Raw genomic sequence first — 72,089 nt, 5'->3', positions numbered from 1 at the left:
GAAGGAAAAGATCACATTTGTGCTACACCTCCTAATCCAATCACGTTCTCAGTCAGTGTGGTCTCGGAGTTTTCATTGCCATTGATTGGGTAAACAGGCCTGCCTTGACAGGCGTGTCCAATCGGCAGGTCAGAGTTTGAGGTCACCCTCTGTTTGCAGCACTTAGCACTTATTACTTATGAAATCCAAAAGCAAACAGGCACCTCACGGACAAAAAAAAAAAAAAAATGTAATCTTGTTTCAGGCCATTGGAAATGAACGTGGAAATAACGGCTTAATTGCAGTTAGAAACGGTTATGACCGGTTCACCTTAACCGCGTTATCTCCTGCAGGGAATTACCTATTCGCTTCGCGCACAAGGATAGTCTTGGCTAATCTGCCTGTTGACCAAAAGGCTTCAGAGTACATTACAGGTCATTGCTCTAGACCGGGGGGCAAACAAATTCCTAACTAATGAGGGAGGTCTTTGTCACTTGTCCTAAGAACCTCGTTCCTTCCTACTAGCTCAGATCAGCCTGATAGTGGTGGAAAGCCACAGAGCAATACACATTCCTTGATGTTATTCACCATGGTTTTCTCTCAAACCAGGAAAGCCTTAGCCCGGGGATCCCAAACTCAAATCCTGCAGGGCCGCTGTGTCTGCTGAGTTTCTTGACGTGTTCCTCCACTTAAACGCTTAATTTTAAAGTCACTGATTGGCTACAGAGCCAGCACACATCGCTTCCAAGGCCTAAGTTGGTTGCTGATTGAAAGGTACTCACAAAAACCAACGACGACTGCAGACCTCCAGGACTGGGAGCTCGAGACCCCTGCCTTAGCCAATGAAAATGTGATGTGTGGAAGCAGAAATGAAAGTTTTTTTGGAACTTGTCTGTCCTAAGACCTCCAGGTTATCACCACCAACGCTTCCAAACTGAGTTATACTGATGTATTTATTTATCTGTTAATTTCATACAATGCGGGCAGATGAAGCGGATGTCAGGTCTTGTATTCACACGGTGTGGACAGCGGATCTAGGTGTGACCACCTGTGTTTGTTGTCAGCCCTCTCTTAGCACATTTTAAGTGGGGTTAGCGGATTAATAAAAGTCAGTGTTAACGAGGAGATCAGACAAGGAAAACATCCCCGCCTTGGTTTAAAACAACTTTTTTTTAAAAGTCGCTGCCATGTGTCATTTCCTTTCTCACCTGAGGACAGGTGAGGAGGAGGGTCTGAGCGGAACGTCTGCACACCTATCAATCTGAGGCCAGAGGAAGATTCAGCTTCAAAATCCGGTTCTGAAGCTTTGATTGGAGGCTGATAGAAAGGGAACCCACAAAAACCTGCAGACACTGCGGCCCCCTTGGGATTCATTTTGACACCCCTGCCCTAAGTCGCATCGCCAAAACCAGGGCTGCCCAACCCTGTTCCTGGAGATCTACCGTCCTGAAGGCTTTCATTTCAACTCTAATTTGGCACACCTGAGTGTACTAATTGCTGGCTCAATGAGATGATCCCTAGCTGTTGAGTGAGATGTGCTTTGTTAGGGTTGGACTGAAAACCTAAAGGACAACAGAGCTCTGGGAACGAGGTTGGGGCAGTCCTAAAACAAAGTCTACCTCTGTTAAAGGGGGGGGGGGGTGCTCTTTAAATTTATATAAGATTTTTTTCAAAACCACACCACTCCGATTTATTAGCAGTTCTTCCTGACCCGCCTCGTACGCCCGTCCCAGGACTGAGCTCTTTGTGATTTATCGCCACGGCAACGTGTGGGTCGGCGAACGCAGCCTGTTGCAGCCGTCGCGGCAGATCATTTACCAGACCGACCGCGGCCGCAGCTTGCCGGCGGGCCATTTGTCACCCCCTGGGGCAGGCCTGTTCTGTCACACCCAGTGTTTGTCAAATTAATGCCACTGCAAACTCTGAACAGGGAGGGGGGCACTGGAGGGGAGGGGGGGGGGCAGGGGGTGGGTGGGGGACGGAGGGGAGTGCCTTGGCTTTCCACAAACAACATACAGCTCAATGAGCCTTTTGTGCACAAAATCCTGAATACACACACACACACACACACCTCCACATGCATACACACACACATACGCTCCCACATGCATATACACACACACACACACAAACACACCCTGATGCGTGTATATACCCACACATACACACACACAAGCACCCACATGCATATACACACACACACACAATCACACGCACACACAGCAGTGCTGGAGGATAAGCCCAATGTTGTGCGTGGCGTATGAGAATGTGGAGCGTGCGGATTGTGTGGATCGTGTGGGTCATGTGGATCGAGTGGATTGTGTGGATCGAGTGGATCGAGTGGATCGTGTGGATTGCGTGGATCGAGTAGATCGTGTGGATCATGTGGATCATGTAGATTGAGTGGATCGAGTGGATCGTGTGGATCGTGTGGATCATGTAGATTGAGTGGATCGTGCAGATCTCGTCTTGCTCGTAAGCTTCCTGCCCAGTGGGATGCAGACTGAAGACCTCTGTAGCTGAATACCAGGGATTCCTCCCCTACAGCGTGTGATTGCTGCATCCCAATCAACTGGAGGAGTTACCCCCCCCCCACCCCGCATCTTCAGACCCCCTTCTGTACCTCAGCTCCTCTGCTTTCTTTCTCGGGGGGGGGGGGGGGTGTTGGTGCAGGGGACCAAAACAAAGCTCATAAATACTATCATTGATGGAATCCACCTTAACAAGGTAACTCTATATGCTGCACTGGCGCATGAATTCAGACCAGCTGGGCCTGGCTAATCCACAGCCCTCAGTGGGATTTGGAGGAGCCATGTCAGGTTTGATTGAGCGTTAATTACAAACAGCGCGGTTTCCAGCGGGACGGGGCGGCGTGTGGTTAAGGCCTGAGTTTGGACGGGGGGACTCTGAAGGGCCTGCTCCGCTGCGTGGAGGATCTCTGGTTACGCCGCACACATGCGATCATTTTCAGATTATTACTGTTGTTATGCAAACACAAACCCCCCCCCCCCCCCCCGCCCGACGTCCCGCGCATTCCGATACATCAGCGCTCGCTCCAGCGACCGGAACGTCCCCGATCAACGGAGCGTTGCGATCCAGGGGATTTGGGGGGGGGAAATTTGACGAGAGGTTCAATCGATCGTCTAATCAATCGCGTCGGATTGTGGTTTAGTTTCCCTTTCAATGAAAACGAATTGGTTTGATCCCTGAATTTTGCTTCAGATGTGGTTTGGATTCAGAGAAGATTGATTTTGTTCATCAGGTTTTTTGTTGTTGTTGTAAGGTACATGTTTCCCATCAGGCTCTCAGCCTCCTCCACCTGTGACTCTCAGGTGAGCTCCTGCTGGCTCTTACACCTGTAGCTCTAAGAGGTGAGCTCTTACACCTGTAGCTCTAAGAGGTGAGTGCTTGCTGGCTCTGTACTCCCCCTGGTTAACAGTGACTGATGGGGGGGCGGGGGCTGACAGAGGAAAGGCCGTGTTTCCCTTGGGGGCGTCTCTGACACAGAGAGATTTACGGCTCTGTACAGTAGTTACAGCAGGGGGAGGAGACAGGGGCTTATCTTGATTGGCTTTTAGCAGCCTCCTATTCGGAAGTGACCCCTGCCCGCCTCCTCTCTCTGCCCCGTGAACACCCAGCTCCTGACACTTCCGAAAGAAGAGGGAGGGAATGTGTATGGAATTATCAGTTTGACACTCTCCTCCCCCCCCTCGCTCCACCCCCCACCCCCTACACCTCCCACACCACCACAAGCCTGCAGAAGTGTTTCAGTAGACACTGGGAAACCCGATAATCCTGTCCAATAACAAACATCGCACGCACTTGTAGCACGGTGGCTCTCCAGAAGTCCGGGGCCAATCAGATTCCATCAGCGGGATGACAGCGAAGAGTCCCATCTGCCATCTGGCTGCAGCGGTACTGTTCAGCAGAAGAGGACACAATCACGAAAACCGCTCGCTCTTCTCCCAGGGCAGCTGTCTGGCTGCATGTGTTTATAATCAGACGAACATGCAGTAAATAAACAGAGTGTGGGGCTGTATTTATACCTCAGAAGCTGGAGGATGGCTTTACAGTCACATGATTTATACAAGGGGGATGAGAGACACTGATTTAGCGTTTGGTTTGGGGAGCTGAGAGCCCTGTTTATTTGCCCTGTCAACAGACGGTCACTCACCACCGTAAGGTTTAGAGGTGCAAGGACCCATTCTAATACCTCTATGTGTGTGTGTGTGTGTGTGTGTGTGTGTGAGTGTGTGTGTGTGTGTGAGTGTGTGTGTGTGTGTGTGTGTGAGTGTGTGAGTGTGTGTGTGTGTGTGAGCGTGTGTGTGTGTGTGTGTGTGTGTGTGAGTGTGTGTGCGTGTGTGTGAGTGTATGTGTGTGAGCCTGTGTGTGAGTGCGTGTGTGTGTGAGCCTGTGTGTGAGCATGTGTGTGTGTGTGAGTGTGTGTGTGTGTGTGTGTGTGTGTGTGTGTGTGAGTGTGTGTGTGTGTGAGCGTGTGTGTGTGTGTGTGTGTGTGTGAGTGTGTGAGTGTGTGTGTGTGTGTGAGCGTGTGTGTGAGTGTGCGTGTGTGTGAGCCTGTGTGTGTGAGCGTGTGTGTGAGTGTGTGTGTGTGTGTGAGCGTGTGTGTGTGTGTATGAATGTGTGTGTGTGTGTGTTTGTGTGAGTGTGTATGAGTGTGTGTGTGAGTGTGTGTAAACATGTGCAACATTGAGTGTTAAAAGTGATGACAAAAATATCTGCTGTCCCTTTCCCACCTGGCTGATACTTATGTACTCCATTGAGAAAATAATAAATACTTTCTGCAAACACAAAACATTAGTGTTTATGTCAGTCAATCAATCGCTCAATTAATCAATCAATCAGTCAGTCAGTCAGTCAGTCAGTCAGTCAGTCAATAAATCAACCAATCAATCAATAAATCAATCATATTAAACGTTCTAACAGATTAAATGTTGTTTCCTGTGTAAAGAAGGCCTTTAGCTAGAGCAGTGGGAAGGATGAGAGCACTTTTGTCTATTTTGTTTTTTGTTTTGTTTTTATTTATTTTTTGTTAGGGCCTCCCCACGTTCATGCTGCCCCCCTCCCACACAGGAGGTTTCAGACTCAGGGTGCAGGAACACACGCCGCCGAGCTCTTCAGGCGCCCCCCGCCCCCCCCCCCCCGCCCCCCCCGCCCAAGAGAGCGGTGCAATCTGCGCTAAACGAGGCGGCCATTGTCCAATCAGTCCGCCTAAGCCGGCTCTCTCTGGGCGGAGTGCGCCTCTCCCGTTTCAGATTGATCTGGCTGGACGCGGCCAGGATTACGCGGCGCAGCCGCTCGGTCTAGACACGGTTTCTGTTACATTAAATACAGACAAAAGCAGGGGGCTGACGCTGGTGGGGGTGTGGGGTGTGGGGCGTGTGGGGCGGTTCAAATGCAGTCCATGGGCCCCCCCCCAGCCGAACGTTCCACTGTAACTCTAAACTCCACGCGGAGAAACCCCCCCCCCCCCGCCCGACATTCGGGACAGGAGCCACAGTCAGCGTCTGACAGGTAAACGTTTCCCCTCCCGCGCTCCGTAGGCAGGAAGGCCCCTCGAAAAGCCTTCCTGCCGCGCCCAGATAGGTGTCATTATAATAATTACTTATTGATAAAAATTGTGAACGGTTAACCACAGGGGCAAAAAAAAAAAAAAGATCGTCATCACGGGATACTTGACTTCTGTCAATTTCCCGATGCGTTTCAGGGCACGTCAAACTCAAACGCTTCGCGCTGGAGGCCCAAACCGACACGTGATACACCTGCTTTCCGCACGGAGACCTGGCGGCTCATCAGGAAAATCGGTCCGGTTTGGCAACTTCGTTTCAGTGGCCACAGACCCTGCCGGAGTCTCTGTGTCCGATCTCTCCACACACAGCTTACACCGCGCGTCCTTCAGCTCTCGACTGCATTTGCCACTCTCCTCACACATTTTCAGATCTCGTCAAAGCGTTATCCAACAGTCGTCTAGCCATTTAAGACGTAGGATTTCTCGAGGATATTGCGGGAGACAATAACCTCACCGACCCACATCACTACCCAGATTACAATCTGAAAGTCTTTATCAGTATGAGAGGGGTATGAACGTAGGGTGCACTCTCACGTACATTTCTCTCGGATGTCGACCCAGAGAGGTTAATATATGCTTTCATCACAGAAGTCAAGCCGTGATGAAGTGTGCATCTGTTGAATAACTGCAGTTGGTGCAAAATGTAATGACAGACAACCGGCCAGAACAATGATGACAAAACCCACACATCTCCTGTACTCTACATGGCCCACCTTCTAGCTTTATAATAGATTCTATTATTGTTCTAATAATAATAATAATAATAATAATAAACATTTTGAGGCTCCCTTTTTGGAAATATGAGGTTTTGTTTCCTCAATACTGAAGATACACTTCAGACCCTACAGTTATAGCTTGCTTTGTGTTCCACTTGTCAATCATTGGGGCGGGACCAACAATGAGCTCAAAATGCATTTTTTAAGATTTGCTTTCGGATGATAACGTTTAATTAAATTTTATTCTATGCTTAAATTATCTACAAACTATCTCTGCATTATAAAATGTATTGCTTTGTGATACGTCTTTCATTCAGCCTGTTTTTACAGCCACATATTTTATTTGACTGACTTGCTCTTGCTATTTTACTTCTCTTCCATCTTGCTTTCTGAATGTGGCGTAGGCCCACCTGTACGCAGAGTTATTGAACAGGAGGAACAACACAAGAACTTCCCGGAGGACATTATTAATAAAGCTTGATTTTGGGATGGTGTTCATACGGCAATAAAGATAAAATAATACTGGCAGAATGAGGTGGTCACATTTGTGTGTGACTTACTCCTCACCGCCCCCCCGCCCTCGCCCTCGCCCTCCCCACTTTCCAACCCCCACCCCCGGCAGCAGTTCTTCTATCCTCGATTAACCCTGTTTTTTTTTTTCATGAAGTTAAATTTTTGCAGTACAGGAATAGGCAGAAGACTCAAGACTCCTCAAGCATCCATCATCCGTCTGACAGCCGAGATTCCCCCTAAGCTCCTAATTGCCGCTCATTGTTCACATGGACTTTGAACTCCGTCGCTATAAACGCCATCTTTGGCCGGCGTCTGAGCCGTTTGTAGACGCTGGTGGCAGGGGGAAGCCCTGTTCCTTTGTCGGGTTGAGCCTTTTGCCCCAAATTCCTGCATTAGCCCACACCAGGCTTTACACCCCACACTGCCCCCCTACTGCCCCGCCCCGCCCCTCCCCTCTCTCTTCTGGACCACCAGCCTGGCTGCACCTGTCTGTCTCTCCCCGCAGACAAAATCTGCCCAGACAAAAAAAAATCCATCTTTTCAGCACGAACACGGCCTACGCTGTCTTTCACACAGTAACGCACGTCTAGCGGGGCGGGGTTTCTGAGCCTCTGCGTGCACGTCTGCGGTAATAGATGTCAGCCCTGGCGGATAGATGTCAGCCCTGGCGGATAGATGTCAGCCCTGGCGGATAGATGTGGTACGTCTGTAATAACCGGCCGACCTGTTGCGCGGGAGCCGTGCGCGTGACGGATGTGAGGCCGGTGAGGCTGCGCACTGAAAGACGGCTCCTGAGAGGACTCGGGCGTCGCACATCCCTCACCCACACGTGCAGACGTGGAGAATCCTTCCAGGTCAAAGGTCGGGTAAGGCTGTGCATCAATCCCCGGAGCTCGCGCACGCACGTGCTTCTGTTCCGCATGCCACAATTTTTCGGTCATTTTTCGTTTTTTTATTTTATTTTTTTAGCGTTCAGGATCTTTCTGGATATGTCGGCACAGGTCCAGTAAACGCGTACGCGCCAGTTGTTCTCCGAGACGCGGCGTTAAAAAGTCGCTCTGAAATGAAACTCCCGCCAGAGACCTGCTTCGGATTCATCTCACGCCCACGGTATGACCCAGATTCAGATTCGTATCGGCTGCTCCAGCCCGGCCTGTTTGACTTCACAGGGGCACGCCTCGGCGCTGATCCCCTAAATGGAGCTGTTGTTTTAAGATGGCAGGACTGAAACAACTGTTGATCTTGAGATTTACTTCGTTCAATACGTCACCAAGTCAATCTTTCAACAAATATCCTCAAAATCCTTTCATATAGGCTCTGGTGCATGAGAAGGGAGCTCTGGGTAAAAGTTTCTGAAAAATTAACCCTTTCCAGGGACTTCGGTTTGACAAAAGATATTTACAGCATGAGCCCCTGAACACCCAAGGCCTCCACGCATTGTAATGAAAAGTAACACTCCAAGTTCCCCTTTCAACTGCCATGGACACTCTGTATCTGAAAATAAATGCTACTGATAAATATTATACAATATTATGTTGTTGTTGTTGTTGTTATTGTTGCTGTTGTTGTTGCTGTTTTTGTTGTTGATGTTGCTGTTGTGTTGTTGCCGCTGTTGTTATTCTTGTACATGTGTGTGTATGTGCATGTGTGCCTGCATGCTTGTGTGAATCTGTGTGTGTGTGCATGTGTGTGCCTGCATGCTGGCGTGAATCTGTGTGTGTGTGTGCATGTATGTGTGTGGGTATGTGCATGTGTGAGTGCGCGTGTGTGTGAATGTGTGTTTGTGTACTTGTGTGCGTGTATGTCTCTGTGCGTGTGTGTGTGTGTGTGTGTGTGTGCATGGGCGTGAGTGTGTGAATGGGTGTGTGCATGTGTGTGTACGTGTATGCATATGTTCTTGGCTGTGTGTGTATGTGTGTGTATATGCATGTATGTGTGTCTGTGTGTATGCGTGTGTGAGTGTGTGTGTGTGTGTGTGTGTGTGTGTGTGTGTATGCGTGTGTGTGTGTGTGTGTGTGTGTGTGTGTGTGTGTGTGTGTATGCGTGTGTGAGTGTGTGTGTGTGTGTGTGTGTGTGTGTGTGTGTGAGTGTGTGAGTGTGTTGGGGCTGGGGGTGGGCTGTGCTCTGTTACCTGACTCCCTGCAGTATTGATATGTGGAGACGCAGAGGGGGGGGTGGGGGGGCAGACAGTGACAGGACCGGCTGGACCGCGGGCTGCTTTGATGGGGGCCACGCCCAGCCGCATTGTGCGCGCCCGTCTGACAGGCAGGATAATGCCCGGATCCCCGAGACACCCAGGGCTGCTCGGCAGCGCCTTGCCCCAGGACAGCCCTCCCTGCCTGGGTGGGTGGCGGCTTCGCCCCCCCCTGTCACCTGGATCATCTGTCCACTGCGCGGCGTCGAACCAAAGACTAGCTGCCAAAACAACAAATGACTTCTTAAGGAGGGGGGGTTGGGGGGGGGGAGGGCACAGGGTAGTTTCATATGGCTAACTCGCCACCCCCCCCACCCCCCTTCAGTCAGGAGGGGGAACGTCTCATGTTGATATCACAGGTCGTGAGATGGATGAATCGCTCTCAGTGGTCCGGGGAGCGCTGCGATGACTTGCTACGCGGCAGGAGTGGGTACAGCGCGCTCACGGCCTCGCCGGGAAGGTGGGCGAGAAAAAAAAAAAAACCGCAAACATTTTCTCACAAAGATCTTCTGCACGCCTGGTCGCCCTTCATCGCCCTTCATCGCCCTTCATCAACCTGTCAGCCGCGATGACACACGAGGCGTTTATCCGCTTCAATCAGCCCGCTGCGGCTTCATACCTGGGGAGACGCGCTCTGTAAATTAAGCAAGAGCTGGCAGGTCGGTTTCTGCAGGCTCGTTCGATCGCAATTTGCGGTTGGAAAAACTTTTTGTTTCTTCGGTTGCGTTGCGGCCCTCCATTTTAGACGGGCTTCGAGAGCGGAGGGAAATCTGGAAACGTACAGCGTTTGCTGTGCTGTGCAGCTGAACGCAGTGGGGGTGGGTCTGGCCCTCGTTGATCCTGCGGCGTTGAAAAAAAAACGCCGTCGTGGTCGTGATGGAGGGCGCGTTAACTCTTAAGAAGAGTGACAGCGCATTTCTGGAGACGGGCGTCTGTCTGCGAGCGACAGAGAGGGTAAGGTCGGCTGTTTGAACAAATCCCCCCTATCAGAGACGACCGGGGGAAAAAACAGCCCCCTCCGTGACTCCCCCCCGCCCCCCCCACCCCCCGCCCCCGTCCCCCGTACGCAGTGAATTACCTTTGGCTTAATCATTTACAGATAGCGGGAGAGCCGCGATCCTTGGAGCCTATCAGTAGACTCCACCCTTTGATCTGTCTCGCAGATTAACCCCGAGGACAAAAGCGGGTTGGAATGGGGGGGGGGAGGGGGGGGGGGACCTTGGAGCTTTTGAGGTCCTCCATCTAACCCCAAGACCTTTCAAAGCTCAATAAAAGTCCGCTGGTAAACAATTTACTGCACGGCAGTGATACAATACTTGACCCATTGTGTTGTTCCCATGAGGTCAAAGCAAAAAGGTACTCATCAATTTTATAGGGCTGAGAACTTTCTGTGACTTGTTCACGTGAGAGAGCTTAGTTTTCGCTAGATTTAACTTTCTCTTACTGGCAATATCACTGACTCCATTAACGTGCATTTCATATTCAGATACCTCCACACATTTTATCCTAATGTTAAAGCCATGTTGATGATTAGTACAGTAAATATGAAGGTGTGCTTGGTTTTCAGAATTACTAAACGCAAAGTATAATTGAAATGGTTTTATTATGTTATCTGATGAAAATGTGTCTTGTATGCATTCATTTATGTCCTCTCCAGTTGTGCTGTGAAATTGGTAAAGGGTTGATATTCGTTAAGGGAACCTGATTGGACGGCACTCAATAAGTGATATTTAATATTTCCCAAGCTCCTCTCTGTTCTACGCCACGAGCACCAGCGTCAGTGAAACAGCCCTGACGTGGCTTTTTGGAAATGTGCCGCTTAGCGCTAAGTGCTACAGCGGCGTCCCGACGCATCGGGGCTTGGCCCAGGATTGCAACAGGCCTCGCACCTCTGCCAAAATTCCTCCAAGGTCAGACTAACGCTTTCTTTTTTTTTTTTTTTAGAAAAAAAAAAGAAAAAAAAAGAATAATCGACACGAAATTCTGTTCCGTTGGGATGCGTCAGAGGCGGCTGGGAGAGCGCGGCGGCCGCCCGGCCCGGGCTGTTATGCGTCACGCTGAGCTCGTTCCCGTCCCCTGACGCACCGCTCGGCGGCGAGGGGCGCAGCCGAAACCAGCCCGGCGCTCGCGCCGAGGCGCTCACACTAATTGGGGATGAGCCCGCCCCCGCTGCGCCGGCGCGGGCCCCTTCCCAAGCCCCCCGTTACCGTTTGCCGCTCGTTGTTATCCTCGGGCCGGCGCGTTGTAATCAAACATCCCGCGACCATGGCAACGCCCGAGCGGCTGCCTGCGTGAGCGCTCTGCTCGCGGCGCTGCCTCCCACCTCGCCTCTTCCTGCTTTTATTTTACTTTTTATTTTTTGCACTTTCCACGTAGTTTAACGGGCGGGGGGGGGGCGGGGGGGGGGGGATCAGGGCGCGTATTCCGACCGTGCCCCTCCCGGGGGAGTGTCTCGCGATCTCCGGCGTGCCCCCACAACACGGTAGCCCCTTAAAGCCCAGCCAAAGAGCCGCCAATTACCCCCAACCGGCCGGTCCCCTCCTGACACCAAGACTGACAGCTCGACTGACAGTTCATTATGTCTGCTCTGCCTCCCCCTCCCCCTCCCCCTCCCTCCCTCCCTCTTTCCCTCCTTTTTTTTTTTGGAAGTCGGCTTTAAGCTCCCCAGATGAAAAAATAAATCAGTATGCCCCTCTACTGCAGCTGAGGCCTAGGCTGGGATTGAATTTAATTTATTCTCCTAAGCTGGGGAATCAGGCCATCAAAAGGAACAAAACTATCGGGTTTCCTGCGCTAACCGGCCCGCGGCTCGGCTCGGCGCGGGGAACGGGCCCGCTTAACCCTTCGGTACCTGCGGCGAACCGCACCGCCACACCCCCGCCGGCCGCTCGGCGTTCATAAACCTGCGCGGTGAGGGCAGAAGGCCTCGAGACGTTGGCATAACAAGGTCACGGGGTCAAGTGTTCCCCTCGCCTCATTCCGAAAAAAGAAAGAGTTTCACCTCCCTTCGTCAAACCGGACGGTCCCAACATCGACTTCTCGACGTGATTGAAGCAGCAGACACACAATTATTAGTCCAACCTTTAAACTGGACAAGCGGCCACACTGGGCATAAACCTGTAATATCTCTGACAGGCTACAATATTCAAATCATTTATTTTATGTTCATCAGGTTTTAAAATGGCTGCCCTTAAGTTCAGGATGGATATGTGTCACGTGTGCTTACGGCATACGAGACTGGAGAAATGCAGCATCAGACAGAATGCATTTTCACATCCTGTAATTCTGTACTTGTGTTAAGCGGAGTCCCTCAACTCGCATCCCTCATCCAGACTGTGACAGGATCAGAGCTTCATTCTGCCGAACTGGGCCTCCCATCTCAAGGGCCACGTTACCCATCATGCATCTGACCCTGATGCCGCCACCCTTCAACGCAGATTGTCACACGGAGCGAAAAAAAAAAAAACGAGAGAGAAAGATTACATCACCAAGGACCCGGGCGAGGGTGGGGGATGCCAGGGTCGCCGTGGCGATTTCTGCGCGGAATTCTACGGGACGCTTCCCGAAAACCTCGACTCCCAAGTTCCGTGAAAAAGCGCCCTCTCCGTCGGCTCTGGGCGGGACGGGAAGAGGAAGACTAATTGATGCTCTGTGATTAAAATGAGCTCCGGAGCGGAGAAGACGAGACTCCTCTCTCCGCTAGGGTTCCAGAGTCCTAATGAAGGACAGATTACATTCTTCTCATGAACGCTGGCAAGATCTTTGATGGCCAGCTTTTTTTTTTTCTTTTTTTCCTTTTTTTTTACCCCCTTGATCTTCCCCAGTGTTTGTTTTACTTTATTCTGTTTTTTCTCCATATAATTTTTTCGTGCAGAGAATAAAATTTCATCTTGCGGGAGGGAACTGCAGTGGGAACAGCAGACCTTTGTGGACCAGGGGCTTTACAGATGCTTTGAATTTGAGGAGTTTTCTTTTTCCTGAGAGAGCCGGTTGAAAAACCGGGCTGAATTTCCTGGGATTAGCCGCGAGATGAGCGCCTTCGAGGAGGTCCGAGCCGGCCGGGCCTCCCGCTCGCGGTGGGAAAGTGACCCCAGCCCGACTCCTGATCCTCAGGGTCCGCTGCCAACATAGCCCCAGGATGAGATAACGGCCTGTGCCTCATTCCACCGTGAACGCCACAGAGGCACTTAAACCACCCTCACCTCACCCCCCCACCCCCCAGCAGGGCCCCCCCAGCACCTCACCTGTGTGTTGGGGTGCCTGACCTCACAGGGGGCTGGCTGGTGGGAGAGAAAGAAGTTCAAATTGAAATTATTAATTCATCAGTTAGTTTGATCATTTTGCACACAGTTCATTCATTTGTTTCAGATCTGCTTCTGCCTCCTGAATCAATCCAAAACTAAGTAGCAACAAAGATCCTCTATCCGCTCCACAGATGCTGGAATCCTTCACAGATATCACTTAAACATGACTACACTAGCAATAACTACTGCACTATTACAAGAATGCAAGTCTAAGGTCTTGGGAAAAAATTATTTTCAGACGTGGTGCTTAGAATAATTATTATCAATTTCTCATTGGTTATGAATTTTTAATACAGTACTCACCAGTAAATTGGAATACTTGAGGGAGAAGTGCTGCAAGTGAAATGTCTCAGTTTATGACATCAGTCCGCCATTCTAGAAAATGATGCTTAAACAGAGAGTGACACCTACTGGTGGCACTGGAAATCACACCTTCATGCTGACCTCTGACGGTCAGGAAGTCTGACACAATAAGCAGTCTATTTAAGGTATTGATTTCTCATGATATGTAGCTGCAATTGATAATGTAGTAGTTGTACTTCATACATAGGTAAAAACAAAAGAGAAATTATGAAATAAGTCCAAGACATTGTCACATTCCAATATTTTACTAAAACATTTTACATACACTCCAAGTCTAACAATAATACACATTATGAACACAAAAGGCTGCGACTGCACCTATCAAAAAGAACAACTAGAAATCAACGAAACACATAGTAGCACAATACAAATACAAAAATGTACCTGCCAGATCCCTTTCCGGACAAAAGATCACAGTATTGCAAACACTCGGAATGCAACTCTAGCCTTCAGTAAAAAGATTTCTAGAAATACCACATAAATGACAAACCATTTCATGTACCACCATGGAAACAGTGCAACTCAAACCAGATGTCAGTGTCAACAACATTTATAGGAAATGTGTTTTTTTATACATTTGCTCAAAAGATTTAGCCAGAATAAAGTTTAAAAACAAGTTATTAATGATTTTTTAATAAGGTTTTTCTCCTGATAAGGGTAATTTTTTTTCTCATCAGAAAAACTGAAATTAGCCTATAAATTGGGGGAGGTGGGGGCAAATGTTTAGTTGGAATCAAGCTTGGCCATTTCCTGGACGTAGATCCCTATGCTCTCGCTGTCGAACAGCACAAAGTAAACCGTCTTGATTGAAGAGGACATCGTGGCCACGAAGTAGCTGGAGATGGCCTTCAGGATGAGCTGGGCGGCCGTCTGCTTCGGGAAGCCATTCCTGTTGAGAGCAGAGACGCAAAACAGAAATTTGTTTAAAAAAAATAAAATGAATTCTGTCCACTGTGCTGTGTGAATCCTAATACACATTTTAGCGATTTGATTTATTATTCATTTATCTTTTGTTTTTATATTCCCTTAAAAACTACCCAATGTAAAACACTGTCTGACAGACATGTTTTTAAACACTCCTGTACGAAGTAAAAGCCGATTGACTGATTGATGACATCACACAGTGGGTACCACCTCTACTTTAGAAATTCATGGGTACTGACGTATCACTGAAGAACCAAGGACATGGTAAAAAAAAAAAATGGTATTATGCGTCATGCATTATAGCACAATACAATAAACTTATAACAGATTTATTCCAATACAATAATGCTGAAAACAACTTAAAAAAAAAAAAAAAAAAAAAAGGAGCCAGTGCTGGAAAATCGCCATGGAGACGCTCACTGGAGGCGGTTGCCGTGGAGACCCTACCTTCCGCTGCCGATGGAGGGGAAAGCCACAGACTTCAGCTTCTTCTCGTCGGCCAGGGCCAGGCAGTTCTTCACCGTCTTGTCCAGCAGCTCCTCGCACTTGTCCGAGCCCCAGCCGGGGCTGTGGCAGTGGATCACAAACTTGGCGGGAAGCCCGAAGCCGGAGGTCAGGGCGGCTGGCGCGGGAAGGGTGTGAGAGAGAGAGGGAGAGGTGGGAATAAAGAGAGAGAGGGAGAGGTGAGGAAGGGTGTGAGAGAGAGAGGGAGAGGTGAGGAAGGGTGTGAGAGAGAAAGGGAGAGGTGAGGAAGGGTGTGAGACAGAGGAGGTGGGAATAAAGAGAGAGAGGGAGAGGTGAGGAAGGGAGAGACGGGAGAGGGAGAGACATGGAGGGTGAGAGAGACAAAGAGAGACAGGGAGAGACAGAGAGAGGGAGGGAGAGAGAGAGAGAGAGAGGGAGGGAGAGAGAGAGAGGTGGCAGGGAGAGAGAGAAAAAGAGAGTGAGTGAGATATTCTATACAGGCCTTTATCAATTTATCACAGACATACTGTACGGTACAGACACTGGGCACAGACATTGGGAACAGACATTGGGTACATACATAGGGTACAGACATAGGGTACTGACAGGCGACAGAGACAGAGTAAAGACATAGGGTACTGACAGGCTACAGAGACAGAGTACAGACATAGGGTACAGACAGTACAGATGTCGCAGACAGGACAGACAGGCACCGCGGGTACAGACAGGGTACAGACATAGGGAACAGACACAGGATACAGACATTGGGTACAGACGGCACACAGGACTGAAAGTGTCAGTATTCAGCTTGTGACTGACACCTTCAGTGTCAGGAAGATAACACTAGTCTGGGAGAACAAGAAAGCAAAAAAAAACTGGAATAATTTTTAATGTTGCAGAAATGGCACTTTGATTGGCCAGAGACTGAGAAGCACTTCGAAGGAAGGGCTCAAGTTTTTGGATTCCACATGAAAGACAGACTGAGAGAAATCTGTTATTCATAACCCTTTGGAAAGGGTCCCGTCATAATGGGCAACATATTATTATTTCCCTTCGCCGAAATGCTGGAAGGATATGAAGTGAGAAGCGAGTCAGTTGAGCATAATTACAGCTCCAGGGGGACTGAGTTTCAGTTGGACTTAAATTCAGAAAGTGCACTGAAATGCCCAGATGCGCTGGAGACAGAGGAACGGACGGAATATCAAGAGTGTCTGGAGCAAAGCGGCTCTAATTACATTAAAGCGCACCTCGAGTATTTCACTCTTTATCGCTTTTCAACTCCACCGTTCCTTCATTTGTTATTATATTTTTATATATCAGTAATTTGGAAGGGTTTTTAAAATATCCCGGCAGGAGAATCAGAAACTGCAACACAGTACAAGCGCTGGCTTTGGTGTCCTTTTTTATGTAAATAACATTGGCCATTGTTTTTTTTTTTTACTTCCTAGGAGAGCGATCTTTGGGTTAACTCAGCGAAGAACCCTTCTGCCCTCCGAGTTAACAATTATTCTCACACTTAAGACCTTTTAGTTTCAGTTGGAAAAAGATAAATCTGTCCTGGGGCACCATCATTACTACATGTGCCGGCAAAGTCAAAAGCTTCTTTTTTTTTTTTTTAGAAGCTTTTTAAGCATTTTCTTTTTTTTTTTTTTTTTTTAAAAAAAGGGCCTTAATGATCCGAAGACCAGCATGCCACAGCGTGTTAGCAAGCCTCTCCAGCGCTGCCTGTTTACATACAGGCAGCTGCTTCCCCCTCGAACCTGCAGCCTCCCGCTCAGCAGCACAAAGCTCCCTATCTGGCTCACAGACAGCTTCTCCTTACCGCTGCAATCGAGCTAATTCAACAAGACCCGGCAGACCCGAGCAATCAAAGGAGGGCTTGGTCTGCAGTCTCCACGACAACACCAGCACGTCCATCAACGTCCATCAATGAGCGAAGCTGAGGCTGCGTTGCGCAATCATCGCTGCTCATTCCGATCAATGACATTTGCGTCTAAGTGCTTGTTGCTCCAGGGGACGAAGGTTTCAAAGGGGCACTATGCTGGAATTACCATGGAAGTAGTGTAATTACCTTCATGTTAGCTTGCAGCTTTCACACTAACACACTCTTCTAAACTAGCCTCTGTGGCATGACGGCTTGATTCAGTGAATCCACCTCTCCTTCTGCGTCATTCATGATTCAGCAGGTAAGGCTGCACTGGGCCATCGCCAAAAACACACTTACGCTTTCAGCGGGCGACGGCAGTTTGTGAAACGCGTCTGATACGGTGTTGTGTAAAGTCTGACAGATTAAGAGATCAGCCCTTTAGGGATGCAGCGAATGCGCACATTATAATGTCCAGTGTTATTTCAACTCTAACAGTGTTAACTGAACCCTTAACAGATAACTATTTTCTGTTAAGAGTTGAATTAACTCTGTTAGATTTGAATTAACACCAGACATTTTACTCTGTACTCCGGCTCCTCCTTGCCCTCTACATCTGGCAGATCCAAGGTCCCGCAGCCCAGCAGCATGTCCTGAAGCTTCCCCAAACCAGCTCACCAGGAGGCTGCAGTACTAATGTTGATTAACCTGGATCCCAAGTGGCTCGGTCAGTAAAGCCACTTCCCAGGAGTGCATGCTGGGTCCTGTAGTTCAGACATCTCAGCTTTGAGCCGCGAGTGTCACCGGCCAACTACGACCGAGAATCTGCAGAGAAATAGTTTCAGTCCCAGCCAGTGCAGGGTGGGTTTCAGGCCAGAACTCCTCCAGTTACCACGGAGACTGTTCCTTCCCATTGGCAACCGGACGTCATTAGGGGATCTAGGTCGCTACTTCAACCTGTGCTAGCTCCTCTCTAATGGACCATGTGACCTGCTTCATGTGCTTCAGCTGTACCAGCCCTCCAAGGGGATACAGGCGCTAAACTCACAGCTATAACTGTTGGTTTAAAATAGGGGAGGAAAAAAATGTAAAAAGAAAATGTGTGGCACACCCACAGGGAGGTTTCAAACCACATTTGCAGGAACAAGGCCCGCCCCCTGCCCAATCAGAGCATACCCCTTCCTCCTGCTACCTCCAGGGGGCGTCAAACCTCACCTCCAGAAACAAGCCCTGCCCCCTGCCCAATCAGAGTAGGCCCCTACCTCCTGCCACCTCTAGGGGGCGTCAAACCTCACCTGCAGAAACAAACCCCACCCCCTGCCCAATCAGAGCAAGGCCCTTACCTCCTGCTACCTCCAGGGAGGTGTCAAACCTCACCTGCAGAAACAAGCCCCGCCCCCTGCCCAATCAGAGCAAGGCCCTTACCTCCTGCCACCTCTAGGGGGCCGTTCTTCTTGCGCAGCTCCTGAACGGCCTCCCCAAACTCCTTCCCTCCCTTCTTCTCCAGGGCGCTACCTGTGAAAGGGGGAGATTTCTGGACAGTCAGGCGTCCGTCGGCAGGGCTGGACAGACAGACGGACGGACGGACAGAAGCACAGACGGTGAAGCAGCCGCATCTGAGCCAGGGACAAGCAGGACAACACAGCAAGCCGTCTGACTCGCGTTCCTCCGGTCCCTCCCAATCGCTACGGAAACACACTCCACTGCTCTCTGCTAGGCTTCCCTTCTCCCAGAATGCACATGGAAACGACACATTTACTTCAGATTCCAACTCCTGTGCTTCTGGAGCAATGTTTTCGCTTTGGCCTAAAGCAGGGGACTCAAACTCCAAACTTGGAGGGCTGCAGTATCCGCTGGATTTGGTGCGTTTCAGAACGAGTGATTAATTTATATTACTGAGTGACTAAAGAGTCCACACAACACTGTTCTCAAAGCCAAAACTGGCTGTTGATTGACAGGAAACCCAAAATATCCACACGCACTGCGGCCCTCCAGGTCTGGACCTTGACACCCTTGGCCTAATGTAAAGATCTCAGCCGGTCTTAAGATATGTCTCCCATCAACTACAATTCCCAGAAGCCTCATCTTCAATGACAGGAAGCAGCGGAGTGTGACACCCAGAGAGGAGGAAGACGATCGCCGTGGGCGTGAGCATGTCGGCCACAGACAGGAAGCAGGAAGCAGTAAGGGTGACCTGGCACAATGGACGTGGCACAGCCTTCACTCAAGCCTGTGGTATGCTAAGCGATGACGCATGTTCTTCCTGCCCTTCCACTAAACTGAACACACACACACAGCCACTGTCTAGCCCAGAGTTCAAAAGGGCAAAAAATACAAAGCAAGAAAGAAATGTTCTGTTCCTCAGAAATTGTCTTATATGCCCAATCCAAATCCATTCATTGCTATATATGATATTAAATTTATGAAATAGATATAGTTGGAATAATTTAGTCCACATATTTTTATCTTTATTTTGTACATGCCTGCATCATATGGCAGTGGTACCCAACCCTGTTCCTGGAGATCTATCATCCTGTAGGTTTTCATTTAAACCCTAATTTAGGACACCTGATTCTGCTAATGGGCAGCTCAATGAGATCTCCAGCAGTTGAATGAGGTGCGCTTTCTCAGGGTTGGAGTGAAAGCCTACAGGACGATAGATCTGAAACCGGGTTGGAAACCACTGTTATGAGGTATAATAGATGGCAGACATTAGCATATATTACTCTGTATACAAAGTTTACATGCAGACAGTGGGGCTTCAGATCTTTGCCCTTAAACGAGCGGCTCAGGGCTGGAAGAGATGCATCATGGGAGGGCCATGGCTGGCGTCGGTGCACACAGAGTCCCACCCCCACCGAGGCGAAGGCTCCATTACCTACTTCACCCCCCGTATGGAAGGAAGAATTGGTCGGGTGAATAACAGCGTCGCTGTCGATGGTGGCAATGTCAGCTTGCACAACTTGCAACTACAAACAATGACAACAACAACAACAAACAACAGCCACAACAAAATGGAGTCAAACACAGTGGAAGAGGTACCGTAGGGGGGTGGGGGGTCAGGGGAGGGAGGAGAGAGAGAGGAGAGGGCAGGAGAGAGAGAGGGATGGAGGGGGTGGGAGAGAGAGGGCGGAAGAGAGGAAGAGGGAGAGAAGAATGGGGAGAGAGATGAAGGGAGGGGAGGGAGGAGGGGAGGGAGGGATGGAGCGAGGGAAACAGAGAGAGGGAGGGGAAAGAGAGGGAGGGAGAAAGGAAGGGTATGATAGAGGGAGGGAGGGAGAGAGGACAGGAGAGAGAAAGAGGGAGAGAGGGGGAGGGTAGAGCGGAAGTGAATGGGAGAGGAGGGAGAGAGAGAGGAAGGGATGGAAGGAGAGAGGGAGTGAGAGGGCAGGAGGGAAAAAGGGACAGAGGCAGAGGGACAGAGAAAGAAAACAATAAATAGATAAAGAGAGAAGGAAGAGACGGTGAGAGCGCTCCTCCTCTGTGCATCTGAGGGGGGGGGGGGGGTGATGGCTGCAGCGGGGCGGGACAGCCTCGAGCAGACCCCGCCCCCTCTCAGCGCTCACACGCACTCTCACACCCGTCACACGCTGGAGGAGCTTACACACTGCGCTGCACAGATTTGACTAAATCCTTGAAAGCGTGCACAGCCCTGGGTCACCGGCTGTGTCCCCCCCCCCCACCACCCCCGCCACCCCACCCACCCAAAAGTGTGTCTTCAGTGGCTTTCCACATGGATGAGCACTCAAGTGTTTTTTTGACACGAACGTATTCTAATAAAGATCGTGTTAGCGTGCGAGGCGCTAAAAGATGCATTTAACGCTACGAAGGTGTTTTTGCATCTATGGTATTTCTCCTTTCTTCCAAGGATTTTTCAAATCCAAGCAGGCCAGCTGGGGGGCTCACCTAGATCATCTTTAAGGTCAATGTCAGCATTGGTGGGGTTGACTACACCCTCCACGTCAAATCCAGCCAAGTTACTGATTTCACTGTGAATGAGGTTGAGCTGAAAGGAAGGAGAACATGCAGCGGGACAGGAAGAAGGAAGCAGAGCCGTTAGAAGAAGGACAAACGCAAGCGTGAGATTGGGGGAAATTAAAGGCAATTAAAAGCGCGAACGTCCGGGTGTCAGCACAAAATAAAAGTCTGGTTACCAAAAGGAGGGGGGAGTGACATAAAGGACACATTAAGCACAATTTGCAGGTTCCCCCCCCCCCAGCACATTTGCATTATAGCATAACTGGGCCAATGAGAGATCTCCAGTGGAATCTCTCATTTGATTGGTCGGTATCTGTGGTTTCTGAGCTTGTGAATTATCCAGATTGATGTCTTCACTTGAAGCGTCATGCTAAATTATCAACAGTGGACAATGCAGGGGCTCAAAAAACCTTTGAAAAATAAATCATTGCTTTTATCAGTTTTAGGTTCACTATTTATTTTCAGCCAGCTGGGGAAGCAATGCTGGTTTCAAGTCCTTATTTTAATTTAAAAAACAAAATAAATGATTACTATATTTAATTACACTCACAAGCTCACCTTGTGTTCAGTGACTCCATTTTAAGAACTAATCTTTTTTTAAACACACTGCTGCCAGTGTTAATCAGATGAAGCAGACAATGCGTGACTGTCCCTGCTTAATGTTCAAATAAGCAACAGAAGATTAGAAGAAATGTTGAACAATACAAAAAGTGCTCGTTGCTGTGCGGTTTGACTGAATCAGCCCTCTAATGTCAGGACATGCAGCTCAGAGGAGTCACTGTTACGACTGTAGATTTATTTATTTAAAATTGTTTTTTGCAATTCTAACAACTTTTGCATTTACGTGCCAGCATTGCTAACCCTCTGGCCTTGCCTGCCTCGAGTGAACAAGGCTGGACAACCTACAAGCCCAAACCCAAGATTCAAATCATTTTTAATAGAGCTTCATCTCCTTCTCAGGAAATGAATTTTGTACATTTTCTTTCTGCGTTCCAAGCTCGGTGCGGGCAAAGCTTTTCTTACTACACAGAGCACCGCTGCAGCAAATAAAAATTTTGGCAAATTGCAGGCCGGATGTTGGACAAAAAATAAAAATAAAAACAAATTTGCTTTCAAAAGCATCAGCAGGTCAGCAGCTAGTGTGTGTGTAAGCAGCTTGGTTTAAGCCTGGCTGGTTATGCAAGTGTGTAAGGATGGTGTTAAGCAGCTTGGTTTAAGCCTGGCTGGTTATGTAAGTGTGTAAGGATGGAGGTAAGCAGCTTGGTTTAAGCCTGGCTGGTTATGTAAGTGTGTAAGGATGGAGGTAAGCAGCTTGGTTTAAGCCTGGCTGGTTATGTAAGTGTGTAAGGATGGAGGTAAGCAGCTTGGTTTAAGCCTGGCTGGTTATGTAAGTGTGTAAGGCTCGAATAAACTGGGACGTAAGAAGTGAAAGAGGAAACAGAAAGCAGGGAGTTGCCTTCACAGCAGGGGTGTGGCCGGGGGCGTGGCCAGGGATGTAGAGAGTGAACCCAGGAGGCCTCAGAAACAGTGACAACAATGGGCAGGCAAAGTCAACACCGCATTCATTCAAGCCTTTCTATGGCAGGTACAATACCTACTGCACTGGCACGACTACTTTTCACATAAGCCCTGGCCTGAAAACAGGAAATGGCAGTTCACTAGCAAAACGGTGACTTGGAAACATATTTCTCGGGAAAAGGCGGGCACCTTAACTCTTACCCGTATTTGCAAACCTCAGAATGTGCGCTTGTGTGTGTCTGAGTCCGTGTGTGCATGTGTGTCTTGTGTGTGTGTGTGTGTGTGTGTGTGTGTGTGTGTGTGTGCGTATGTGTAAGTGTGTACATGTACAGCTATCATTTGCTTTAACGGATCAATTAAGAGCAGAACACACACCGGCAGGACCTGCAGCTCTCCAGGAGCAGGTCTGCAGAGCAGTCCCGTAGAGCAGCGTACACTAACAGAGTCTGCACTGCAGATCATAGCCACGCTCCCATTAACACGTCTAACGTGCCGCTGACACCCCAGCTACAGCGGGGAACGTGTGGCGGGTATGGGCGGTTTCTCCTCCTGACAACACGAGCTGCTGTTGTCCCGCCTGCCGGCCGGATGAGCTCCGCAGCGGTTAGCGGTGGTGGTTAGCGGTGGCGGTTAGCGGTGGTGGTTAGCTGTGTGGCGGTTAGCTGTGGCGGTTAGCGGAGGTGGTTAGCGGTGGCGGTTAGCTGTGTGGCGGTTAGCTGTGGCGGTTAGCGGTGGCGGTTCGCGGTGGCGGTTAGCTGTGGTGGTTAGTGGTGGCAGTTAGCGGTGGCGGTTAGCTGTGTGGCTAAACGGCAGGGGTGTAAGAAAATATTGATACACTTGAGTATCGCAATATTATGTTTTGTGACACTGTACCGATTCTCAAAAACACTGTATCGATTTTTAATTAATAGTTTACATGCAAAGATTCGTGGCAGACAGTGGTTCATTTTGTGTTGTGTTTAAACCCCCGGCCACTAGATGGCAGTGTTGTAATCTACCTTCAGCCATTTGACTGTAAACTAATAAACTTTTTTTAAATTCAGATTTTATGCATATGGTGGTGTGTTCTTTACACTATGACAGTTTTCCTAAAATTACATTTAAAAAATAGCAATATATCGCCTTGCTTACAGTATCGCAATATATCGCAATATATTGAATTGTACCCCTATATTATGATATGTATCGTATCGCCGGATTCTTGCCAATACACAGTCCTACGGAACGCCGGTACCTTCTGGCCCAGGAACAGGCTCTTTGTGGAGAGGACGGTGAAGCCATCGGCCGGGGTTCCCTCCGTTGTGCTGTCCGCGCTGGCAGCCTTGCTCACCTCCCCCTGCTTCTTCTGGGGAAAAAACAAACAGTCCACAGTTTGCCTGATAAAACACTGCACTTATCACTGCTCGCTCCCACGGCTTGTGATTTAACACACGAACAACACAAATTAGGCCCTGTGTTGAGCCTACACATGCTGTGGTTTATCCTCCTACAGCTGTTAAAAACGCGCGGTGTCCGTGTGTCCCCCGGTACCTTGGCCTTTCCGGGCCCCCTCTTCCCTCCAGCCTTCTTGGCGGCGGACTTCTTGGCGGGCGACGTCTTGGACTTCTTGGTGGGAGGCGGGGTGATGATGGCCTCCAGCTTGCCCTTGCTGCCCCTCTTCTTGGCCAGCAGCTCGGGGTGGATGTTCGGCAGGACCCCCCCCGCCGCGATGGTCACGCCCTTCAGCAGCTGCAGACGGGACACGGGAGAGCTCACGGGTGAGTGGAGACCTGCGACTGTGCGGCAGGACCCCTAGAGCAGGTCTGCCCAACCCTGTGCCTGGAGATCTACTGTCCCGTAGGTTTACACTCAAAACCCTAACTAAGCACTCCTCACTCAACAGCAAAAGATCAAGTTGAGATGCGAATTAGTGTGCCAGGGTTAGGCTGAATTAGAATTATGGTTGAAACAAACACACACACACTCACGCACACACAGAAACACCCACACGCATACACACACACACAAGAAATAGAAATGCCCACACACACAAGCACCCGCACCCACACACACACACACATGCCCACACACACACAACACACCACAACACACACACACACGCACACACCACACCACACACACACACACACACGCACACCACACACACAACACACACACACACACACACACGCCACACACACACACAACACACACACACAACACCACACCACACACACACGCAACACCACACACACACCACACGACCACACACCACGCACCACCACACACACCACACACACCACACACACACCACACACCACGCGCACCCCCACCACACACACACACACACACACACACACACACGCACACACACACGCACACACACACACACACCACACCACACACCACGACGCACACGCACACACAGCACAACACACACACACACACACGCACACCACACACACCACACACACACACAACCACACACACCCAGCACACCACCACAACCACACCACACACACACCTGGTTGAGCTCCTCGTCGTTGGCGATGGCCAGCAGGATGTGCCTCGGGGTGACACGCCCCTTCTTGTTGTCCCGCGCGGCGTTCCCGGCCAGCTCCAAGATTTCGGCTAAGGGGGGGGGGGATAGAACAGTGTGCTAAAGAAGGGCTCTCTCACCACAAACACACAAACACACAGAGGAACAGCAGTAAAGAGAGAACATACACACCACCAAGGGCACCAGAGAGAAATACGCAGGCCCAGCAGACTGACAGACAGACAGACGGACGGACAGACAGGTGGATGTACGGACAGCCAGGCGGACAGTTAATGGGATGAACAGGCAGACGGATGGACAGACAGACAGACGGACGGACAGACAGACAGATGAGCAGACAGACATACGGACAGGCAGATAGACAGACAGATAGCCAAACGGACAGCCAGACAGACGGATGGACAGCACACAGACGGACAGTCAGATGGACAGACAGGTGGATGGACAGACAGCCAGACGGACAGTCAATCGGATGAACAGGCAGACGAATGAACAGAACGACCGACAGGCGTACGGACGGACAGACGGACAGACAGACGGGCAGACAGACAGGCAGGCAGACAGACACACAGAAACACAGACACACAAGCAGACAGACAGACAGACAGACAGGCAGGCACACAGGCAGACAGACACACAGGCAGGCAGACAGACAGACAGACGGACAGACAGACAGACAGACAGACACACAGGCAGACAGACAGACAGACAGACACACAGACAGACAGGCAGACAGACACACAGACAGACACACAGGCAGACAGACACGCAGACACACAGACAGACAGGCAGACAGACAGACAGGTAGACAGACACACAGACACACAGACAGACAGAGACAGACAGACAGACGGACAGATGGACAGACGGACAGACAGACAGACACACAAACAGACACACAGACAGACAGACAAACAGACAGACAGACAGGCAGACAGACAGACAGACAGACAGACACACAGATGGACAGACGGAGCCCTGGCCTCCCCTCACCGGTCAGGTACTCCAGCACGGCGGCCATGTAGACGGGGGCCCCCACGCCGATCCGGTACTTGGGGAGCCCCTTCTTAATGTAGCGCAGCATCCTGCCCACGGGGAAGATCACGCCGGCCTTGGTGGACCGCGACGTCTTGGTGGTCTTCTTTTTTCCTCCGCGGCTGGACATGGTGCTGCTGCAGCCAGTCTGGAACTCTGCCGGGCGGAGACAGTACACAGGCCCGCCGTTAGCATTAGCACAGGCCCGGCGTTAGCGTTAGCACAGGCCCGCCGTTAGCGTTAGCACAGGCCGGCCGTTAGCGTTAGCACAGGCCCGCCGTTAGCGTTAGCACAGGCCGGCCGTTAGCGTTAGCACAGGCCCGCCGTTAGCGTTAGCACAGGCCCGCCGTTAGCGTTAGCACAGGCCCGCCGTTAGCGTTAGCACAGGCCGGCCGTTAGCGTTAGCACAGGCCCGCTGTTAGCGTTAGCACAGGCCCGCTGTTAGCGTTAGCACAGGCCCGTCGTTAGCGTTAGCACAGGCCCGTCGTTAGCGTTAGCACAGGCCTGCCATTAGCGTTAGCCGCGGGGCCCCCGGCTTTCAGCTGCCGGAATCGGCAGTTAGGATCCCGCGCTGGTGGAATCGGCAGTTAGGACCCCGCGCTGGTGGAATCGGCAGTTAGGACCCCGCGCTGGCGATGTGAACTCCTCCCCCGCTCTTACCCACTTGCTCAGATGTGTAAAAGCGTAAACGGTTCATATAAAACAAAGACGTGCCATGCACTGATCTGTTCTGGCTTATTGCTTATTATTTGCTGTAGTGTAGTCACACTGACCTGCAGTATATATTTAAAAGTGCGTATATGAGAAGCTCCTGTCCTGTTTACACTTAAAAGTAGTTAACAATGCGACACCATATGTACTGTACGTTCCTCTTTTAAAAACCAGTTAACAATAATTGGGGTTGTTCATTTATATGTGTCTATGCTGTACTTTATTAAAGAATGAAAGACAGAAGATGGCGTTACATCAGGTTAATTAATTGTGTCCATTCTACATGCTGTGCTGAGAACTGTAAGCAAGAGAACACCCAGTGCACAAGTCACCATATTGGATTTTTCAGACTCCTTTTCCCACATCGAGGATTGCATGCGTTAGAGACGTCCCAAAATGAATTCCGCAGCTTGTGCGGCACAATTTCCAAATAGCCTAAAATTCTTGCCACGTGGTAGGGTTGGTAAAATGAAATATTTAAGTAATTAACCCCACAATGTCAACAGCACAGAAAACCAGAGTGTGCTCCTGTGTCTGTTTGCACAGGACCCGTCTTTGTGGGTGCATTACATTTACATTACAGGCATTTAGCAGACACGCTTCTCCAGAGCGACTTACACAACTTTTCTCATGGCATTTACATCACGTCCATTTGCACGGCTGGATAATATATACGGAAACAGTGCAGGTTAAGTACCTTGCTCAAGGGTACAACCCAGGAATCGAACCCATGACCTTCACGTTACAGGATCAGTTTCTTACCCATTACACTACACTGCCGCCCCCCCACTCTTCCCCAGGAGCCGGGCGTAATGATCCGACAGTCTGTGCACACAAGCTCTGCCCTCTGCCCCCCCCCCCCCCCCGCGTACCCCCAAAGTTTCTGTGTCCAAAAGAACAGACGCCAAGACTGCTGAACACACACAGGCTAGGGCAGTAACCAACCTTGCTCCTGGAGATCTACCGTCCTGTAGGTTTTCATTTCAACCCTACTTTGGCACGCCCAACTCTACAAATTAGCAGCTAAATGAGATCTCTAGCTGCTGAATGAGGTGTGCTTTGTTAGGGTTGGAGTGAAAACCTGCAGGACAGTAGATCTCCAGGAACAGGGTTGGTTACCATTGGTCTAGGGGTTCAAACTCCAGCTAAGCACACTGCAATTGACCCAATATACACTCAAACATGGTGTTGTTTATTTATTTTTAGGCATCTCCAAACACAAGCCCATTGTGAGTTATCATTAGATTATACCAATCAGGGCAGGGAGATGAGAAAAGAGCTCACAGCCAATACTGTGCCAGCAGGTCATGTGGTACAATCACATGTTCTGTGTTTGCAGGACACAATCTTCTTTTCTTAAAAGGCACATGTTATGCAAAAGACCAACTGCATGCTACTCACTGATCATTAATTTGATGTGTGAAATGCTGGTATTTTGTAGTACATTTTCACAGTCTTGTGCTAGATTGCCACATCTCACAAGATATTTTGAACACAGATACAAGGCATATTATTATTATTATTACTATTATTATTATTATTATTAATATTGCATAATAATAATAATAATAATAATAATAACAACAACTGTTATTATTATGATTGCTGTTATTATCAATAATTTAAAATTGTGGCAACATTTTCTGCAATTACGTATGTGTATTTGCAGTATATATAATACAATGCATATAATTATTTGTGTAGCCTACACATTTCATAATATCAAACATTTTCAATATCATAAATAATACGTATTTTTATTTTGATTAGGATCATTATTAATGGTACAAGTAATATTAATAATGGCATTTTAATCTTATTTCAGCTTAAAACGGTCAGTCAAAATCACTGCCTTCTGCATGTTTACAAGTCCAAGAAGCTGAAACGTCAGCGCATGGATGTTATCTTACTGTGCATCCTATGTAAATGTAAATTATTCATTTCAAAACGTTATCCTATTTAGCTAAATATAAATTTTTACCGCTGACAGCGCATCAGTGCTTTGTTTCGGCTTTGCGAGTCCAGAATCACGGACAATTTCAGTTATTTATGTATCAGTATTCACTAACATGCAAGCCATTTCCGTGTTTTAAAAACCCATGTGATAACCTACAAATCGCAGCGAGACACGCTAAGACAATAAAGGAATGCTAGATGAAACGGGCCTTTGTAGTAAACATGACACACGTCTTGTACCAAGGACATTAGCTGGCTAGCTCTTAAGCTCTACGCTTTTTTGTTTTAAAGAGCGGAGTTGCGATCACACCTAACGTCATGTAGAGAGATAGCCTTGCTATAAATACAATTCCAGCTGCACGGCCTTCATCTGCAAGAAAATGCGAAACGACACGGTAAAAACATGGAGCCGGAACAACGACCGAATTTGCCTAAAAGGAGCGGATGATTTTCCGGCGTGACACAGGTGTAAATGAAAATCAAATACCGTCAATTACTTACAGAATAGAGAGCAGCAATATGTCTACTGTTTCAGTCAGCCCCCGAGAAACAAGCCTGGGCAGTGTCTGTCTGACTAACTCCCACAATCCATAGCGAACCAAATTATTGAGCTGGTACAGTATCTGCGCTACAGACTTCCGTTCAGAAATATGGTCATATCTAAATAGAAAAACTTAACCAAGAAGTAATACGACCCTCAGACTTTACGTCTGATCGTTGTGCTGTATTTTTTGTGTGATAACGTTAAAAATTGCCGCAATCCACCCGAAATACTTAAGACCAAAGTGTGTTTTGAAGTACTGATTGATTAATTATTATTTGTATTATTGTTTATTAATTATGGAATTATTAAATATTATTAATATTTGTAATTATTTTGTATATTAAGTTTTTGAAAAATTTTAAATACATAATACAAGTGTCTTGGATGGCAAAAACCTGTTGGAGTGAAAATATTTAGAAAGTATTATTTCTATTTTTGCTGAATGTCCCTTGCAGTGCAGGAGAGGTTCATATGGGATAAAAAATGAATTGTCGGGTCTTACACACACGCATGCACGCACGCACGCACACACACACACAAGCACACGCACACAAACACACACACACACATACACACACATGCACACACGGACACACACACACACACACTCACAAACATACGCGCACACATGCACACACGCACACACACACACTCACACTCTCACACACACATACACTCAGTCACACACACACACTCGAACACACACGCACGCACATGCACACACACACATGCACACACGGGTGCACACACACGCAAACTCAAACGGACACACGCACACACACACACACATGCACACACGTACACACACACAGTGGGTATGATTAATAAATGATTTAAGTGTAATTTTACAAAAATGATGCCGTTTGCTCATTGAAACAGTTTGTTTATTTTTCAGTATTTCACTGCAAAGTTAGGAATCTTGCAGAACCTTAATGTTAATGCTAATCTTGCATGTAGCCATATATTTAGAATAAATTATACAGCACATGGCATAAAAAGTGTTTGCTTCAGTTTACTAGTGTACATCTTCTAAATCTCTGCATGTTTCCTCTCAAAATCCCTGATTTTTATTATCATAAAAGCAATTTCTTATAATGACACAAGGGGGCGCCATTATCCCACTTGCACTAGCGGCAATACCACATTTTCTATTCTTTCCCAAAGAACTTAACACACTCTGTGCATGACATTCAAGATAAATTTCATTGTTTAAAAAAAAAAGGTTTTGATGAATGCATAAAGAATTCACAAAACATATGTGCATTTTGATTTGTTAACAAAAAATAATTTAGTAGACATGTAATGAAAAAGACCTCAGAAGAATAGTAATTAAGTAATTAAATAACCCATTGTAAAAAGAGAATCAGCAATGCATGTCCTATATTGAGCTAGCGAAAAATAACCATTTGTGTCTTTCAATGAAAAACTATTATTACTGGTGCTACTCCAAAGTGAATTTGAGTTCATTTTTATTTCATTTTTTTCACAGACGCTAAAGCTAAACATAGCCACTTCCCCATTTCAAATTTTAACAATAGCAGATGATTGCAATTCCAACAACTACATTTTCTTCCCAGAAATCTGTAAAGGAAATCCCCTGAAAGACTTGTCTGAACCTAAAAAATAAAATGCTATTGCTTGAACGAAGGACATCTGCAGTAAAATTAAAACAAATTAATTATCTTCTAATTCCGGTTGCCAGGGCCACATCAGCATATATCACGAGTCCTCTTCAGGAGTCAGATTGTCAGGATAAATGAGAGAACATTTTAAAAGGCTTGCAGCTGTAGATATTGCATTGCATATTTTTCAAGAGCTTGAAAAGTTTTTCAGGTTTTTGTTTTGTTTTGTTGTCACCTCCCTCGTGAACTCCTCTCTGTCTTCTGGATGTTTCCTCTCTTCCTTCAAAAGGGACCACATCACCCCGCTGCTCAAGGAGCACACACTACACCCCTCCGTCATCCAGAACTACCGCCCGGTATCTCTCCTTCCTTTTCTATCCAAAACGCTTGAACGAGCTGCATCTAACCAACTCTCTGCTTTTTACTCTCAGAATAACCTACTCGACCCCCACCAGTCTGGCTTCAGGCCTGGCCACTCGACTGAGACTGCACTCCTCTCGGTCAGTGAGTCACTCCATGCCGCACGAGCAGCCTCCCTCTCCTCTGTCCTGATTCTGCTAGATCTCTCAGCTGCTTTTGACACGGTTGAGTAGGGTTGGGTCGGTTTCCGGTTTTGCTGGTTCGGTCCGGTGTACAAGCTTAAACCGGTTTGATTTTATGCGAACCGACTGAACCAACGTCTTTATGAGACGTTCTGGCAAATTAGAAAGTAGCCTACATCAGCAACCTGTGCCGACGGCGCTAAATCCAACTTGTATTACATTAGTAATAAGCAATATGACAACGTGATTAACATAATATTATGTTTGTTTATAAACGGAGCCACTAATGTCTTGAGTGCAAAAAAAAAAAAAGATTGGCAGGCCGTGCGCAATTTAGTGCCGAGGTCGGCAACAAGGAGATCAAATTTAATTGTACAACGGCTTGGCTGAATACTCGATTCTGATTGGTCCAAGGGTGGGCATTATTTCTCAGTAAAGGGACACCTCGGCCTCTTAACAGTTCTAAAATCAATGTGCTACAAAATCCAGCATTCTAAAGCAGTTTAAACAGCAACCCTATTCTTTCGCTTTTGAATTGTTGTTACATCCCCTCCCCTTTTCAATGTCCAATTTCACTATTGATGGCAACGTTGAATCACATTTCTAGTTACTGTTGCTAGCTTTACAAATCGGAATCGTCCCTTATTTGGACAGTAGAATATGTGTTCCGCATTTAACTCATGGCTACGGACGCATTTTCATCCGTATGTTTGTGAACGATTGCGTTTATAGTAACCGCTGTTTTGAATACAATTCAATAGTTAGCTAGGTAGCTAGCCGGGATAACAAGCATGCCATGAGACCATTCCGACCTAAGACCAAGAATTTTAATATTGGCTAGGTGACAAGTGACAGCGAAACTAAGCTAGCTGGCATTCAAATCCCGTTTCAGAGGGTCTTGGAAAAACGCTTTGTCTACAATGCGTGACCGCTACCTTTTAAAAAGCGAGACAGAGCTAGGGAGATGAATTTGATTGAGGTTTCATGCAGTTTTCTTAAATAATGTAATTACAAAAATGATCAAAATGTATGCTAATTGTATGGTAAAAAACGAGAAGGAACTATTTTTTCTTGATAGAATCATTGTTTTCATAGAATTAACGACCAGAGGTTATTGCTTAACAACGGTGGAAATAGAACTACCAATCGGAGTTTTGCTTGACAACGGTAAAGCCGCTACACTCTCATTCATGTGCTCTCATTATGTTCCACTCGGGTGCGGCTGAGTCACGTGCGCCTAGTGGTAAAATTCGGTATTACCGGGCCGATCCGGTATTTGGCTTAATATCAAACCGGTTTGAAAATTTTTACATTGGCCCAACCCTACTGTTGAGCACTCCATCGTCCTGACCTCCCTGGCAGCAACAGGGATCTGCGGCACAGCCCTTGACTGGATTGAGTCCTACCTCTCCGGCCGCTCCTTCCAGGTTGCCTGGGCTGGTACAGTATCGCCCCGCCCGGCCCCTTGCCACAGGAGTTCCCCAGGTCTCAGTCCTCGGTCCTCTTCTCCTTATACACCAGATCCCTTGGCCCTGTAATCTCTGCCCATGGCTTGTCTTATCACTGCTATGCTGACGACACGCGACTCTTTCTCCCCTTCTCCCCATTGGACACACAAGTCCCTGCCTGCATCTCCGCTTGCTAGATGGACAATCACCACCTGAAGCTCAACCCGGGTAAGACGGAGATAATCTTCATTCCTGCTCTAACCTCTCCCCTCCTTGATTTTTCCATTTCCCTAGGGGACACCTTAGTGACGTCATCACCCTGTGCCAAGAATCTCGGAGTGGTGATGGACAACAGGCTGTCCCTCTCCAAGAACATTGCAGCGGTAAGCCGGGCGTGCAGATTTTTCCTGTACAACATCCAGAGAATCCGCCCCTTTCTCCCCACCTACTCAACCCAGCTCCTGATCCAAGCAATGGTACTATCCCGCCTGGACTACTGCAACTCTTTTCTGGCTGGCCTAACGGCATCTGCCATCAGACCCTTGCAACTCATCCAGAATGCTGCAGCTCGTCTGGTCTTCAACCTCCCCAGACACTCCCACGTCACCCCCCTGCTCACTACCCTCCACTGGCTGCCCGTTATGGCTTGCATCAAATTCAAAACATTGGTCCTAGCATACCAGGCAGTCAAGGGATCAGCCCCAGCATACCTCCACAAGATCTTCAAACCCTACATGCCAGCCAGACCCCTCCGTTCCGCTACCTCAGGACGCCTGGCACCTCCCCCCTCTTCACACTTGCGTTTCCCGGTCACGTCTCCTGTCTGTTCCTGTCGTCTCCTTCCCGTGGAGGTCAGAACAGCTGAGACCCTGACCACCTTCAAGCGATGACTGAAGACTCACCTCTTCAGGCTGCATCTCTCCCCATCCCTCCCTACCTCCCTGTAGTCCCTAATTGACTATGTTAGCTTAAGGTTGTAGCTAGGTAAGCTGTGTATCTTAGTTGACTTAGTTATTGCACTCATGCCTACTCAATTATTGCTTGTATTATTTGCATAGACTGCTTTGTTGCTGCTTTTGTTTGTGTTGATCAGACTAACCTACAGGGTCCAAGTTAAACTACGCAGTCATTCCCTGCACTTGGAACTGCACTTCCCTCTAGGATTTTCAACACACTTGTTCCTGGTTGTGGTTATAAACTTTGTTGTACATCGCTCTGGACAAGAGCGTCTGCCAAATGCCTGTAATGTAGCTAATGTAATGTAAATAAGCGAACAATAAATAAATAAATAAATGAATGAATTAAATAAATGCCTACAGCAAGTGCGGCTGATGTACTGGAGTGAGCTGCCTCTGAAAGAAAGCAGAAGTCAGAGGATGGAAAAGCAAAATGGAGGACGTAAAAATACATGTGAACGTTTTCACGCCGCGGGCAGTGTGGTTAGCGCGGTCAGGCTAATGCGCGAGCTGGGAGACGCATGCTTCACACTACAGTGTTGTGCAAGTTCACAGTTCACAAGAGCAAGCTCAGAGTTCAGATCGCACAGATTAAAATAAACTAGTTCACGTTCATAGTTCAAGATTTAGAATTTTGAAATAAGTTCATAGTACCAAAAAATGGACTAGTGCACGTTCATTTCTTCCGTTTTTAAAAATTCTATTCTATTCTTTTTCAGTAGAACCTCCTCCTACCCCCACCCCGAGCCCCCCAATCATTGCCACTGCCCACTTCCCAAACTAAATGATTTACTGTATACTACTATAGAAACAAGATTACTTTTAAAAGCCAAGAAACAACAATGTGAGTATATGTTTTACCACTTAAACAATGTCATATTATGCAGAAAGTGAAAAAAGAGGTGCAGTAAAGGTATACTGTAGATGCAATGGAAATTTTATTTAGCCTGCATGAACCAAATTATGCAGAAGTTCAAAAACATAAAATAGATTTATATGCTTCCAAGCGAGCTGGTACAGGCTCACCACTGGCTTAAGTATAGTCGCTAGCTGAACGATGTGCTATGATCAATCCTATAGTGGGACTTCTGGCGTTTATTGAAGGTGCAACAAATATTTCCGGTGCCTTTGACCGTAATAGAATGATTTCATTTTTATCGTTCGACTGACCAAGTACCGTTAAAACGCAAATTTTATGGGTTAGTGCTATTGGCTTGCTATTGGCACGCACGTGCACACACACACATGCACACATGGGCACACACACAACCTCACACGCACACACACAGTGGGGTATGATTAACAAATGATTTAAGTGTAATTTTACAAAAATGATGGCATTTGCCATTAATCTTGCATGTGGCCATATATTTATAATAAATTACACAGCACATGCCATAAAAAGTGTTTGCTTCAGTTTACTTGTGTACATCCCTTTACCTTTGAAATCTCTTCATGTTTCCGCTCAAAATTCCAGATTTTTATAGTCATAGAAGTAATTTCTTATAATGACACGAGGGGGTGCCATTATGCCACTTGCACCAGTGGTAATACCACATTTTCTGTTCTTTCCCAAAGAACTTAACACTCCGTGCGTGACATTCAAAATCAGCTTAATTGTATTTTTATTTTTTTTAAAGGTTTTGAGGAATGCATGAAGAATTCACAAAACATATGTGCATTTTGATTTCTTTATTAACAAAAAAATATTAAATAGACATTAGATGAAAAAGACTTTCAAAGAATAGTAATTAAGCAATTAAATGACCCATTATAAAAAGAGCATCAGCAATGCATGTCCTGCATTCAGCAAGCGAAAATTAACCATTTGTATCCTTCACTGAAAAACTAGTATTACTGGTGCTACTCCAAAGTGAATTTTAATTCCTTTTTATTTCATTCCTTCACAGTAGCTAAAACAAAATATATAACCACTTCCCCATTTCAACTTTTAACATTAGCAGAAGTTTGCATTTCCCACAACTACATTTTCTTTCCATGAATCCGTAAAGGAAATCCCCCAAAGACTTCTCATATGCAGATGTATGTTTTGTCAGAACCTAAAAAAGACTTGAACGAATTACGTCTGCAGTAAAATTAAAATGAATGAATCATCTTCTAATTCCGGTTGCCAGGACCACATCTGCATATATCACCGAGTCCTCTTCAGGAGTCAGATTGTCAGGCTAAATGAGAGAACATTTTAAAAGGCTTGCACCTGTAGATATTGCATTGCATATTTTTCAAGAGCATGAAAAGTTTTTCAGGAAAATATGTGCTTTTGTTTTAAATAAACGAACAATAAATAAATAAATTAAATAAATGCTTACAGCAAGTGCGGCTGATGTACTGGAGTCAGCTGCTGTTGAAAGAAAGCAGAAGTCAGAGGATGGAGAAGCAAAAGGGAGGATGTAAAAATACATGTGAACGTTTTCATGGCGCGCAGTGTGGTTAGCGCGGTCAGGCTAATGCGCGAGCGGGGAGACGCATTACATTACATTACATTACATTACATTCATTTGGCAGACGCTTTTATCCAAAGCGACGTACAAGAAGTGCATTTTCATGATCGTAGACAACTGCTGAACACGGGTTCAGTAAGGTACAATTACTTATTTTGTACAGCTATTTCTAGCTGAGAACAATGAACACTATCCTGGTCTAACATCTGCAAAGCCAAACTAGGCAGAAGATTAAGCTAGAGTATTAGGGCGCATGCCTTAAGCGTCTTTAACGATCTGATGCAGAAACACAATGGACGATTCGTGCAGGATAATACTACCTTTTTTCCTTTTAAAATGCACTGCAGCATAATTGAGAGCACCCTCGTCATCTGGGGTCTGTGCATCACCTTTGGCGGAGGGTTGGGTGGGGAGGGGTGTGGGAGGGGGCGGTTGGATTGGGTGTACAGAGAAACAGACAGAAAACACAAAACACAATTAAAATAAATTTTCTGGCTGAAACCACAACGCTTCTGTGCATATCACTGAGTGAAACAAATAAGAGGTAAAATACCAAGAATCCAATGAACAATGTTTCAACTTGCTGCACAGTGGACTTTACTATTACTAGACGACATTGCACTGGCAAGTCTTACTGCCCCTCTAGAAAATCGAATATATGATTTTAAAAATCCGTTGAACTAACACCACAAGCACGCACATACACACCTACACACACAGAGACACTGACATACATACACACATACACACACATACACACCTACACACACAGAGACACTGACATACATACACACCTACACACACATACACACCTATACACACAGAGACACTGACATACATACACACCTACACACACATACACACCTACACACACACAGACGGTGACATACATACACACTCACACACAGAGACGCTGACATACATACACACATACACACCTACACACACAGAGACACTGACATACACACACACCTACACACACACAGACGCTGACACACATACACACTCGCACACACATACACACCTATACACACAGAGACACTGACATACATACACACCTACACACACATACACACACACCTACACACACAGAGACGCTGACATACATACACACTCACACACACACACACACTCACAGAGACACTGACATGCATACACACTCACACACATGGACGCACCTACACACACTTTTATTTATTAATTAATTAATTTATTTATTGCTGTTGACTTTTCCCTGAGCATATAGAGCACGACTGCAATTCACCAATTTTTATGATGTGTTATTCCTTACTGATTTTCCTGTATTGCATTTGTCTGTTGCTGCTAGGCTTTGTCCTGTTTGTCTGACTGATCTTTTTGTCTGTCTGCAATGCACTTAGGGGTGGGTGGGTTTGTGGGTAGATGGACAAGTACATTTAACGCACAAATTGAGTGCAGTATTTTGTTATGACATTCTCAATATGTTTCTCTTTTATCTTTTTATGTTTTGTCATTCGTTGGGAGTTGTATGTGTTATGGCCTGTTTCACATGTTGTAAAAAAAAAAAAAAAAAACGAAATGAGTTGTAAAATAAAAAAAATATATAATTAAGAGTTAAAAAACAAAACAAAAAAAAAACATAGCCAGGGACCTGCAGAATGTGCACAACCTCAGAGTAACATGTGGCAGAAAATTCCATATTTTGATGTTTTACTTCATTATAAGTTAAAAATGCCTAACTTGTAAAAAACGTTTTCAACATTACTGTTATTTTAACCAATGATATTTTATGCTGACTAAAATGAGATAAAAGCATCATAAAGTAAATAAATGATGATTGCATTTCATAATGAACATGAAAAATTAAAAAACATATTTATATAGTGCTTTGTTTTCCTTACCTTGATGTCTCTGACAGCAGTAGACTATGAAGGCTGTTCCCAGGCTTATGAGAAGAAGACCACAGAGGCAGACTAGTGACAGATAAATTGTACGGTTTCCTATGAAAAATAAATAAATAAACAACTATTAATGAGTAACAAACAGGGATAGATAGCTGTACAGAAACACACACACACACACACGTGCATACGCACACACACACATACACAGACACACACTGCATACTCCGATTTTAGATTTGTAATCAGTTCACATGGTTGAAGTGCACATTCTGATCTTTTATTTAAGAGTATTTTTGTACATAGGAAGCCATTATGAGGCTGAGAAATAAGAAGAAGAAAAAAGAACAGAGACATATCTTAGGCTAACCAAAATCAACTGTTTGAAACATCACTAAGAAGAAAGAGAGCACTGGAGCGCTCAGACATCTGGTACCTGGGACACCTTCTGCTACAAACATTATGTTTGTCTCTTCAGAAATACAAAGATTATTTACACAGACCGGTATTTTGGATTTATCCACAATATGTACTTACAAACATGCGTACATGCTTACATGCTGACATGAATACATGCACGCATACATACAATAAATACATATGTACACACATGCATGCATACACATATGCGTGCAGGCCTCCATACATAATACGCACATACATACGTACATGTACGCGCACACACACACGCTGACGCCGACGCAGACGCACGCACGCACGCACGCACACTTTTTTACCGGAGTGATTTCGTCTAGATGCTTCAGAAGGGTCCTGGCCCGGTCTGTCACCTCCAGCAGGGGGCTTTGGGGGCTGTGTGGCTCGGCTCTTCACAGTCAGCGTGAACGGGACCAGCGCTCGGAGCCGGCCCCGGTGGAACACGGCGCACTCCCAAGCGTTCTGCGCCAGCGTGACGTTCCTCACCACGAGCCGGAACTCGCCCGCGTGCGCCCGTGCCTCGGGGTTGGAGAACATCTGTTGACTCTGCGTGTTGATCCACAGCAGTCTGGTGGACTCCGTCACATGTGAAACGCCACAGACCAGGGAGCCATTCTCTCCCTCATTCAGCTCCACGGGCTCGGAGTACACTGCAGGGGCAGACACACACAATGCTGTGACTTAACATAACATAACATAACATAACATAATGTAGCATAACACAACACTACACTACACTACACTACACAACACAACCTAACACAACACAACACAACACAACACAACACAACACAACCTAATACAACACTACACAACACAGCCTAACACAACACAACGCAACATAACGACAAGAACAGACCATTCCGCCCAACAATGCTTGCCATTTGCCGGACTAAATTAGTGCTCTGATTACCCACAGACTGGACAGTGTCTAACACTGTATCAAGCTTGGTCTTGAAAATCCCCAGAGTTTCTGCCTCTACTACATGACCTTGCTGGTTATTCCACACATTGACTACTCTTTGTGTGAAAAAATTCTTCCTAATTCATACTACATTGTAAATGGTCACATACCATAGATAGTATGGGTTGCATGTGGATGAGAAAACATCAATTATGGAGTATATTACACTCTCCATAGTCATGTGCATCAGATACATGCATCAAGTCCCATACATTTTTACATGTGCTAATACTAGTACCAGTGCAATAGTCTGAACCACGGCTGCCCAACCCTGCTCTACCATCCTGTAGGTTTGGAGATCTACTGGCCTGTACCTCTTCACTCCAACCCTAACAAAGCACACCTCATTCAACGGCTAGAGATCATCTCATAGAGCTGCCAATTAGTAGAGTCTAGTGTGGCAAATTAAGTTCGAAATGAAAACCTATAGGACGGTAGATCTCCAGGAACAGGGTTGGGCAGCCCTGGTCCAAACGCAGTTTGGCATGCTAATACCATTTAAATTCCACAAAAATTACATTCCGTTTTTAAAGAGTAAACACATTTTCTGTCTCCGTTTCTTATTGAAATGTAGCCAAACATGAGAGCTCAGGGCTGAGTAGGTCTGCTGCAGAGGATTTGCTGGAAGATTAAATTTATTTTTGTAAAAAGCATTTTTGCAGTTCTTAAATAAGCGTAATAGTGGGGAATGTATAATGGCTGACATTACCTTTCACTGTAATTATTTCATAAGTGCATTGTTTGACATGTTTGTTGCCATCACAAAGAGCGCATCGGTATTGTCCAGAGTCATTCCAGAGCAGAGGGGAGATGCTCAGTGAAAATTTGTTGTCGGACCCACTCTTTACTTCAGATCGATTTCCAAAGTGCTCCAGGTCTGAGCCAGACCGTTTGCAGTCTCCTTTAGACCCAGTCTGTCCTGAGCCAGACCGTTTGCAGTCTCCTTTAGACCCAGTCTGTCCTGAACCAGACCGTTTGCAGTCTCCTTCAGACCCAGTCTGTCTCCAGCTCCAAAAGCCCTGAAACGTTGCTGCTGTTAGAGCATCACAAGAGAGATGCAACGAGCCGGTCCTGCTGATTCTGTATACAGGAATCCACGGGCTATCCTTTACACCTGGGAAAAAATAATACATTTGCTTGATATGTATGTATGTAAGTAAAGTATGTATGTGCATATAATTGCAGTCAAAATTATATTCAAACAAAGTTGCATATGTTTCCGCTTATATAATTTATAAAATTGAAATGATTATTTAACTAGTTTTCAGCTCAGTATATGTAATTTGTAATATTTAATTCAATATGGTAATATTTCAATCTGTAATATGTGATTCAATACTGTATTTACTCAGCTGTATTTCCAGTTTCACTGCAGTTTCCCCTGTTCCATTGATACAGTAGTAACGGCCTTCATTCATCTCCTGGACGTTTTCCACCAGCAGATATGCAGTGTTGTTGACCACTAATGTCTTGATGTTACTTGATGGCTTGGTGACCCATCTCCACTTCGGAAGAAAACTTGTCTCTGATCTGCAATGTAACGTGGCATCCAATCCACGCGGTACTTGGATGACTTCATCCAGCAGAACAAACATTAAAATAGTTTCCACGCATTCACAAATAATTCAGCCAAATACGCACCAACCAATTCTTGAAATCAGATGGAAATATTATGCCCTTCTACACCCGAAAGCTTTTCACAAGAGATGACCATTACTCTGAAACAGCCCTGCTATGTAACCCTTTCGATTGTCAGATGTTAACTTACCTTTTGCAAAAACAGGAGTATATCCTGGTGTAAGAAACAACAGAATCCAGCAACCAATGGTAAAATGATGAATCATTGTTCAATATTGAAGGTTGTGTCTGATGGCGTCAGGGATTACTGCTTATGAGCAAAGCAGAGTGGAACTCCATATCACGCTTCCTCTCAGCAAGGAGGTGGGTGCAGTAATATCATTTCACCCTGTAAGAGATATATATATATATATTTATACGTCACAGAAGGAAGCTAACCGTAGCCACCAACTGTGGGATAGTCGCTTCCTTTTGTCACTCAGTAAAGCAAACAAAAAAACTCAAGTCCAGTTAGAAAGAGCCTGCTTGTCATCATTTGATTTCAAAAGCAAAGTATAATTTATTAAAATGTGCAGTACCCTTCCTTCAGTTATTGTATTTCCTTATTGTATTTGTAATTGTATTTCTTTTTAGGTTCATAGTTGCTGCTTAAAAGTTTTGATTTTTAACTTCATGGGGCCATGAGGGTGATTTCATCTCCAACACAACATTCATCATCGCCACAAAGTGCATTTAGCTCCACCAGTGTGGAATGTTCCATTGAATAGAACCCGGACCTCCTATGGCGAGAAGAAATAATGAAGTATAAAGAAAAAAAAAACATTTATGCGTAAACAACAAAAGGAAATAAAGTGAATCATAGTCTAAAATGGCAGGCCACATTCAAACATGAGGTGTGAAATGCATTGGAGAGCAGCACCACACATATCCTGCCACAACGATGGTGCAAGCTATTGCCCCCTCACTCACCGGTTACACCGCTCATAGTCCACAAAATAAACCTAAAGAACATTATTTTAATACATTATGATGTATTAATATTATATTATTACATTACACCCATTTCACAAACATGGAATGGCATGAAGTAGTGGAGAACATCAGTGTTCTTCTCAGGATACATTTGGAGAACGCTAGAAATATATAGAAATATTAAGGACAAATTTGGAGAAGGGTAAAAATATTTAGCAAATCTTAAAAATTGAACAAATAGATGCATTTAAGTTCTTTCTTCTTTTTTTGATTCACTCCCCCCCCCCAAAATGTTTACTCCTGTGTTGCTATGTGCTCATTCTGAAACCCCCATAGAACACAAACCATAGTAAGTGTGAATAGTGCACCTTATTATTATTATTTTTTTTTTAGCAGGATGACGTGTTTGGTATGGTATTTTCACACAGAGCTGTGTGGTTGGGGACATTTTTAAATAAACAAATAAATAAAAAGTGAGCGGACATGGGGAGGGCAGGACTGAGGCCTATCTGGCTGATTAAGTTTGTTATTAACTTCAGAATGATAATGATGGGGTCCTTCAAAGAATAGGGGATTGGTGCTGGGTCAACCCCCAACCCCCCAACCCCCCCCCAACCCCCCCCCCCCCCACGAATGCACAAATGCATCTTTATTAGATGTACCATGTTCTTCATATACTATACCTTCAGAACGATGGTTAACGTCCACATATGGGGGCGACATAGGTCAGGAGGTAAGACCGATTGTCTGGCAGTCAGAGGGTTGCCGGTTCAAAGCCCGCCCTGGGCGTGGCAAAGTGTCCTTGAGCAAGACACCTAACCCCTAACTGCTCTGGCGAATGAGAGGCATCAATTGTAAAGCGCTTTGGATAAAAGCGCTATATAAATGCAGACCATTTACCTTTTACATAGGACTGGAGAGCAACACTGCCACCTGCTGGTTTGCTCATGAAATAAAACAACAGCCACAAAAAAAAAGAAAAGGAAAACGGCACACCACCAGTTCACTTGACTCCATGCATTTTACATGTTCATGATCCAGTGGCTCAATCCAGTGTTCACTCTCTTACTATGAGGCAGTGCTGAATAGCATTGATAGCATCATCAGGTATTGTGGTCACTAAAGAAAGTATGACCCACTTTGACCCACCCTCTCACCTACAAGCCAGCGAAGCTCAGAAGCTTCGGACATCCGTTACTGACAGGAGAGGGAAGGTTGTGCAACGAGCCCGGCATTTATTCCGATTATCACCGCCAGGTGGCGCATGCGAGCTTCCTGATGAACACAGAAAATTGCACACAATTTCAGACGACCCCCCCCCCCTCATTAATTTTATGGCAGATAATAAAATTATTTGACGAAAGATTCCTTATTCTGAACCCACTTACTCCTGTCAAACTTATTGGTGAGCGAGTTTGGTTTTTAAAACTCATTTTTCCACGTTATTAAACGTGCCATCCAGAAGTAATGACATTTTCCATGTAATTTGTCAAGCTTTGGGATTAGATCTCAATGAGACACCATTGAGTTGTTTTCCTTAGATTATAAAAATATAGCCTTAATTATGTGCAGTCAGTTAGCCAAATTGAGTTCCTGTCACGTACTGAGGAAACAAATTGGAAGGAAACTGTACACTGGCCTTATGTTCATTTTCTGATGAGTAAGTACATATAGACTTCATAAAGTGCAGATAATGCCTTCACGAACACGCTGTTAATCATCTGCAAAGCATTCGCCTGATGCAGTGACGGTGTTATGCAACACTGCAGTGGGCTACAATACGTTATACATTCGACTTGGTGATGCCACCGCTCTACCACAAATTAAGTTTATGTTCAGAAATTTGGTCACTGAGTGAACCCTTAGAAGAGTTTGACTGATGATTAAGTAGTTAAACGTGACTTTACATTCATCCAATCAACTTTACTAATAGCCTACCTATATCGAAAAATGCAATTAAGATATTATGTAAAACTCTGTTTTATTAATTTGTATGTATATATTAATTTCAAATGTGACGAAGTCATGACTGTAAAATGATCCCCCGATTGGTTTTGCCAATGTTTCTAACCATCCAAGAAAACTCTTTGGTGTTCTGTGGGGAGACGTCTTCTTTCCAACTGCTGCAAGCATGAGAAAAAAAATCCCGAAAAATCTGAAAAACAGAAAGTTACTGCTTTGCTATTGGTCCGCTGGATGTGCTTCAACCAATCACCAGCTGAATATGGCGTATCTTCTGCTGACAATAACGTGCTTTTATGATAAACTACCGAGAGATCCGGTACAAACAATCTTGAAAATTTGCTGGATGACTTCTGAACGACCAAAAGTGGTAAGTAATATTTTTGCATAAGACATATTTTTGTGACAATTATTCTGTTTTAAAGAACATATCTAGCTTGCTTTACCTTCTTGTATACATGAATCATCTCAGTCGTTCTCGTCACATTTCCATTACATAAATAATTGTCGTTAATGTGCCGCACGTTACAAATTAAGACAATCCGACATGACAGTCACGTAAACACTTCGTTTCAATTTCAGTTAATAAACAACTGAAACTAATTTCATTGAGCTTTGAGTGTCCGATTCCAGTTGTTGTGGAAGCCGTTCGTGAACTTAGTTCAGCAGTTTTGCATTATCTATGCGTTATTACAAATAGCCTACTTAGCATTGCATCTAATAAATAACAAGCTAGTTATAGTGAACATTGTAGTAACGTTGTGCTGTTTGTCTGAAGATAGGGTTTGTAGCCTATTGTATCGTTTCCTTTACCAAAACACAAGTCGGTAAATATGTAAGTTGACTAATGTTCCCTTTCGATTCCCCCAAATCAAAATGGGACGAGTAGCTTGAACAAGGTTTGATGGACATAACGATCCTGTAAGAATGCGTTTTATTTCTCGAGCCGCACAACAGATTTAGGCATTTTAGTTTGCTTGGCTCAGGCAAGTAAATGTGATTGAAGGGAGGAATTTTGGTTTAATCCTGCGACTGCTTGTGAATTCCGGGTTTACAATGTTGGTCGGTGCAAACTACTGCAGTAGGTGCGTGGTGAACAGCGCTGTAATTTCGGAAAACAGGTATACATGGTGCGAATGTAATGCCAGTATTATTTACGCGTGTTTTGTGAACCGCAAAACACAATTACACGTGGTTTATAAAACAAATCTTGTTTTTCAGATATCAAGTGTGGTTAAAGTTCACATTCTCAGCTTTATAAAGGGGCATTTTTAAATACATTTCGGTTTCACAATTTTTCACCATTACAGCACTGTTTACACACCCCATTTCAGGGCACCATAAGGTTGGGACAATTGACATCACAGGTGTTTCTGATTGGTCAGGTGTGTTCAGTTACTCCCTTTGGGGCAGGTATTAGAAAGCTTTCCATCTACTTAGTGTCTAGTCTTGATTCTATACTTTTGATTGCCTGTGTTATTACTGCTTGTCAATGAAAGTTAAGAAAGCCATTATGAAACTGCGAATTATTGAAAAACAAACAAACAGTCAGAGCTCTGAAGAAAAACTTAAGGCAACGAACCCCTGAAACAAGCAGGAAGATTCTGCAGTGCAGGCCTGGCAGGAAGAGGCTCAGGCAGTCTCTGCATGCAAAAGATATGCAACAAAGTATTAAACATGGCTACCTTAATTTACATAACATCAATATGTCCCAAACGTTATGGTGCCCTGAAATGGGAGGTTGTGTATAAGAAGTGCTGTAATTTCTACATGGTGAAACCAAAGTGTGTAAAGAATACCCTTACATAAAAGTAGAGAATGTTCACGAGAATTGTTTTATTACAAGTCTAACAGAGCCATATTTACACACGTAATTTAATAACTAATTTCTTTGTGATGTAATCTACCCTTTCTCTGGTAAAGTGTAATTACATGTTGTGGTGCTGGGAGCAGTAATGCACAGAGAATATCCTTTTTTTTCCTGAAGACATGAAGGAACAAGTCAAACCCATCTCCCAAGATGGCCTGGACTTCGGAAAACCAGTAAGATCATTCAAATATTGAATTCCAGTGCTGTGATGCACAAGCACATATTACAAATACAGTGTTTACATATTTAAAAGATAACAATACAATGAACTTGAGATTGTCATATTACTTAATTTACTGTTAAAATAAGTTTCATTTGTGTACCTGCAGAACACCTAGTATTTACTGATCAGTGTGTCTTGTGTATTTATTACCCTTGAATACACAGTGGATTCATGTGCCATGACTTGTGAAGTAGACAGATCTTTGCTATTGTACCGTTCTGCCGTGGTGACATTTTTCAGACACTGGTTGGCTTTTAAATACCTGCCATTTGCACCTGCTCGCACCTTCACCGGCTTCAGGTCTGACTCGTCCGGTTGGATTTTTCTCTTGTAACTGGCTGAGAGCACAACAGAGAAAATGGTGGCAATTAAAGCTGAGGGACCCGCGCCAGAGTGAGCTGCCCGTGTGACTGGCACTGCGCTGCTCGTGTGACTGGCACTGCGCTGTGTGACTGGCACTGCGCTGCTCGTGTGACTGGCACTGTGCTGTGTGACTGGCACTGCGCTGCTCGTGTGACTGGCACTGCACTGCCCACGTGACTGGCACTGCGCTGCCCGTGTGACTGGCACTGCACTGTGTGACTGGCACTGCGCTGCCAGTGTGACTGGCACTGCGCTGCCTGTGTGACTGGCACTGCGCTGTGTGACTGGCACTGCGCTGCCACTGTGACTGGCACTGCGCTGCCGGTGTGGCTGGCACTGCGCTGCCCGTGTGACTGGCACTGCGCTGCCCGTGTGACTGGCACTGCGCTGCCACTGTGACTGGCACTGAGCTGCCCGTGTGACTGGCACTGAGCTGCCCGTGTGACTGGCACTGCGCTGCCGGTGTGACTGGCACTGCGCTGCCACTGTGACTGGCACTGAGCTGCCCGTGTGACTGGCACTGCGCTGCCGGTGTGACTGGCACTGCGCAGCCACTGTGACTGGCACTGCGCAGCCACTGTGACTGGCACTGCGCAGCCACTGTGACTGGCCCTGCTCTGTGTGACTGGCACTGCGCAGCCACTGTGACTGGCACTGCGCTGTGTGACTGGCACTGCGCTGCCGGTGTGACTGGCACTGAGCTGCCCGTGTGACTGGCACTGCGCTGCCGGTGTGACTGGCACTGAGCTGCCACTGTGACTGGCACTGAGCTGCCCGTGTGACTGGCACTGCGCTGCCGGTGTGACTGGCACTGCGCAGCCACTGTGACTGGCACTGCGCAGCCACTGTGACTGGCCCTGCTCTGTGTGACTGGCACTGCGCTGTGTGACTGGCACTGCGCTGCCGGTGTGACTGGCACTGCGCTGCCGGTGTGACTGGCACTGCGCTGTGTGACTGGCACTGCGCTGCCACTGTGACTGGCACTGCGCTGCCCGTGTGACTGGCACTGCACTGTGTGACTGACACTGCGCCGTGTGACTGGCACTGCGCTGTGTGACTGGCACTGTGTAGCCACTGTGACTGGCACTGCGCTGTGTGACTGGCACTGCGCTACCACTGTGACTGGCACTGCGCTGCCTGTGTGACTGGCACTGCGTTGCCCGTGTGACTGGCACTGAGCTGCCGGTGTGACTGGCACTGCGCTGCCGGTGTGACTGGCACTGCGCAGCCACTGTGACTGGCACTGCGCTGCCGGTGTGACTGGCACTGCGCTGTGTGACTGGCACTGCGCTGTGTGACTGGCACTGAGCTGCCGGTGTGACTGGCACTGCGCTGCCGGTGTGACTGGCACTGCGCTGCCCGTGTGACTGGCACTGCGCTGCCGGTGTGACTGGCACTGCACTGTGTGACTGGCACTGCGCTGCCCGTGTGACTGGCACTGAGCTGCCCGTGTGACTGGCACTGTGCTGCCCATGTGACTGGCACTGCGCTGGGGAGATGTTAATGCCCAGAGGCCCACTGCTGCAGCCCGCTTAAACTCATTCTTATAGACCAGGAGAGGAGGAGTACAGGAGGAAAAGAGGAGGAGAGGAGGAAATGAAAATATTTCGAAAGTATTATGTCTACTTTTACTGAATGTCCCTTGGAGTGCAGGAGAGGTTCATATGGGACAAAAAATGAATTGTCGTGTCTTGCGCACGCGCACACGCACACACACACAAGCACACGCACACACATACACACAAGCACACGCACACACACACAAGCACACACACACTCGCAAACGCACACACACACACTCAAACACACGCACATATACACGCACATGCACACACACACAGGCACACACAGGGTGCAGTATGACCAATAAATGACTTGTGTAATTTTAATGACGTTTGCTCATTGAAATACATGAAACATGTGAAGTATTATTTTCTCCACGTCCAAGTCTCATGACATTATTAGCAAATCAGACAAACAACAAACAGATGTCCAGTCTCAAATATTCAGTACAAATAATGGCATGTTAGATACTGCTAATCAATTCTATTGAGAGTGAGATTAGCAGTAGGCCTAATGACCTCAGTGAGGTTACATAAGCTTCTTGTGTTTGTTGTAGACATGGGCTTGAAACTGGAAGTTGGTGGGTTTAATTGTTAGGCGAGTCTGTACTGTTGGGTTTTATATGAGCTGTTTAACGTGAATTTCTTCTGTGAATGTATCAGCATAAATGGGCAGCCTACAAATGTGAATGAAATTTAAGCAATAAAAGCCAAGGTAGATAACCTTATCTGACAAAAGACATAACTGATGATAAAATTCAAGTAAATACATAAATGATCACATTAAAACACATAGATATGCTGTTTACAGAATATGTGTTTAATCTGGGCGAGGAATGGCCAGTGGATTACAGTTTAACATTAAGGTTCTGCAGATTCCTAACTTTGCAGTGAAATACTGACAAATAATGTTAATCTTGCATGTGGCCATAAATTTATAATAAATTATACAGCACATGACATAAAAAAATGTTTGCTTCAGTTTACTTGTGTACATCCCTTTCTTTGAAATCTCTTCTCGTTTCCTCTCAAAATTCAGGATTTTTAATAGCATAGAAGTAATTTCTTATAATGACACGAGGGGGCGCCATTATCCCACTCCAGTGGGATATATCCACTACCACATTTTCTATTCTCTCCCAAAGAACTGAACTGTGAATGACGTTCAAAATCAACTTTAAAAACGTATTAGTTTAAAAAAGAGATTGTATAATGCATAAAGAATTCACAAAACATATGTGCATTTTGATTTATTTAACATAAAATTATTTAATAGACATCAGATGAAAGACTTAAGAAAAGTAATTAAGCAATGAAATGGCCTATTATAAAAAATGCAAGAGCATCAGTGATGCATTTTCTGCATTCACCTGGCGAAAAACAGCATTTGAGTCCGTAAATGAAAAACTATTAGTGGTGCTCCTCGGCCAGGGTAAATTTAGCCACTTCTCATTTAATTAAAATAGCACATTTTAACATAAGCAGATGATTGCATTTCTCACAACTAGATTGTCTTCAAGAAATTTGTAAAAAATTCCTGAAAGACTTACTTCTCGTGAGCAAATGAATATGTTCTGTCAGAACATTTTAAAAAGTCAAAAGTAAATTTAAAAACTTGAATAAATCTGCAATAAAATGAAAAATCATTCATTTTCTTCCAATTCCAGTTTCCATGGCCACCGATAAATATACCACTTCAGTAGTCAGGTTGTCATTCTAAATAAAACACATTTTTATAAAACTTGTATTACATATTAGCAAAGGGTTTCAGGAATATGTGTGCTTTTGTTTTAAATAAACGAATAATAAATAAATTAAGTAAATGCTTACAGCAAGTGCGGCTGATGTACTGGAGTCAGCTTCTGTTGAAAGAAAGCAGAAGTCAGAGGATGGAGAAGCAAAAGGGAGGATGTAAAAATACATGTGAACATTTTCACGCCGCATGCAGTGTGGTTAGCGCGTTCAGGCTAATGCGCGAGCTGGGAGATGCATGCCTTAAGCGTCTTAAACGATCTGATGCAGAAACACAGTGGACGATTCGTGCAGGATAATACTACCTTTTTTCATTTAAAAATGCACTGCATTATAATTGGCGTCGTCTGGGGTCTGTGCATCACCTTTGGCGGAGGGTTGGGTGGGGAGGGGTGTGGGAGGGGGGCGGTTGGATTGGGTGTACAGAGAAACAGACAGAAAACACAATTAAAATAAATTTTCTGGCTGAAACCACAACGCTTCTGTACATATCACTGAGTGAAACAAATAAGAGGCAAAATACCAAGAATCCAATGAACAATGTTTCAGCCATTCTCAATATGTTTCTCTTTTATCTTTTTATGTTTAGTCTTTCATTGGGAGTTGACTGTTATGGCCTGTCTCACATGTTGTAAAAAAAAATAAATAAAGAGGCCAAAAAAACAATAAAAAGTCAACAAAAAAAAAAAAAAAAACATTTTTTAAATGCACAGCCAGGGACATGTAGGAGAAATTTCATATTTTGTTGTTTTTACTGCCAGAAGCACTTCATTCTAAGTTAAAAATGCAAATTTGTAAAAACATTTTCAAAATTATTGTCATCCTATCCAATGATATTTTATGCTGATTAAAATGAGATAAAAGCATCATAAAGTAAATAAACATTTCATAATGAACGTTAAATATTTAAAAAACATATTTATATAGCGCTTTGTTTTCCTGACCTTGATGTCTCCGACGACAGTAGATTATGAAAGCTGTTCCCAGGATTATGAGAAGAAGATCACAGAGGCAGACTAGTGACAGATAAATTATATGGTTTCCTATGAAAAATAAATAAATAAACAACTATTAATGAGTAACAAACAGGGATAGATAGCTGTACAGAAACACACACACACACACACACACACGCACACACGCATGCATACGCACACACACACATACACAGACACACACTGCATACTCCAATTTTAGATTTGTAATCAGTTCTCATGGTTGAAGTGCACATTCTGATCTTTTATTTAAGAGTATTTTTGTACAAAGGAAGCCATTATGAGGCTGAGAAATAAGAAGAAGAAAAAAGAACAGAGACATATCTTAGGCTAACCAAAATCAACTGTTTGAAGCATCACTAAGAAGAAAGAGAGCAGTGGAGCGCTCAGACATCTGGTACCTGGGACACCTTCTGCTACAAACATTATGTTTGTCTATTCAGCAATACGAAGATTATTTACACAGACCGGTATTTTGGACTTATCAACAATATGTACTTACAAACATGCGTACATGCTGACATGCTGACATGAATACATGCACGCATACATACTATAAATACATGTGTACATACATATGTACACACATGCATACATACACATATGCGTGCAGGCCTCCATACATAATACGTGCATACATACGAACATGTACGCACAGACGCAGACGCACACACACACACACGCACACACACACTTTTTTACCGGAGGGATTTTGTGCAGCTGCTTCAGTAGGGTCCTGGCCCGGTCTGTCTGTGACTCTCGCTCCCTCACCTCCAGCAGGGGGCCCGGGGGGCTGTGTGGCTCGGCTCTTCACAGTCAGTGTGAACGGGACCAGCGCTCGGAGCCGGCCCTGGTGGAACACGGCGCACTCCCAAGCGTTCCGCGCCAGCGTGACGTTCCTCACCGTGAGCCGGAACTCGCCCGCGGGCGCCTCGGGGCTGGAGAACATCTGTTGACTCCGCGTGTCGATCCACAGCAGGCTGGTGGACTCCGTCACATGTGAAACGGCGCAGACCAGGGAGCCATTCTCTCCCTCAGTCAGCTCCATGGGCTCGGAGTACACTGCAGGGGCAGACACACACAATGCTGTGACTTAACATAACATAACATAATGTAGCACAGCACAGCACAGCACTGCACTGCACTGCACTACACTACACTACACTACACAACACAACACAATACTACACTACACTACACAACACAATACAACACAACACAACCTAACACAACACAACACAACACAACACAACACAACACAACACAACACAACACAACACAACACAACATAACAACAAGAACAGGCCATTCAGCCCAACAATGCTTGCCATTTGCCGGACTAAATTAGTGCTCTGATTACCCACAGACTGGACAGTGTCTAACACTGTATCAAGCTTGGTCTTGAAAATCCCCAGAGTTTCTGCCTCTACTACATGACCTTGCTGGTTATTCCACACATTGACTACTCTTTGTGTGAAAAAATTCTTCCTAATTCATACTACATTGTAGATGGTCCCATACCACAGATAGTATGGGTTGCATGTGGATGAGAAAACATTGATTATGGAGTATATTACACTCTCCATAGTCATGTGCATCAGACACATGCATCAAGTCCCATACAGTTTTACATGTGCTAATACTAGTACCAGTGCAATAGTTAGTCTAAACCACGGCTGCCCAACCCTGCTCTACCATCCTGTAGGTTTGGAGATCTACTGTCCTGTACGTCTTCACTCCAACCCTAACAAAGCACACATCATTCAACAGCTAGAGATCTACTGTCCTGTACCTCTTCACTCCAACCCTAACAAAGCACACCTCATTCAACAGCTAGAGATCTACTGTCCTGTACCTGTTCACTCCAACCCTAACAAAGCACACCTCATTCAACAGCTAGAGATCTACTGTCCTGTACCTCTTCACTCCAACCCTAACACCACCTCATTCAAGCAGATCATTCATTAGCTAGATCAAGGTCAAGTAGAGTCAAGTGTGCCAAATTAAGTTCGAAATGAAAACCTATAGGACGGTAGATCTCCAGGAACAGGGTTGGGCAGCCCTGGTCCAAACACAGTTTGGCATGCTAACACGATTTAAATTCTACAAAATTATATTCCGTTTTTAACGCGCAAACACATTTTCTGTCTCCGTTCCTTATTGAAATGTAGCCAAATATGAGAGCTCAGGGCTGAGTAGGTCTGCTGCAGAGGATTTGCTGAAAGATTAAATTTCACTCCATCTTACTACATTTTTGTAAAAAGCATTTTTGCAGTTCTTAAATAAGCATAAAAGTGGGGAATGTATAACGGCTGACATTACCTTTAACTGTAATTATTTCATAAGTGCGTTGCCTGTAAAGTTTGTTGCCATTACAAAGAGCGCATCGGTATTGTCCAGAGTCATTCCAGAGCAGAGGAGAGATGCTCAGTGAAAATCTGTGGTCGGACCCATTCTTTACTTCAGATCGATTTCCAAAGTGCTCCAGGTCTGAGCCAGACCGTTTGCAGTCTCCTTTAGACCCAGTCTGTCCTGAACCAGACCGTTTGCAGTCTCCTTCAGACCCAGTCTGTCCTGAGCCAGACCGTTTGCAGTCTCCTTCAGACCCAGTCTGTCCTGAGCCAGACCGTTTGCAGTCTCCTTTAGACCCAGTCTGTCCTGAACCAGACCGTTTGCAGTCTTCTTCAGACCCAGTCTGTCCTGAACTAGACCGTTTGCAGTCTTCTTCAGACCCAGTCTGTCTCCAGCTCCAAAAGCCCTCAAGCCTTGTTGGTGTTAGAGGTTCACAAAAGAGATGCAACGAGCCGGTCCTGCTGATTCTGTACACAGGCGCGCTATCCTTTACACCTGGGAAAAAATAATACATTCGCTTGATATGTATGTATGTATGTACAGTATGTATGTGCATATAATTACAGCTAAAATGATATTCAAACATAATAGGGTTGCATATATTTCTGCTTATAAAACGTATTAAAATTTGAATGATTATTTAACTACTTTTCAACTCTGTACATGTAATTTGTATTATATAATTCAATATTGAAATGTTTCAATCTGTAATATGTAATTCAGTACTGTATTTACCCAGCTGTATTTTCAGTTCCACTGCAGATTTTTCCCCTGTTCCATTGATACAGTAGTATAGGCCTTCATTCATCTTCTGGCAGTTTTCCACCAGCAGGTGTGCAGTTCTGTTGGCCACTAATGTCTTGATGTTTTCTGATGTCTGATTGGAGTCCCATTCCCACTTCGGAGGAAAACTTGTCTTTGATGTGCAACGTAACGTGGCATCCAATCCACACGGTACCTGGATGACTTTATCTAGCAGAACAAACATTAAAATGGTTTCCACGCATTCACAAATAATTCAGCCAAATACACAACCAACCAATTCTTGAAATCAGATGGAAATATTATGCACTTCTACACCCGAAAGCTTTTCACAAGAGATGACCGTTACTCTGAAACAGCCCTGCTATGTAACCCTTTCGATTACAGATGTTAACTTACCTTTTGCAAAAACAGGAGTATATCCTGGTGTAAGAAACAACAGAATCCAGCAACCAATGGTAAAATGATGAATCATTGTTTAATATTGAAGGTTGCGTCTGATGGTGTCAGGGATTACTGCTTATGAGCAAAGCAGAGTGGAACTCCATATCATGCTTCCTCTCAGCAAGGAGATGGGTGCAGTAATATCATTTCACCCTGTAAGAGATATATATATATATATATTTATACGTCACAGGAGGAAGCTAACCTTAGCGACCAACTGTAGGATAATCGCTTCCTTTTGTCACTCAGTAAAGCAAACAAAAAAACTCAAGTCCAGTTAGAAAGAGCCTGCTTGTCATCATTTGATTTCAAAAGCAAAGTTTAATTTATAAAAATGTGCAGTACCCTTCCTTCAGTTATTGTTACATTAGATTACATTAGAGGCATTTAGCAGACGCTCTTATCCAGAGCGACTTACACAACTTTTTACATAGCATTTTACATTGTATCCATTTATACAGCTGGATATATACTGAAGCAATGGAGGTAAAGTACCTTGCTCAAGGGTACAACGGCAGTGTCCTTACCCGGGAATCGAACCTGCGACCTTTCGGTTACAAGCCCAGTTCCTTACCCACTGTGCTACACTCCGTCCTCCGTCCATTGTATTTCCTTATTGTATCTGTAATTGTATTTCTTTTTAGGTTCATAGTTGCTGCTTAAAATTTTTGATTTTTAAATTCATGGGGCCATGAGGGTGATTTCATCTCCAACACAACATTCATCATCGCACAAAGTGCAGTTAGCTCCACCAAGTGTGGAATGTTCCATTGAATAGAACCCGGACCTCCTATGGCAAGAAGAAATAATGAAGTATAAAGAAAAAAAAACATTTATGCGTAAACAACAAAAGGAAATAACGTGAATCATAGTCTAAAATGGCAGGCCACATTCAAACATGAGGTGTGAAATGCATTAGAGAGCAACACCACACATATCCTGCCACAACGATGGTGCAAGCTATTGCCCCCTCACTCACCGGTTACACCGCTCATAGTCCACAAAATAAACCTAAAGAACATTATTTTAATACATTATGATGTATTAATATTATATTATTACATTACACCCATTTCACAAACATGGAATGGCATGAAGTAGTGGAGAACATCAGTGTTCTTCTCAGGATACATTTGGAGAACGCTAGAAATATCTAGAAATATTAAGGACAAATTTGGAGAAGGGTAAAAATATTTATCAAATCTTAAAAATTGAACAAATTGATGCATTTAAGTTCTTGCACCTTATTTTTTTTATTTTTTAGCAGGATGACGTGTTTGGTATGAGCTTTTCACACAGAGCTGTATGGTTGGGGACATTTTTAAATAAACAAATAAATAAAAAGTGAGCAGACATGGGGAGGGCAGGACTGAGGCCTATCTGGCTGATTAAGTTGTTATTAACTTCAGAATGATAATGAAGGGACCCTCCAATGAAGAGGGGATGGTGCTGGGTCAACCCCTCCATCCCCCCCACGAATGCACAAATGCATCTTTATTAGATGTACCATGTTCTTCATGTACTATACCTTCAGAACAATGGTTAATGTCCACATATGGGGGCGACATAGCTCAGGAGGTAAGACCGATTGTCTGGCAGTCGGAGGGTTGCCGGTTCAAAGCCCGCCCTGGGCGTGGCGAAGTGTCCTTGAGCAAGACACCTAACCCCTAACTGCTCTGGCGAATGAGAGGCATCAATTGTAAAGCGCTTTGGATAAATGCGCTATATAAATGCAGTCCATTTACCATTTACCTTTTACACAGGACTGGAGAGCAACACTGCCACCTGCTGGTTTGCTCATGAAATAAAACAACAGCCACAAAAAAAAGAAAAGGAAAACAGCACACCACCAGTTCACTTGACTCCATGCATTTTACATGTTCATGATCCAGTGGCTCAATCCAGTGTTCACTCTCTTACTATGAGGCAGTGCTGAATAGCATTGATAGCATCATCAGGTATTGTGGTCACTAAAGAAAGTATGACCCACTTTGACCCACCCTCTCACCTACAAGCCAGCGAAGCTCAGAAGCTTCGGACATCCGTTACTGACAGGAGAGGGAAGGTTGTGCAACGAGCCCGGCATTTATTCCGATTATCACCGATAGGTGGCGCATGCGAGCTTCCAGATGAACACAGAAATTGCACACAATTTCAGACGACCCCCCCCCCCCCCTCATTAATTTTATGGCAGATAATAAAATTAAATTCACTTGTACGAGCTTATTTGACGAAAGATTCCTTATTCTGAACCCACTTACTCCTGTCAAACTTATTGGTGAGCGAGTTTGGTTTTTAAAACTCATTTTTCCACGTTATTAAACGTGCCATCCAGAAGTAATGACATTTTCCATGTAATTTGTCAAGCTTTGGGATTAGATCTCAATGAGACACCATTGAGTTGTTTTCCTTAGATTATAAAAATATAGCCTTAATTATGTGCAGTCAGTTATCCAAATTGAGTTCCTGTCACGTACTGAGGAAACAAATTGGAAGGAAACTGTACACTGGCCTTATGTTCATTTTCTGATGAGTAAGTACATATAGACTTCATAAAGTGCAGATAATGCCTTCACGAACACGCTGTTAATCATCTGCAAAGCATTCGCCTGATGCAGTGACGGTGTTATGCAACACTGCAGTGGGCTACAATACGTTATACATTCGACTTGTGATGCCACCGCTCTACCACAAATTAAGTTTATGTTCAGAAATTTTGGTCACTGAGTGAACCCCTTAGAAGAGTTTGACTGATGATTAAGTAAGTTAAACGTGACTTTACATTCATCCAATCAACTTTACTAATAGCCTACCTATATCGAAAAATGCAATTAAGATATTATGTAAAACTCTGTTTTATTAATTTGTATGTATATATTAATTTCAAATGTGACGAAGTCATGACTGTAAAATGATCCCCCGATTGGTTTTGCCAATGTTTCTAACCATCCAAGAAAACTCTTTGGTGTTCTGTGGGGGAGACGTCTTCTTTCCAACTGCTGCAAGCATGAGAAAAAAAATCCCGAAAAATCTGAAAAACAGAAAGTTACTGCTTTGCTATTGGTCCGCTGGATGTGCTTCAACCAATCACCAGCTGAATATGGCGTATCTTCTGCTGACAATAAACGTGCTTTTATGATAAACTACCGAGAGATCCGGTACAAAACAATCTTGAAAATTTGCTGGATGACTTCTGAACGACCAAAAGTGGTAAGTAATATTTTGCATAAGACATATTTTTGTGACAATTATTCTGTTTTAAAGAACATATCTAGCTTCCTTTACCTTCTTGTATACATGAATCATCTCAGTCGTTCTCGTCACATTTCCATTACATAAATAATTGTCGTTAATGTGCCGCACGTTACAAATTAAGACAATCCGACATGACAGTCACGTAAACACTTCGCGTTTCAATTTCAGTTAATAAACAACTGAAACTAATTTCTATTGAGCTTTGAGTGTCCGATTCCAGTTGTTGTGGAAGCCGTTCGTGAACTTAGTTCAGCAGTTTTGACATTATCTATGCGTTATTACAAATAGCCTACTTAGCATTGCATCTAATAAATAACAAGCTAGTTATAGTGAACATTGTAGTAATCGTTGTGCTGTTTGTCTGAAGTATAGTTAGTAGCCTATTGTATCGTTTCCTTTACCAAAACACAAGTCGGTAAATATGTAAGTTGACTAATGTTCCCTTGCGATTCCCCAAGTCAAAATGGGACGAGTGCGCTTGCGAATCAAGGTTTGATGACATAACGATCCTGTAAGAATGCGTTTTATTTCTCGAGCTGCACAACAGATTTAGGCATTTTAGTTTGCTTGGCTCAGGCAAGTAAATGTGATTGAAGGGAGGAATTCGGTTTAATCCTGCGACTGCTTGTGAATTCCGTTGACAATGTAGGTCGGTGCAAACTACTGCAGTAGGTGCGTGGTGAACAGCGCTGTAATTTCGAAAACAGGTATACATGGTGCGAATGTAATGCCAGTATTATTTACGCGTGTTTTGTGAACCGCAAAACACAATTTACACGTGGTTTATAAAACAAATCTTGTTTTACAGATATCAAGTGTGGTTAAAGTTCACATTCTCAGCTTTTATAAAGGGGCATTTTTAAAATACATTTCGGTTTCACAATTTTTCACCATTACAGCACTGTTTACACACACCCCCATTTCAGGGCACCATAAGGTTTGGGACAATTGACATCACAGGTGTTTCTGATTGGTCAGGTGTGTTCAGTTACTTCCTTGGTGCAGGTATTAGAAAGCTTTCCATCTACTTAGTGTCTAGTCTTGATTCTATACTTTTGATTGCCTGTGTTATTACCGCTTGTCAATGAAAGTTAAGAAAGCCATTATGAAACTGCGAATTATTGAAAAAACAAACAAAAACAGTCAGAGCTCTGAAGAAAAAACTTAAGGCAACGAACCCCTGAAACAAGCAGGAAGATTGCTGCAGTGCAGGCCTGGCAGAGAAGAGGCTTCAGGCAGTCTCTGCATGCAAAAGATATGCAACAAAGTATTAAACATGGCTACCTTAATTTACATAACATCAATATGTCCCAAACGTTATGGTGCCCTGAAATGGGAGGTTGTGTATAAGAAGTGCTGTAATTTCTACATGGTGAAACCAAAGCGTGTAAAGAATACCCTTACATAAAAGTAGAGAATGTTCACGAGAATTGTTTTATTACAAGTCTAACAGAGCCATATTTACACACGCAATTTAATAACTAATTTCTTTGTGATGTAGTCTACCCTTTCTCTGGCTTGTAAAGTGTAATTACATGTTGTGGTGCTGGGAGCAGTAATGCACAGAGAATATCCTTTTTTTTTTCCTGAAGACATGAAGGAACAAGTCAAACCCATCTCCCAAGATGGCCTGGACTTCGGAAAACCGGTAAGATCATTCAAATATTGAATTCCAGTGCTGTGATGCACAAGCACATATTACAAATACAGTATTTACATATTTAAAAAGATAACAATACAATGAACTTGAGATTGTCATATTACTTAATTTACTGTTAAAATAAGTTTCATTTGTGTACCTGCAGAACACCTAGTATTTACTGATCAGTGTGTCTTGTGTATTTATTACCCTTGAATACACAGTGGATTCATGTGCCATGACTTGTGAAGTAGACAGATCTTTGCTAGTGTACCGTTCTGCCGTGGTGACATTTTTCAGACACTGGTTGGCTTTTAAATACCTGCCATTTGCACCTGCTCGCACCTTCACCGGCTTCAGGTCTGACTCGTCCGGTTGGATTTTTCTCTTGTAACTGGCTGAGAGCACAACAGAGAAAATGGTGGCAATTAAAGCTGAGGGACCAGCGCCAGAATGAGCTGCCCGTGTGACTGGCACTGTGACTGGCACTGTGCTGTGTGACTGGCACTGCGCTGCCGGTGTGACTGGCACTGTGCTGTGTGACTGGCACTGCGCTGCTCGTGTGACTGGCACTGCACTGCCCACGTGACTGGCACTGCGCTGCCCGTGTGACTGGCACTGCACTGTGTGACTGGCACTGCGCTGCCCGTGTGACTGGCACTGCGCTGCTCGTGTGACTGGCACTGTGCTGTGTGACTGGCACTGCGCTGCTCGTGTGACTGGCACTGCACTGCCCACGTGACTGGCACTGCGCTGCTTGTGTGACTGGCACTGCACTGTGTGACTGGCACTGCGCTGCCAGTGTGACTGGCACTGCGCTGCCCGTGTGACTGGCACTGCGCTGTGTGACTGGCACTGCGCTGCCAGTGTGACTGGCACTGCGCTGCCGGTGTGGCTGGCACTGCGCTGCCCGTGTGACTGGCACTGCGCTGCCCGTGTGACTGGCACTGCGCTGCCCGTGTGACTGGCACTGCGCTGCCACTGTGACTGGCACTGAGCTGCCCGTGTGACTGGCACTGAGCTGCCCGTGTGACTGGCACTGCGCTGCCGGTGTGACTGGCACTGCGCTGCCACTGTGACTGGCACTGAGCTGCCCGTGTGACTGGCACTGCGCTGCCGGTGTGACTGGCACTGCGCAGCCACTGTGACTGGCACTGCGCAGCCACTGTGACTGGCACTGCGCAGCCACTGTGACTGGCCCTGCTCTGTGTGACTGGCACTGCGCAGCCACTGTGACTGGCACTGCGCTGTGGGAGGGGGGCGGTTGGATTGGGTGTACAGAGAAACAGACAGAAAACACAATTAAAATAAATTTTCTGGCTGAAACCACAACGCTTCTGTACATATCACTGAGTGAAACAAATAAGAGGCAAAATACCAAGAATCCAATGAACAATGTTTCAGCCATTCTCAATATGTTTCTCTTTTATCTTTTTATGTTTAGTCTTTCATTGGGAGTTGACTGTTATGGCCTGTCTCACATGTTGTAAAAAAAAATAAATAAAGAGGCCAAAAAAACAATAAAAAGGCAACAAAAAAAAAAAAAAAAACATTTTTTAAATGCACAGCCAGGGACATGTAGGAGAAATTTCATATTTTGTTGTTTTTACTGCCAGAAGCACTTCATTCTAAGTTAAAAATGCAAATTTGTAAAAACATTTTCAAAATTATTGTCATCCTATCCAATGATATTTTATGCTGATTAAAATGAGATAAAAGCATCATAAAGTAAATAAACATTTCATAATGAACGTTAAATATTTAAAAAACATATTTATATAGCGCTTTGTTTTCCTGACCTTGATGTCTCCGACGACAGTAGATTATGAAAGCTGTTCCCAGGATTATGAGAAGAAGATCACAGAGGCAGACTAGTGACAGATAAATTATATGGTTTCCTATGAAAAATAAATAAATAAACAACTATTAATGAGTAACAAACAGGGATAGATAGCTGTACAGAAACACACACACACACACACGCACACACGCATGCATACTCCAATTTTAGATTTGTAATCAGTTCTCATGGTTGAAGTGCACATTCTGATCTTTTATTTAAGAGTATTTTTGTACAAAGGAAGCCATTATGAGGCTGAGAAATAAGAAGAAGAAAAAAGAACAGAGACATATCTTAGGCTAACCAAAATCAACTGTTTGAAGCATCACTAAGAAGAAAGAGAGCAGTGGAGCGCTCAGACATCTGGTACCTGGGACACCTTCTGCTACAAACATTATGTTTGTCTATTCAGCAATACGAAGATTATTTACACAGACCGGTATTTTGGACTTATCAACAATATGTACTCACTGTGTGACTGACACTGCGCCGTGTGACTGGCACTGCGCTGTGTGACTGGCACTGTGTAGCCACTGTGACTGGCACTGCGCTGTGTGACTGGCACTGCGCTACCACTGTGACTGGCACTGCGCTGCCTGTGTGACTGGCACTGCGTTGCCCGTGTGACTGGCACTGAGCTGCCGGTGTGACTGGCACTGCTCTGCCGGTGTGACTGGCACTGCGCAGCCACTGTGACTGGCACTGCGCTGCCGGTGTGACTGGCACTGCGCTGTGTGACTGGCACTGCGCTGTGTGACTGGCACTGAGCTGCCGGTGTGACTGGCACTGCGCTGCCGGTGTGACTGGCACTGCGCTGCCCGTGTGACTGGCACTGCGCTGCCGGTGTGACTGGCACTGCACTGTGTGACTGGCACTGCGCTGCCCGTGTGACTGGCACTGAGCTGCCCGTGTGACTGGCACTGTGCTGCCCATGTGACTGGCACTGCGCTGGGGAGATGTTAATGCCCAGAGGCCCACTGCTGCAGCCCGCTTAAACTCATTCTTATAGACCAGGAGAGGAGGAGTACAGGAGGAAAAGAGGAGGAGAGGAGGAAATGAAAATATTTCGAAAGTATTATGTCTACTTTTACTGAATGTCCCTTGGAGTGCAGGAGAGGTTCATATGGGACAAAAAATGAATTGTCGTGTCTTGCGCACGCGCACACGCACACACACACAAGCACACGCACACACATACACACACACGCGCGCACGCACACACACACACTCACACAAGCACACGCACACACAAGCACACACACACTCGCAAACGCACACACACACACTCAAACACACGCACATATACACGCACATGCACACACACACAGGCACACACAGGGTGCAGTATGACCAATAAATGACTTGTGTAATTTTAATGACGTTTGCTCATTGAAATACATGAAACATGTGAAGTATTATTTTCTCCACGTCCAAGTCTCATGACATTATTAGCAAATCAGACAAACAACAAACAGATGTCCAGTCTCAAATATTCAGTACAAATAATGGCATGTTAGATACTGCTAATCAATTCTATTGAGAGTGAGATTAGCAGTAGGCCGAATGACCTCAGTGAGGTTACATAAGCTTCTTGTGTTTTTTGTAGACATGGGCTTGAAACTGGAAGTTGGTGGGTTTAATTGTTAGGCGAGTCTGTACTGTTGGGTTTTATATGAGCTGTTTAACGTGAATTTCTTCTGTGAATGTATCAGCATAAATGGGCAGCCTACAAATGTGAATGAAATTTAAGCAATACAAGCCAAGGTAGATAACCTTATCTGATAAAAGACATAACTGATGATACAATTCAAGTAAATACATAAATTATCACATTAAAACACATAGATATGATGTTTACAGAATATGTGTTTAATCTGGGCGAGGAATGGCCAGTGGATTACAGTTTAACATTAAGGTTCTGCAGATTCCTAACTTTGCAGTGAAATACTGACAAATAAACAATGTTAATCTTGCATGTGGCCATATATTTATAATAAATTATACAGCACATGACATAAAAAATGTTTGCTTCAGTTTACTTGTGTACATCCCTTTATCTTTGAAATCTCTTCTTGTTTCCTCTCAAAATTCAGGATTTTTAATAGCATAGAAGTAATTTCTTATAATGACACGAGGGGGCGCAATTATCCCACTCCAGTGGGATGTATCCACTACCACATTTTCTATTCTCTCCCAAAGAACTTAACTGTGAATGACGTTCAAAATCAACTTTAAAAACTTATTAGTTTAAAAAAGAGATCGTATAATGCATAAAGAATTAACAAAACATATGTGCATTTTGATTTATTTATTAACATAAAATTATTTAATAGACATCAGATGAAAGACTTCAAAAGAAAAGTAATTAAGCAATGAAATGGCCTATTATAAAAAATGAATGCAAGAGCATCAGTGATGCATTTTCTGCATTCACCTGGCGAAAAACAGCATTTGAGTCCGTAAATGAAAAACTATTAGTGGTGCTCCTCTGCCAGGGTAAATTTAGCCACTTCTCATTTAATTAAAATAGCGCATTTTAACATAAGCAGATGATTGCATTTCTCACAACTAGATTGTCTTCAAGAAATTTGTAAAAAAATTCCCTGAAAGACTTACTTCTCGTGAGCAAATGAATATGCTCTGTCAGAACATTTTAAAAAGTCAAAAGTAAATTTAAAAACTTGAATAAATCTGCAATAAAATGAAAAATCATTCATTTTCTTCCAATTCCAGTTTCCATGGTCACCGATAAATATACCACTTCAGTAGTCAGGTTGTCATTCTAAATAAAAACACATTTTTATAAAACTTGTATTACATATATTAGCAAAGGGTTTCAGGAATATGTGTGCTTTTGTTTTAAATAAACGAACAATAAATTAATTAATTAAATAAATGCTTACAGCAAGTGCGGCTGATGTACTGGAGTCAGCTTCTGTTGAAAGAAAGCAGAAGTCAGAGGATGGAGAAGCAAAATGGAGGATGTAAAAATACAGGCAGTAAAAATGCGCGCAGTGTGGTTAGCGTGGTCAGGCTAATGCGCGAGCGGGGAGACGCATGTCTTAAGCGTTTTAAGCGATCTGATGCAGAAACACAATGGACGATTCGTGCAGGATAATACTACCTTTTTTCATTTAAATATGCACTGCATTATAATTGGCGTCATCTGGGGTCTGTGCATCACCTTTGGCGGAGGGTTGGGTGGGGAGGGGTGTGGGAGGGGGGCGGTTGGATTGGGTGTACAGAGAAACAGACAGAAAACACAATTAAAATAAATTTTCTGTACATATCACTGAGTGAAACAAATAAGAGGCAAAATACCAAGAATCCAATGAACAATGTTTCAGCCATTCTCAATATGTTTCTCTTTTATCTTTTTATGTTTAGTCTTTCATTGAGTTGACTGTGTTATGGCCTGTCTCACATGTTGTAAAAAAATAAAAATAAAGAGGCCAAAAAAACAATAAAAAGGTAACAAAAAAACAAAAACAAAACTGAGTTCATTTTTTAAATGCACAGCCGGGGACCTGCAGATTGTGTACAATCTCAAAGTAACATGTCATCATCCTATCCAATGATATTTTATGCTGATTAAAATGAGATAAAAGCATCATAAAATAAATAAACAATGCATTTCATAATGAACGTTAAATATTTAAAAAACATATTTATATAGTGCTTTGTTTTCCTTACCTTGATGTCTCCGACGACAGTGGATTATGAAAACTGTTCCCAGGATTATGAGAAGAAGACCAGAGAGGTAGACCAGTGACGGACAAATTATATGGTTTCCTATGAAAAATAAATAAATAAACAACTATTAATGAGTAACAAACAGGGATAGATAGCTGTACAGAAACACACACACACACACACATGCACACACACACACATACACAGACACACACTGCATACTCCAATTTTAGATTTGTAATTTGTAATGGTTGAAGTGCACATTCTGATCTTTTATTTAAGAGTATTTTTGTACAAAGGAAGCCATTATGAGGCTGAGAAATAAGAAGAAGAAAAAAGAACAGAGACATATCTTAGGCTAACCAAAATCAACTGTTTGAAACATCACTAAGAAGAAAGAGCACTGGAGCGCTCAGACATCTGGTACCTGGGACACTTTCTGTTACAAACATTATGTTTGTCTCTTCAGCAATACATTACATTACATTACATTACAGGCATTTGGCAGACGCTCTTATCCAGAGCGACGTACAATACGAACTCCCCTTCGTACAATACGAAGATTATTTACACAGACCGGTATTTTGGACTTATCAACAATATGTACTTACAAACATGCGTACATGCTTACATGCTGACATGAATACATGCACGCATACATACAATAAATACATATGTACACACATGCATGCATACACATATGCATGCAGGCCTCCATACATAATACGTGCATACATACGTGCATGTACGCACACACACACGCTGACGCCGACGCAGACGCAGATGCAGACGCACGCACGCACACTTTTTTACCGGAGTGATTTTGTGCAGATGCTGCAGTAGGGTCCTGGCCCGGTCTGTCTGTGACTCTAGCTCCCTTACCTCCAGCAGAGGGCCCGGGGGGCCGTGGGGCTCGGCTCTTCACAGTCAGCTCGAACGGGACCAGCGCTCGGAGATGGCCCAGACGGAACACGGCGCACTCCCAAGCGTTCTGCGCCAGCGTGACGTTCCTCACCACGAGCCGGAACTCGCCCGCGTGCGCCCGTGCCTCGGGGCCGGAGAACATCTGTTGACTCCACGTGTCGATCCACAGCAGTCTGGTGGTCCTCGTCACACGTGAAACGGCGCAGACCAGGGAGCCATCCTCTCCCTCAGTCAGCTCCATGGGCTCGGAGTACACTGCAGGGGCAGGCACACACAATGCTGTGACTTAACATAACATAACATAATCTTCACTCTAGTGTGTTTCTTTTGCACCTCTGCACCTTGAACTAATGCACTTGTTGTACGTCGCTCTGGATAAGAGTGTCTGCTAAATGCCTGTAATGGAATGTAGCATAACAACACTACACTACACTACACTACACAACACACTATACAACACAACACAACCTAACACATCACAACACAATACAACACTACACAACACAACCTAACACATCACAACACAATACAACACTACACAACACAACACAACACAATACAACATAACGACAAGAACAACGACAAGTCCCATACGTTTTTACATGTGCTAATACTAGTACCAATGCAGTAGTCTGAACCACGGCTGCCCAACCCTGCTCTTCCATCCTGTATGTTTGGAGATCTACTGTCCTGCACATCTTCACTCCAATCCTAACAAAGCACACCTCATTCAACAGCTAGAGATCTACTGTCCTGAACATCTTCACTCCAATCCTAACAAAGCACACCTCATTCAACAACTAGAGATCTACCGTCCTGTACTTCTTCACTCCAACCCTAACAAAGCACACCTCATTCAACAGCTAGAGATCTACCGTCCTGTACTTCTTCACTCCAACCCTAACAAAGCACACCTCATTCAACAGCTAGAGATCTACCGTCCTGTACGTCTTCACTCCAACCCTAACAAAGCACACCTCATTCAACAGCTAGAGATCTACTGTCCTGTACCTCTTCACTCCAACCCTAACAAAGCACACCTCATTCAACAGCTAGAGATCATCTCATAGAGCTGCCAATTAGTAGAGTCTAGTGTGCCAAATTAAGTTAGAAATGGAAACCTAAAGGATGGTAGATCTCCAGGAACAGGGTTGGGCATCCCTGGTCCAAACACAGTTTGGCATGCTAATACCATAAAAACGCCTCAAAATTACATTCTGTTTTTAACGAGCAAACGCATTTTCTGTCTCCGTTCCTTATTGAAATGTAGCCAAACATGAGAGCTCAGGGCTGAGTAGGTCTGCTGCAGAGGATTTGCTGGAAGATTAAATTTATTTTTGTAAAAAGCATTTTTGCAGTTCTTAAGCGTAATAGTGGGGAATGTATAATGGCTGACATTACCTTTCACTGTAATTATTTCATAAGTGCATTGCTTGTGAAGTTTGTCGCCATCACAAAGAGCGCATCGGTATTGTCCAGAGTCATTCCAGAGCAGAGGGGAGATGCGCAGAGAAAATATGTTTTCGGACCCACTCTTTACTTCAGATCGATTTCCAAAGTGCTCCAGGTCTGAGCCAGACCGTTTGCAGTCTCCTTCAGACCCAGTCTGTCCTGAGCCAGACCGTTTGCAGTCTCCTTCAGACCCAGTCTGTCCTGAACCAGACTGTTTGCAGTCTCCTTCAGACCCAGTCTGTCCTGAACCAGGCCGTTTGCAGTCTCCTTTAGATCCAGTCTGTCCTGAAACAGACCGTTTGCAGTCTTCTTCAGACCCAGTCTGTCTCCAGCTCCAAAAGCCCTGAAGAGTTGTTGGTGTTAGAGGTTCACAAAAGAGATGCAACGAGCCGGTCTTGCTGATTCTGTACACAGACGCGCTATCCTTTACACCTGGGAAAAAATAATACATTAGGTTGATATGTATGTATGTACAGTATGTATGTGCAAATATAATTACAGTTTATAATGATATTCAAACACAATAGGGTTGCATATATTTCCGCTTATAAAATGTATTAAAATTTGAATGATTAACTACTTTTCAACTCTGTATATGTAATTTGTAATATTTAATTCAATATGGTACTATTTAAATCTGTAATATGTAATTCAATACTGTATTTACCCAACTGTATTTTCAGTTCCACTGCAGATATTTTCCCTTTTCCATTGATACAGTAGTAATGGCCTTCATTCATCTCCTGGAAGTTTTCCACCAGCAGGTATGCAGTGCCGTTGGCCACTAATGTCTTGATGTTACTTGATGTCTGATTGGAGCCCCATTCCCACTTCGGAGGAAGACTTGTCTTTGATGTGCAACGTAACGCGGCATCCAATCCACGCGGTACCTGGATGACTTCACCTTGTGGAACAAACATTAAAATGGTTTCCACGCATTCACAAATTATTTGGCCAAATACACAACCAACCAATTCTTGAAATCAGATGGATATATTATGCCCTTCTACACCCGAAAGCTTTTCACAAGAGATGATTGTTACTCTGAAACAACCCTGCTATGTAACCCTTTCGATTGTCAGATGTTAACTTACCTTTTGCAAAAACAGGAGTATATTCTGGTGTAAGAAACAACATAATCCAGCAACCAATGGTAAAATGATGAATCATTGTTTAATATTGAAGTGTGCATCTGATGGTGTCAGGGATTACTTATGAGCAAAGCAGAGTAGAACTCCATATCATGCTTCCTCGCAGCAAGGAGGTGGGTGCAGTGATATCATATATATATATATATATATATATATATATATATATATTTATACGTCACAGGATGAAGCCAACCTTAGCGACCAACTGTAGGATAATCACTTCCTTTTGTCACTCAGTAAAGCAAACAAAAAAACTCCAGTTCGAAAGAGCCTGCTTGTCATCATTTGATTTCAAAAGCAAAGTATAATTTATTAAAATGTGCAGTACCCTTCCTTCAGTTATTGTATTTCCTTATTGTATTTGTAATTGTATTTCTTTTTTGGTTCATAGTTGCTGCTTAATATTTTTAATTTTTAACTTCATGGGGCCATGAGGGTGATTTCATCTCCAACACAACCTCCATCATCGCGACAAAGTGCATTTAGCTCCACCAAGTGCGGAATGTTCCATTGAATAGAACCCGGACCTCCTATGGCGAGAAGAAATAATGACGTTTACAGACAAAGCTAAAATTAGAAGCAAAACCACTGCCACAGGAAGTGAACTGACAGCCAGGCACAGACACAAAAGCAAAAGGAAAAAAAAAGAAAAAAAATTAGCTATAATAATTGGATGAATAATTTATCAACAATGTAAATTTATAATAGTAGAGTTAATGGCATATGGACGTCTGCTACGAGTCTTGTATCTATACTTGTCTAAACTCAAGGTCAAGTTTAGACAAGTAAAGAAGGTCAAGCTCCTTTTTGCGCCAAGCAGAGAAAGATATTTTTGAGCCAATCTGCCCCAGGCCACTTTAGTTAGAACTAAAAACAAACAAAAATAAACATAAATAAAATACCTTTAACTAGACACTAATAAGACAGCTAATAATGCATAATTCAGGACACCATTAGTGAAGCACTCTCCTGCTTTTTGCAACCCGGCAAAAAGAGATTGATAAAAACAATAAAATGAAACTCTCTCTATGGCTAGTCAATGCCAGTTCTCTTTTCTCACTCTCTCGTGTTTCACACTCATACACTCAGTCTTGCACACTCATGCACTCAGGCTTGCACACTTATGCACTCAGTCTTGCACACTCATACACTCTGTCTTGCATACTCATACACTCAGGCTTGAACACTCATACACTCAGTCTTGTACATATGGCTTTTAAACATTTGTAAAGGGATATACAGAAGACCACACAGCTCCTTTAAATGGTATAGCGTGCACACTTGCATTGCTTGTGTTGCATCATCATCCCCCCTTTGCTCTTGAAGCTAAAATTCCCCCTTAGTTGCGCAAACATTGACCACATGTGCCAGTATAATTACCAAAGACTAAGCCCTTTTACAGTTACATATATTTATTTAACAGATTTAGCATTTAAATGAAATCATAGAAATTCATGTGGCAACACTTGGTTCATCACATGTCATGTGAAGTATTGTACTTCTCTGTACAGCCCAATGGCAGTCACTGCATGGGCAGCATGAGGTCGGATGAGTTCACTTACATGCTCAGAAGAAAGGGCTCCAAAGGGCTCCTCTGCGTCTCCATAGCGGAACCCCATCTAGTGCGAAGGTTCTCTATTGTATCAAAATGGTTCAGTCTGGGTGTGTTTTCACACCTACCATAGGGGGTTCTGTAAAAAGAACTAGAAAGGGTTCCCTAATGAACACAAAACATTTTTTCCAGACGTACATTCTTGTTCCTCCAAATATACAGTATGCACTGTGTGATGAGGCAATCACTGGAAGATTTGTGTGAATTTCACAATTGAATTAGTAAATACAATCACACCACACACAGTTTCTCACTTTATATCACGGAAGTTGCAACAATTTCACTGCAACTTTGTACATTGCTACGAAGGTAATGTTATACAGAATCAAGAAATTGGGAGACAAATGTAGCTTTTTGCTTTTTACAGAAGACTAGCCCTTGCAGGAGTTGTAAATAATCTGCTAGGGCATTTACAATAATTGAGCTCTTTCTGAAAAAAAAAACCATTTATGCGTAAACAACAAAAGGAAATAACGTGAATCATAGTCTAAAATGGCAGGCCACATTCAAACATGAGGTTTGAAATGGGTTGGAGAGCAACACCACGCATATCCTGCCACAAGGATGGTGCAAGCTATTGCCGCCTCACTCACCGGTTACACCGCTCATAGTCCACAAAATAAACGTAATGAACATTATTTTAATACCCCCCCCCCCCCCAAAAATGTTTACTCCTGTGTTGCTATGTGCTCATTCTGAAACCCCCATGGAACACAAACCATAGTAAGTGTGAATATTGCACCTTATTTTTATTTTATTTTTTTTTAGCAGGATGACGTGTTTGGTATGAATTTTCCACACAGAGCTGTGTGGTTGGGGACATTTTTAAATAAACAAATAAATAAAAAGTGAGCGGACATGGGGAGGGCAGGACTGAGGCCTATCTGGCTGATTAGGTTTGTTATTAAGTTCAGAATGATAATGAAGGGATCCTCCAATGAAGAGGGGATGGTGCAGGGTCAACCCCTCCATCCCCCCCACGAATGCACAAATGCATCTTTATTAGATGTACCATGTTCTTCATATACTATACCTTCAGAACGATGGTTAATGTCCACATATGGGGGCGACATAGCTCAGGAGGTAAGACCGATTGTCTGGTAGTCGGAGGGTTGCCGGTTCAAACCCTGCCCTGGGCGTGGCGAAGTGTCCTTGAGCAAGACAGCTAACTGCTCTGGCGAATGAGAGGCATCAATTGTAAAACGCTTTGGATAAAAGCGCTATATAAATGCAGTCCATTTACCATTTACCTTTTACATAGGACTGGAGAGCAACACTGCCACCTGCTGGTTTGCTCATGAAATAAAACAACAGCCACAAAAAAAAAGAAAAGGAAAACAGCACACCACCAGTTCACTTGACTCCATGCATTTTACATGTTCATGATCCAGTGGCTCAATCCAGTGTTCACTCTCTTACTATGAGGCAGTGCTGAATAGCATTGATAGCATCATCAGGTATTGTGGTCACTAAAGAAGGTATGACCCACTTTGACCCACCCTCTCACCTACAAGCCAGCGAAGCTCAGAAGCTTCGGACATCCGTTACTGACAGGAGAGGGAAGGTTGTGCAACGAGCCCGGCATTTATTCCAATTATCACCGCTAGGTGGCGCATGCGAGCTTCCTGATGAACACAGAAATTGCACACAATTTCAGACGACCCCCCCCCCCCCCCATTAATTTTATGGCAGATAATAAAATTAAATTCACTTGTACGAGCTTATTTGACGAAAGATTTCTTAGAGTTTGGTTTTTAAAACTCATTTTTCACGTTATTAAACGTGCCATCCAGAAGTAATGACATTTTCCATGTAATTTGTCAAGCGTTTGTGATTAGATCTCAATGAGACACCATTGAGTTGTTTTCCTTAGATTATAAAAATATAACTGTACACTGGCCTTATGTTCATTTTCTGATGAGTAAGTACATATGGACTTCATAAAGTGCAGATAATGCCTTCACGAACACGCTGTTAATCATCTGCAAAGCATTCGCCTGATGCAGTGACGGTGTTATGCAACACTGCAGTGGGTTACAATACATTATACATTCGACTTGTGATGCCACCGCTCTACCACAAATTAAGTTTATGTTCAGAAATTTTTGTCACTCAGTGAACCCCTTAGAAGAGTTTGACTGATGATTAAGTAAGTTAAACGTGCCTTTACACATTACGTTCATCCAATC

At 44.7% G+C, this 72,089-nt stretch overlaps 2 protein-coding genes and 2 long non-coding RNA genes across 9 annotated transcripts; 2 read left to right on the top strand and 2 right to left on the bottom strand.

The window, feature by feature from the left end:
* Positions 1-13,882: 13,882 nt before the first annotated feature.
* On the bottom strand, positions 13,883-29,304 carry LOC135262659 (core histone macro-H2A.1). Of its 2 annotated transcripts, none has more exons than XM_064349740.1 (9): positions 29,148-29,304; positions 25,938-26,135; positions 24,909-25,015; positions 23,936-24,133; positions 23,640-23,750; positions 20,816-20,915; positions 18,335-18,424; positions 15,028-15,202; positions 13,883-14,545 (listed from the first exon to the last, which is right to left on the bottom strand). In XM_064349740.1, the coding sequence occupies exons 2-9, from the start codon at positions 26,107-26,109 to the stop codon at positions 14,380-14,382; spliced, it is 1,119 nt and encodes a 372-aa protein (XP_064205810.1). In that variant the 5' UTR covers positions 26,110-26,135; positions 29,148-29,304; the 3' UTR covers positions 13,883-14,379. The 2 variants fall into 2 exon arrangements, with proteins under 2 accessions (XP_064205810.1, XP_064205811.1); XM_064349741.1 differs by lacking the exon at positions 20,816-20,915 and adding an exon at positions 19,788-19,878 and having other exon boundaries at positions 29,148-29,303.
* Positions 29,305-34,162: 4,858 nt separating this feature from the next.
* On the top strand, positions 34,163-41,660 carry LOC135262655 (uncharacterized). The gene is made up of 2 exons (XR_010332259.1): positions 34,163-34,602; positions 38,868-41,660. It is a non-coding gene; the product is annotated as an uncharacterized LOC135262655 (long non-coding RNA).
* Positions 35,436-71,070, bottom strand: LOC135262648 (uncharacterized). Of its 5 annotated transcripts, none has more exons than XM_064349721.1 (8): positions 70,934-71,070; positions 67,805-68,041; positions 53,099-53,623; positions 51,479-51,838; positions 50,726-50,824; positions 36,538-36,609; positions 36,089-36,120; positions 35,436-35,944 (listed from the first exon to the last, which is right to left on the bottom strand). In XM_064349721.1, exons 1-8 carry the CDS (start codon positions 70,971-70,973, stop codon positions 35,870-35,872), a joined length of 1,440 nt encoding a protein of 479 aa, XP_064205791.1. In that variant the 5' UTR covers positions 70,974-71,070; the 3' UTR covers positions 35,436-35,869. The 5 variants fall into 5 exon arrangements, 3 of the variants coding, with proteins under 3 accessions (XP_064205791.1, XP_064205790.1, XP_064205789.1); XM_064349720.1 differs by lacking the exon at positions 70,934-71,070 and adding an exon at positions 68,232-68,413 and having other exon boundaries at positions 67,805-68,035; XM_064349719.1 differs by lacking the exons at positions 67,805-68,041; positions 70,934-71,070 and adding exons at positions 53,864-54,100; positions 54,290-54,690.
* LOC135262657 (uncharacterized) lies at positions 44,300-51,672 on the top strand. The gene is made up of 3 exons (XR_010332261.1): positions 44,300-44,381; positions 45,999-46,054; positions 51,554-51,672. It is a non-coding gene; the product is annotated as an uncharacterized LOC135262657 (long non-coding RNA).
* Positions 71,071-72,089: the final 1,019 nt, after the last annotated feature.

Source organism: Anguilla rostrata, chromosome 9, assembly GCF_018555375.3.
Source record: "Anguilla rostrata isolate EN2019 chromosome 9, ASM1855537v3, whole genome shotgun sequence".
Classification (NCBI taxonomy): Eukaryota; Metazoa; Chordata; class Actinopteri; order Anguilliformes; family Anguillidae; genus Anguilla; species Anguilla rostrata.
This window is presented reverse-complemented; position numbering and strand designations above follow the sequence as displayed.

Excerpts from the sequence above, each read along its gene's own strand:
- LOC135262659 (XM_064349740.1), bottom strand. The coding sequence starts at position 26,109 with ATGTCCAGCCGCGGAGGAAAAAAGAAGACCACCAAGACGTCGCGGTCC. Across the intron at positions 25,016-25,937 it reads CGTGCTGGAGTACCTGACCG|CCGAAATCTTGGAGCTGGCC; the intron begins GTGAGGGGAGGC and ends CCCCCCCCTTAG. Across the intron at positions 18,425-20,815 it reads TGACCTTAAAGATGATCTAG|GTAGCGCCCTGGAGAAGAAG; the intron begins GTGAGCCCCCCA and ends CCCCTTTCACAG.
- LOC135262648 (XM_064349719.1), bottom strand. The coding sequence starts at position 54,365 with ATGATTCATCATTTTACCATTGGTTGCTGGATTCTGTTGTTTCTTACA. Across the intron at positions 51,839-53,098 it reads TGAAATAATTACAGTTAAAG|TGTACTCCGAGCCCATGGAG; the intron begins GTAATGTCAGCC and ends CTGCCCCTGCAG. Across the intron at positions 50,825-51,478 it reads AGCTGCACAAAATCCCTCCG|GAAACCATATAATTTATCTG; the intron begins GTAAAAAAGTGT and ends TATTTTTCATAG.